The sequence below is a fragment of the Pongo abelii genome, chromosome 8 (assembly GCF_028885655.2).
Source record: "Pongo abelii isolate AG06213 chromosome 8, NHGRI_mPonAbe1-v2.0_pri, whole genome shotgun sequence".
Lineage (NCBI taxonomy): Eukaryota > Metazoa > Chordata > Mammalia > Primates > Hominidae > Pongo > Pongo abelii.
The window spans coordinates 48,843,051-48,895,914 of NC_071993.2; the positions used below are offsets into that span (position 1 = coordinate 48,843,051).

The 52,864-nt window shown below is 45.0% G+C and overlaps 2 pseudogenes; one reads left to right on the forward strand and one right to left on the reverse strand.

Annotated features, from left to right (window-relative positions):
- The first annotated feature begins 4,671 nt into the window (after nt 1-4,671).
- Nucleotides 4,672-16,312, forward strand: LOC112135130 (ras suppressor protein 1-like; annotated as a pseudogene).
- Nucleotides 16,313-26,447: 10,135 nt separating this feature from the next.
- On the reverse strand, nt 26,448-27,581 carry LOC100457354 (double homeobox protein A-like; annotated as a pseudogene).
- Nucleotides 27,582-52,864: the final 25,283 nt, after the last annotated feature.

Sequence of the window (52,864 nt, forward strand, 5' to 3'; positions counted from 1 at the left end):
CTGCCAATGAATTCAAAGTTTTCTGAGCCAAAATATGGTTCCCAGAGCAGCAACATCAGCATCCCCTGAGAAGTTGCTGGAAATTCAGATTCTCAGGCTTTACCCCAAACCTACTAAATCAGAAACCCCAAGATACTCCTCCATCTGTGTTTTAGCAAGGCCTCTGGTGATTCTGATGTCTCCGTGGTTTGAGACCCACTGCCATAGAGCAGGGCTGTCTAATAGAACGTTCTGTGGTGATGGAAACAGTCAGTATCCCTGCCATGCAGTAGTGGGGCCACTAGACACCACATGTGGCAGTCGAGCTCTTGAAATGTGGCTGCTGTGACCAGCAATAGCATTCATCATTTTATTTAATTTTGATTAATCTAGGTTTAAATTCAAATAGCTGTATATAGCTAGTGGCTGTCCATCAGATAGCCCAGCCCCAGAACCCACCCTGCTAATTATTATTGGTAAACTCCTAAAATGCTTTAAGTTGTTGGTTGTGGAATTATTAATTTTAGATCATAGAACAGAATCTTCCTTACTCAATTCAACAGAATTGAAACTGCAATTGTTATAACAGTAGTTGATTTTGATTCTTCGTGTGCAGGGGAGATAGTTTGCAGGCTGCTGGCTGGTTAGGGAAAGCCTATTCTTGAGCTGATTGATTGTTGATTTTGTGAATGTGCATCAACTGTGCGGTGCCAGGTGGCTCATGCCTGTTGCAGATATAACCAATGGCCATAGATACATGTCCTTTTAGGAGTAAAGCTGTTGCTCAGGAAGGGGCTGTGCCAGTGTTTCGCACAGATGGACTCTGGTTTCTCCAGCGTGTCCAGCAAAGTGGAGGTGCTTCCAGCCAAAGAGAAGTTAATGAGCCCTTCAGGCACTTTGGGTTGCTTGTGGAACCTTCCAGAAACTGCTGCAGGAGTCAGCGGTGCTGAATTGCCAAGTCGAAGGCTGGCACATCAGATGGACAAAACTCTTGAATCACATTCAGTTTCTTCAGTTCAGGAGAACTTGAAGGAAAAAAGGTCATGCCAAGTGTGTTAGGTGGAACTGCTGCAGAGCCCAGAAGAAACTTTGAGATTTGTCTCTGGGATGATGTGACCACATCCTTGTCACCTTTCCAAAACACCAGCAGACACTCTGGGACGAGAGCATCCCCAGCAGTCCTGTGATCCTGCAGCCAGAGCAAAATGTGACATTGAGGAGCCAGGGAATGTCTGAGTCCTTTGGGACTGTTCCCCCAAACCTAGCAACTGAAGTCTCAAACTTAAAGCAACCGTCTTTGGCTACGCAGAAAATGATACTCAATTCTTTGTCAGAAGCAAAGTTCTACATGACTAAGCTTCCTAATTGAGGGCTCCATTTGTTGAGTTATTTAAAGCCCTATCATTGATTTTCATAATCCATCTCCTGTTAGAATCCTAGAATGTTAAAACGAGGTGGAAGAGACCTTGGGAACAGTCATAATCCAGCCTTCTTATTTTATAGAGGCCCAAAGAGGTTATGTGTTGCGCAAGGGCACACACAGCACTGTAGGGTCAAGGACCACGTTGCTCTTCAGTTTCTTTGGTGTCATAGGTCAGCTGGGGTCATAGGTCAGAAGCTGGACAGATTGATGAAAAAGGAACGTTTCAGAGACATGATAAGAAATATACTGATGCACACTATTAGGTTTTAAAATGCTTCTTGCTCAAGCATCCTATAGATATCGGGAAAATTCCAATAAAATATTTTGAGTGGTAAGATATTGCAGTGGCCTTTTTGAAATAGCTAAAATTGTTCCTGCCACATATGTATATGATTTAGTCATGACACAATTCATATTGCTAACTGGTTATTTTTTCTGGACAACTAGTTTGGTTGGGAGTAATTTATTTTCCAAGAACTAGGCCTGTTTCAGTTTATTGACTTTGATACCCTATCTTTTGTAACTTACTTTCCTTAAATAACATGCCCCTCCTACTTTACCCCCAAAGTATTGAGATGCTATGTGTGAAAAGTATGGCACTGAGCACCTAATCAGCATTCTCTAAGTATTGGTTCAAAGAGTGAATACCATCCCATCGAGACAGATCTATGTGTTGATTTCTTTAGATTTTCACTATGGCTGGGGGTTAAAAAAATTCTGTATATTTAGGGAGATATTAGCTGTGTAATTTTTTTTCTCATCTAGCTTGAATGGAGTCTAAAACAAAAAATTCACATGCTCACCAAAAGGCTGGGAGAGGTTTTGTAAATTGAATATGAGGCTACTGTTTGCGTCCACAAGACAAAGCCCTAAATCACATTTAGCATAATTTGTGGTTTTAAATTGGACTGATTTAGCAAGGAGAGTGAAATAATCTCTCATCCTGTAAAAAAGGTGATATCTTTAGATGAGCATTTAATTCCATTGGCAGAGTAACTTCAGGAAGACGACAGTAATTCTGCCTGCATTATTCTTGGTTTGTGGCTAAATTGAGATCATAAATTTCTCCTGATTTCACTAACTTTCATTATTGCTCTTTGAACTCATCGGATGAATGTGCTCTTCAAACTAATCAGATGAAGGCTTAGTGGTACCTGGAGGGTGGACAGGGGAGGGATGAGGTCTGTGGGCAGCTGCACTGTATATACTTTGTGATCTGGGGGGAGAAGATGACATCCAGTGACTTAGAAGACATAGCTTGGTGATTTTCTTCTCCTTTGAGATTGAGTTTCACTCTTGTCGCCCAGGCTGGAGTGCAACAGCGTGATCTTGGCTCACTGCAACCTCCACCTCCTGGGTTCAAGCAATTTTCCTGCCTCAGCCTCCCAAGTAGCTGGGATTATGGGCACCTGCCACCATGCCCAGCTAATTTTTGTATTTTGAGTAGAGTCAGGGTTTCACCATGTTGGTCAGGCTAGTCTCGAACTCCTGACCTCAGGTAATCCACCTGCCTTGGCCTCCCAAAGTGCTGGGATTATAGGATTATAGGCGTGAGGCACCACTCCTGGCCCCGGTGATTTTCTTGATAATCACTTACACAAGGTGAATACCATTCATTTCCATGGAAGTGTTCAATGGACTGTGCACCTAAGAATGTGCATTTGCATCCATATTGTACAGGTAGGATTCCTTTGAATTCCTGCAGGTATCCAAGAGGGAGGGTTCTGGAGGAACTTCCAGCTGTCTAGATTACCCCATGAAAACCTGTTCTTTTATCAACAGCCACTTCAGGAGCTCACCCAGGGGCTGCTCACTAGACCACTGCTCCCTGCCCATGTGCCCTAGTTCAGAGTAATCCGTATTCTTCACAGTCCCTTCTTCCAGTGAAAGCGTTTCTTTTACCTTTCACCAAGCCTTCCCTCTAAAAGAAATCAGGTCAGTGATACTGTAGACATTTCAGAAAGCTGAAAATGATGACTCAAAACTATAATTAGCAATGTGTCTGTCCCTTTAATTTTGTTCCCCTGGAAGTTATCAATTCGTGTCCTTAAAATAGCTAGCTGCTTAAATATTTTAGATGTATGTTTGGCATTTTACACACACCTTTGTACTGGTTCTAATCACAGGTGCTCTTGGGTCTGAGTTTAGGTCTGACTGCAGGCAAGCAGGTTGGTTTTCCGGCCTCCTGGGGCACCCCTGGAGGAAGCAGATGGGATGGGAAGTAAACCTGACTGATATGAGACATCACACTTTTTCAGGCTGGGCTCCAGGCACCTGTTCATGTTTTTAGTTACCTGGATAGTCTTGGTATCAGAGTTTACATGAACCATGGCCAAGCTTATGACCCATACAAATGTTTGTAGAATGATTGAATAGCAAATGGCATAGATGAATTACAGCCTATGGAAAGTCCTTCTGCTGCCAATTTATAGTTTGTGCTTTTGAGATAAAGATGGCTTTGGCTTTTACATTTGTATTTTCAAGTATATATATGCTAGGGAAGGAGGAACCTTTCAGGTCCCCAGTGGTTGATTTTCACCTTTGATCTGCACACTAGTGTTCATAGCATGTTACTGAGTTGACTTTTTTATTTCTATATAATAACAATATATTGATGTGTTGCAAATCTGATGTAACCTTTGTGTGTGTGTGTATGTGTATGTATGGGTGTGTGTCTGTATGCATGTGTGGTGTTGATCAAGATACATTACTCCAGAGGCCAAAATCAGAAACTAGGGAGATTGAATATTTCATTGTTTAAAATTGAGCTAATATAATGCAATGTTAAGAGGACAGCTGTTCAGATACTGGGTTAAACAGCTTCAATGTACATCACCCAGGAAGGGATTTGGAGGTTGCTGTCTTTCTTCTGGTGGCAATGCAAGAAAACTGAAAGAAAAAAACAATTGCACTTAAAAGATCCTATATGACAACTATAAGTATATATGCTTTGTAATATTCACTTTTATAGGCTGCTATGGTACAGAAATTCTCTTTTGTGCATTTTTGCTCTGTTTCCCTCTTCGTTGTCCACCTGAAACAAACTATGCCAAGCACTTAGCTAATGATATACGAAGAAGCATTTCAGCAGCCACTCAGAAGTGAGTGACTGCTTATGAAAAACCTGTGAAAAATAAGTAAGACCGAGGTGAATTCGATGGTCCTTTTGGAGTTATATGTTTCTTAGCTTTGAAGAAAAACAAAATGTGCCGCTGCCATCCCTTGCTAGGAGTTCTGTTCCTAGATTCACACTCAGCATTTATGTTTCCATGGCGGTACCACCAAACATAGCAGAACTGAAGAATTTGGAAGTGCTCAACTTTTTAAATAACCAGATCGAGAAGCTGCCAACACAGATCAGCAGGCTTCAAAAATTCAAACACCTGAACCTTGGGTGAGTATCAGTGGAGGGGAAAGGATGGAGAGGAAGAGAGTCGAAGGGGCGTGCTGGGTAGGGCCAGGGGAGGGATTCCATTTATATCATTGCACAGAAGTGGATTTCTAACTTCTTTTTGTGTTTTGTGTTTTAAAAAAAGTTTTATTGTTTTAATATATCCTTTTGGTGGCCTACATTAGTGAATATTTGAGAGCTAATTGAGAAGCTAATAGTTGGCACAATAAGGAAGTTAAATTTTTACTGTATTTTGTGTCCAGTAAAATTTTATCTCAGTTCTGTTGACCAAGAAGGGACTTACTTGCATAGCATGAACTGACAGACAAGTTGTAGTATGGTTGACTTTTTTTCTCTCTGTGTTAAATAAGAATAGTTTATAAAGCACCTTCGTGCCATGGAGGGAAGAATATATTCCCTAATACTGCTTCATTCATTTTTGCAATTCTTCTCTGTAGTTGAGAGGTGACAATTCTCTGTCTTTCTTTATGCAAAGGTAAAGAGACGAGTTTTGGTTCAACTGAGGTTGCACAACCGTGGAGCAGTAAATAATAATAATGATAACCTGTCTTCGTGTATTGCTTTGCAGCACTTGATCCTCTCAACATTTGTGAGGTAGGGAAGGCAGGTTTTAGTGCTTTCATTTTATACAGAGGAAGCCAACCCTTTTCAAAGGGGCTAAGGGACTGGGTCCTGGTCACCTCTGAGGTTAGTGGCCAAGCTGGGAAGAGAACCCCATGGTTCTGGGTCTAAAGGCTCCATCAGACTCCATTGATATGGTTTGGATGTGTGTCCCCACCAAATCTCATGTGGAATTGTAATCCCCAGTGTTGGAGGTGGGGCCTGGTTGGGAGGTGATTAGGTCATGGGGACAGAGTTCTCATGAATGGTTTATCACCAGCCTCTCTTGGTACTGTCCTTATGATAGTGAGTGAGTTATTGCAAGACCCCTCGTGCTCTCCTACTCCTGCCATGTAATACACATGCTCCTGCATTGCCTTCCACCATGAGTAAAAGCTCCCTGAGGCTTCCCCACAAGCAGCAGCTGCCATGCTTCTTATACAGCTGGTAGAACCATGAGTCAGTTAAACCTCTTTTCTTGTAAGTTACCCAGCCTCAGGCATTCTTTTATAGCAATGGGAGAACAGACAAATACATCCATAGACCCCAAGTGGAACTGCGGCATCAGAATTCCATCTTCATTGGCACAGCTATTAGGTGAAACTGCCCACCCACTGTCATGCTTCAGTCTCTGTGCAAAGCCATATATTCATGAGACTGTAGCCACTAAATACTCTGGTTAAGTTAGTGATTGATGTGGAGTGGCAATGGATGCTGGCCAGATATTTGCCAATTTTTTTTAATTTTTATTTTTGAGACAGAGTCTTGCCTTGTCGCCAGGCTGGAGTGCAGTGACATGATCTCAGCTCACTGCAACCTCTGCCTCCCAGGTTCAAGCGATTTTCCTGTCTTAGCCTCCTGAGTAGCTGGGACTACAGGAGCACACCACCACACCCAGCTAATTTTTGTATTTTAGTATAGACAGGGTTTTACCATGTTGGCCAGGATGGTCTCAATTGATCTCTTGACCTCGTGATCCACCTGCCTCGGCCTCCCAAAGTGCTGGGATTATAGGCGTGAGCCACCGCGCCCAGCCACGAATGACATATTTAAACACTCACAGCACTGCCTGCCTGGGGCCTGGGAGTTGTCAGTTCTTTGGCACTGTTGAGTATAAAGTGTGAGGCAGGTGGCTGTAAGGTCAGAGGTCAGGCTAGACAGGGAATCCTGGATATCTGCTGTTCAGTGAATGAGGATTTACCAAGTTCCCAATCGTGTACTAGGCATTGTTATAGCTGCTGGCCATCTAACCCTGATGGAGCTTCCATTACAGTCGAGGAAACCAACTGTAAACAAATAAATGTTTATAATAATGACAGGGAGTCAAAAGTGCTAATGAAAGGCCTCTGTGCTAAATAAACAAGCTCCTCCTGGGCATGGTGGCTCACGCCTGTAGTCTCAGCACTTTGGGAGGCTGAGGCTGGAGGGTCAGCTGAGGCCAGGAGTTCAAAAACAGCCTTGTCAAGATGGCAAAACCTCGTCTCTACTAAAAATACAAAAATTAGCTAAGTGTGGTGGCATGCACCTATGATCCCAGCTGTTCTGCCCAGGGGGCTGAGGCAGGAGAGACATTTGAACCCAGAAGGCAGAAGTTTCAGTGAGCTGAGATTGTACCACTGCACTCCAGCTATGTGACAGAGTGATACTCCATCTCAAAAATAAACACATATATAAATAAATAAATGAGCTCCAATTTTATCATGCTGACCATCGAGAAATTTGCATAGCCGAGTAGTGGATATGAGATTTGAAAGATCAGTGTGGAGAAGAGGGTGGAGGGAGGGAAACTAGAGGTTAGGAGACCAGTAGGAACATGAGCTTCATGTCCCATGTGAACTAGGACAGTGACAGTGGAGGCAGGGAGGGATTTTATATGAAAAATATACGGGTGGTAATGTTAACAGACAGTAACTGATGGGATGGAATGATACCTACGTTTCTGTGTTGGACAGCTGAAAAATAGAACAGATGGAGACAGGTTTGGGAAGAAAATAAGCTCAGGTTTTGTTCTGTTTGGTTTGAGGGCACCATAGGACAGAGACATAAACTTTTCTTTTCCTTTTTTTTTTTTTAGACAGAGTTTTGCTCTTGTTGCCCAGGCTCTAGTGCAATGGCACGATCTCGGCTCACTGCAACCTCCACCTCCCAGGTTCAAGCGATTCTTCTGCCTCAGCCTCCCGAGTAGCTGGGATTACAGGCACACGCCACCACACACAGCTACTTTTGTATTTTTAGTAGAGATGCCATTTTACCATGTTGGTCAGGCTGATCTCAAACTCCTGACCTCAGGTGATCCACCTGCCTCTGCCTCCCAAAGTGCTGAGATTACAGGTGTGAGCCACCGCACTCAGCCCTAAACTTTTCTTTTTCAATGAGTGCATCGTAGTTGCCTTCTTGTTCTCTTTGGAGTTGTTTGCATTTTGGGCTGTTGGTGCTTTATTGATTGTATAAAGCTTTTTGTATTTAATTACACAGCTACATAGACGGAGTTGTCAAAGTTTGAAGAAAACCTCCCAGTTCTTTGGGAAAGGAGCTAAGATGGGTTTCACTAAAGGATACCTCTGTCCTCAAATGGCATAAAGAATTATACTCACACAGTAAAGCAAGTTATAGGTAGGACTCCTTATTCTAAGGAGCCAGGCTGAAAGCATACACATGCAAGATCACAAAACAGAGCAGGGAAGCCACTTGTATGCATGATCCAAAAGGCACCCTCAATAAGAATTTGCTTTCAAAGTTTTATATAGTACTTGCAGTTTATTCTGTTGATTGTAAGACATGAGAGAATTTTAGGCCACCTGAACAAATTAAAGCAGATTTAGTTCTGTTCTTAATTCTTTAAATGCAGTTTATTTCCTAGAGTTATTTTCCAAAAAATGTGAAGCCACATAGGTTCCCATGTTGATGATTATTTCTAGGATAACTTCACTGCAGGACCACTGTGCCCAACTATTCGGGAATAACGTTTGACCTTGTTTGTTGCTAGAGCTTGTCTCATGAACACATAGAAGTTTTTATTAAGTACCATATTGGGTATTTACAGATTTGGATTATTTATTTATTTATTTATTTATTTATTGAGACAGGGTCTCGCTCTGTCTCCCAGGCTGGAGTGCAGTGCAGTGACACGATCTCCGCTCACTGCAACCTATGCCTCCTGGGCTCAAGTGATCCTCCCACCTCAGCCTCCTGAGTAGCTGGGACCACAGGTACATGCCACCACACCTGGCTAATTTTTGTAGTTTTTTTGTAGAGATGGGGTTTTGCCATGTTGCCCAGGCTGGTCTCGGGCTCCTGAGCTCAAGCAATCTGCCTGTGTAGGCCTCCCAAAGTGCTGGGATTACAGACGTGAGCCACCGGGCTCGGCCTGGATTTTTTTTTTAACTTTTATTTTTGATAATTGTGTGAGTAGGTCACTGTGGAGGTGAGAAAAATTAGTGCCTTTAGCCAAGAAGGTTTTATTGAAGCTGGAGGTGCTCAGGACAACCTGCAGAGAAGAAACTGCTCTGAAAATGAGTCATTAGTACAGACCTTTCTGGGGCTTTAGAAGAAAAGGAAAAAAGATGCTGAATAGCCTCAGACCCCCTGGTTTTATAAATTTCTCCATCATATGCAGACATTTGCCCACTTCCAACATGCATTTGAAAAATCTTCCCATGCAAACAAAGAATTGATACCACTTGGCATAGCTGAGACCTGCAAAGCTTTGTTTCAACACCTGAAGTCACCTGAGATTAAGCAAGTGTGGCATAAATAGTAAAACCACACTTGATAGTTCAGACTATCCAAAGTGGCTTGTCATGAGGTGAGCTTGCTCGCTTAGGGCTGATTCAAAATTTTCTCTCAAACCTTTTGAAAAATAATTCTAGCAACCGCTCTCATTTCCTGAGAAGCCACGTCTGAGCCATGGATCAACTGTTGGGTGCTTCATATATTTTCTCTCTCATCCTCCCAGTGATCCTGCCCTGAAGATGTTGTCAGCCTTATTTTATAGTTCAGGAAGTTCAGTCTCAGAGAAGCTGAGTAACTTGGTCAAGGTCACGCAGCTAGCAAGTGCTGGAGCCAGACTCCTCACCTAGCTGTCTCCTACCTTAAAGCTCCATTCTTTTCCTACTCCCACTGTAACCTCTTATGGAAACCTTGATTGCTAGCAGTGTCAGAGTGGGGCCCTGAGCATGGAATTCCTACACGTGGAAATGTGGATGGATGGAGATGGATGTTAGCACCTGCTGGGGGGAAGGGGCACAGCCAGCATGTTCCAGCCTTCATTCTGCAGAGAGAGATGCCACCAGGTCACCATGCACATGGTCTGGCCTCCGAAGAGGTGGCCAGAAGTCTCTGCAGTTCCTTGCCCCCTTTGTAGCTGGGGCTGTTGCTAGGAGTTCTTCTGAAGTTTCAGCACTTGTTTAAGGGCTTTCTTTCTGCCCCACCATGGTGGTATGCCTACCACTGTTACATACTGCTGTCAGCTTCACATGAGACTCTGCTGTGTTCCTTACACATTGTAGGTATTTGTTTGTCACTCAAAGGAAAAAGGAACCTTCAATTAAGTAGATTCTTGCCACCAAGAGGTAGAGGGGCTCCAGGCTTGCTCTGGGCTGGAGATTGAATGGGAGTTCTCTCTCAGGTGAGATGCCTCTTCCCTCTAAGCCTGTCTAACCGTGGATTTCCTATACCTAATATTGCAAAAGTGCATTTCTTTATTTGCAGAGAAAAATGTTAAGGAATCAGCAGTTTTCAAAAACGGATAACTTAAAGCAGTGTTTAAAGACAGAAGCACCTAGTGTATGCTTCTCTACCTTCCTTTCTGTCTCTGACTTGCAATTCTTCTCAGAATCCTTGCATAGGAGCCCAAGGGTCTGGAGTGGCTTTGGCCTCCATGAGGTACAGGGTGCTTCCAGACACATGTCACCTTCATCAGTCACTTCTAAAGTCTTTTCTCCTTACTCTCTCTTAGGCTGTTTTTTCATCTCAAGATAGCACTAATTACAAGCTCCATCTTGCCTGTGTTACAAGGTAATACAACAAGTGAAGTACTTGCCATAATGTGCTTCACAAATTGTGACTTCACGGAGAATATTCGTTGTTGCTGTCATGGCAGTAGATAGTCGTGGAGGTAGTTTTGCTGGGTGTAGTCTGTCTGGGTCGTTTTCTGCTTGAGAGGGGGATCCCACGTTTCCATTTTGGTTTCCCCCTCTGCTGTCTGCTGTTTCTGGTGAGGCCCACTTGGTAGGACTGGACCGAGCTGGATCTGTTATGAGAAGCATCGATGACTAGAATGATTTTTATTGTCGTAGTTCCTTCCACCTTTCAATATCTGTCAACTTTTATTAAAGTTTTTTTTTTAATTGGCTGTTAAGTATGTTCAAAGGGAACTGCATTAAGAAAAATAACGGGCTTAAAGAAAAGGATAAAAGATAGTGTAGAAAAAAATTCCCTTAATATCACACACTGGGGCCTGTCAGGAGGTGGGGGGCTGGGGGAGGGATAGCATTAAGAGAAATACCTAATGAAAATGACAAGTTGATGGTTGCAGCAAACCAACATGGCACATGTATACCTATGTAACAAACCTGCACGTTGTTCACATGTACCCTAGAACTTAAAGTATAACAAAAAAAAAGGAAAAAATTCCCTTAGACTTCATCAGAGACACACACACAGACACAAACACGCACACACACCCACACACACACCACAAACACATACTGCGTAAACACACACACCACCACACCCCCACACACACACCACACACATACAACACACACCACCACACCCTCCACACCCACCACACCACACACACACCCCACGCGCACCCACACAGACCACACACACACCACACCCCCTCCACACACCACACACACAGCACACCCCCCACACCACCATACCACACACACACCACACACCCCCACACCACACATAACACCCCCATACACACACACATAACACTACACACAACACCACATACACACCCACACACACCACACACCCCTGCACACACCCACACACAATTGATCCTTCAGCAACAAATGGGTGGAGGGAGCACCACACTGACCCCCCATGCAGTCGAAAATCCACACATAACTTTTGACTGTGAATAACCTTAAGTACTAATAGCCTACAGTTGACCGGAAGCCTTACCAAAACATAAATGTCGATTAACATGTATTTTGTGTGTTGTATGTATTCTAGTCTGCATTCTTACGATAAAGTAAGCTAAGGAATAGAAAATGTTGTTAGGAAAGTCATAAGGAAAACAAAGTGCATTTACTGTTCTTCAAGTGGAAGTGGGTCATCTTAAAGGTCTTCATCCTCTTCTTCATGTTGAGTGGGCTGAGGAGGAAGAGGAGGGTTGGTCTTCTTGTCTCAGGGGTAGCAGAGGCAGAAGAAAAATATCCATGTGTCATTGGACCCAGGCAGTTCAAACCCATGTTGCTCAAGAGTCAATTGTACGATTTAAAAAATTTTTAAGTTGTGATAAAATGCACATAAAATGTACTGTCTGGCTGGGCGCAGTGGCTCACGCCTGTAATCCCAGCATTTTGGGAGGCTGAGGCAGGCAGTTCACGAGGTCAAGAGATCGAGACCATCCTGGCCAACATGGTGAAACCTTTCTCTACTAAAAATGCAAAAATTAGCCGGGCATGGTGGCACGTGCGTATAGTCCCAACTACTCAGGAGGCTGAGGCAAGAGAATCGCTTGAACTGGGGAGGTAGAGGTTGCAGTGAGCTGAGATCTCACCACTGCACTCCAGCCTGGGCAACAGAGCGAGACTCCGTCTCAAAAAAAAAAAAAATTACTGTCTTTGTAGTATACAGTTCAATGGTATTAAGCATATTCATATTGTTGTTTAGCCAATCTGCAGAATTTTCTCATCTTGCAAACCTGAATCCTACACCCATTGAAAAACATCTGTCCATTGCCCCTCCCTCCAGCCCCTGGCCATTACCATTCTAATTGAAGATAACTTTGAATTTTAACAGTTGTAGAAAAAAAAACCATGATTTTCCCTCCTAAAAGGAATAAATGAAATGAAATAAAGCAAAAGTCTGAAAACTACAAAGCTTCATGTGTATAGTTTCAGATATTATCATTACATTCATAAGGAAGTTTATCTTTACAAGGACAGATATTTTGTGATGGTTTGAGTTTTTGTGTAAAACAGTGATTCAATTTCGCCATTGGAGAAAAATGACAACTAAGAAATTTCCAAATGTTTCAGGAATATATAAGCTCTCTAAAATTATTAGTTTAAATAGGACAACATACCACATCATCTCACTTATATGTGGAATGTAAAAAAGTAAACCTCATCGAAACAGGGAATAAAATGGTTACCAGAGGCTGGAGGGAGAGGGGAATTGCCAAAGGACATGAAATTTTAGTTAGACAGGAGAAGTAAGTTCAAGAGATGGATTGTACATCATAGTGACTGCAGTCAATAACAATATGTAGCATATTTGAAAACTGCTAAGAGAGTGAATTTTAAGCGTTCTCACCACAAAAGACAAAAAAATGACAAGCATATGATACGAGGCAATGCGTATATTAAATAGTGTGATTTAAGCCATTCCACGATGGATTATACATATATCAGAAGTATCATGTTGTACACCATAGGTACGTACAATCTTCATTTGTCAATGTAAATATTAAATAAATGCTTTTTATTTTATTAAATAATGCTTTTTTATTATTAAATAAATGCTTTTTTAAATTAAATAAATGATTTTTATTTTATTAAAAAAAAAATAGGATGGGTGTGGTGGCTCACACCTATGATCCCAGCATTCTGGGAGGCCAAAGTGGGAGGATGGCTCGAGCTCAGGACTTTGAGACCAGCCTGGGCAACACGGCAAAAACCAATCTCTGCAAAAAATACAAACATTAGTGCGGTGTGATGGTGTGCACCTGTGGTCCCAGCTACTTGGGAGGCTGAAGTGGAAGGATCACTTGAGCCCATGGAGGTCAAGGCTGCAGTGACCCGAGATCGTGCCACTGCACTCCAGCCTGGGCAACAGAGCAAGGCCCTATCTCAAAAAAATAAAAATAAAAATAAAGTATAAAGTGACTCTAGGATCATGGCACTCTCTTACACTTTCAGCCTGTGAAACCGAGGTGCCCTTGATAGTCTCTATAAACGTGTCTTTGGTGTCCTGATGTAGATTTTTGTCCCCCTGCAACAGCACGAACAGGATGAACACTTCGCCACAAGGCTTTGGCTCCCTGCCAGCTCTTGAGGTTCTGGACTTGACTTACAACAACTTGAATGAAAATTATCTTGCTGGAAACTTCTTCTACCTGAGTAAGAAACTTTCAGTTCTGTGAATCTCCTCAACACTATACTTTGCATTCTAAGAGTGAAATTTATTTGCCAGGACCTAAACTCCAAGAGAAATTATTGGACAGAGATAATTTTTTCTTTAGCGACTCCTTTTGAATATTCCTTCGTAGCTCAGCAGTATGTGCATTTGATATATTGTTATGTGACACCATTGGGCTGAAGTGGACTTAGTAACATCGTATTAACATTCTGAGAGAGATTATATACCTAAATGAGATCAAGCCTCACGTTTAGCTAAGACACTTGACTTTCTTTTTAAATAGCATGCCAAAAAAAGGTATCCTCCCATGTTGGTATTAATTCTTTGTACCATATTTGTCCAGGATGTCCCAATCAATTATTTATAAAAATATTTAGTAATAAACCACTAAAGGAATTTTTAAATTTTCCAGCCAGGATTCTTATTTTCAGCCTTTTAAAAAGTACTCTTATTGACCTATTTATCCAGTACACAGGCATTAAGAAATTATTGGCCACAGGTAAACACACCTTATTCTTTTATATGCCAACAAATTTCTTGCTGAAGATGCTTTTGAAAATTAAAAAATGATTTCTTCTGGGAACTCATGCACTATTTCAGACAAGATTTGCTTCTCTTAAATGAGTGTTTTATTTCTTCAATTAGTAACTCATACAGCATTCAGAAAATCTGAATTTTCTGAGCTGGTCTCTAAAATTTCACTTTTTACCTTATGTACGTTCTCTCTCTGTGACTTTCTCAAGCACACGAAACCAACTGTAAAATATTTTCTTGGGTGGTGGAGCACCTGTTTTTATTATGTTATATTAACATACAGTTCTGAAGTCTGAGCTCCAAAGATCACTTGAGGCTAGGAGTTTAAGACCAGCCTGGGCAACATAGAGAGACCCTGTCTCTAGAAACAAAAATTAAAAAATTAACCAGGCATAGTAGCATGTGCCTGTAATCTTAGCTAATTGGGAGGCTGAGGTAGGAAGATTGCTTGAGGCCAGGAATTTGAGGCTGCGGTGACCCACTGCACTCCAGTCTGGGTGACAGAACGAGACTCTGTCTCTAAAAAATAAATAAATACTGATAAACAAAACATACATCTAATTATACTCAGCTTTTTTGGTTGAGGATAAACAGATGCTTTAGAATTTTAGCCTTCAATAGTTTGGAATCATATTATCATTGTGTAGTAATTGTGAACAAATTTCTGACTTCTGATATTCTGCTTAAGTTAGGATTTACTCTGTTAACTTCATGCCATTATTTTAGCCCCTTTGTCTTCATTTACTTTTGTCCTTAAGGCTGTAGAAACAAGTAGTAATAATTAGTCAGATTATGGAACTGATGAGCTGTGGTTATAGCCCTCCATCACCAGAAAGGCTTTCATTAATTTTTAACACAGTGCTATTTACATAGGAAAAGGTCTATTTTAACATAGCTGTATTCCCTTGAAAGAACCTTTTTGCCCTAGGTATCCATAAAAGTGGCACAGTAGTTTTCTTTGTTTTACTTTGGATGGAATCGGAGAAATAAATGTGAATCAAAAGTAATCTGTGAGAAAAATAGCAATCTTTTTTGAAAATGTGTTGAAACACTGTGCCCCAAAATGCTAGTGCCTACGTTGTTAATTATATCAGTCCTCTTGGATATAGATGTTTTCCTGGACACACCAGCTACACAATAAGCCAGTAAATCTAAGTTTGACCTGCTTGTTATTATTGGGAGCCCTAGGTATGTCAAAGGCTTTTCACCAAGCCGGGATTATTAATCAAAGCTGACTCCCTCGTATTGATCAGACCTCAAATGGTTGGGTTCCATGCCACCCTGTTTATATATTGCTGTTTAATTTGCAGCCACCCTGTGTGCACTCTATCTAAGTGACAACGATTTTGAAATCCTGCCACCAGATATTGGGAAGCTCACAAAGTTGCAGATAGTAAGTAAGTTATCTAAATTCTTAGAGAATCAATTCACTGCTGCAGCCTTCTGGGGTAGAATCAAGTCAATCTGAGAAGGAGTCAGGTTTGCTTTGCAGGAATAAACCACTACTTCTGATAGTGTTTCTTGATTATCCGCTGGCACTTGTAAATAAATGGAAAGCACTGAGGTGTAGTAGAAGAGAGGACACGGAGGAGGATGAGAGTTTCTGTGGAGCACTTTTAAAGTGAAAATGTGTTGACAACTCCTTGTTTTCTTCTGTTTAGCTCAGCAATAGGGATAACAACCTGATCTCACGCCTAAGGAAATTGGGGTGCTTACCCAGCTTAAAGAGCTCCACATTCAGAGGAACCGCCTCACTGTTCTACCCCCAGAATTAGGTAAGGTTGCTGATGAATGAACTTAGTTCTGGGTTTCATGAATAACAATCATCCTAATGTAGCAATTCTGAACAACCTCTCTCCTCTTCTTGGCAACTGCTCTCCACCTAGACACCCAGTTCTGATCATTTGAGAACCATTTGTCATTGACCAGAGTTCAGCTGTTATAGGTTTGACCTTCCCCGATGCTGTGTTCTGCAGCTGCAGTGTCCCATGTCTTACAAACTGATAATGAAAGATGACCCTGCTCAGCTCCCTGCATGATGTAGTGGAAAAAGCATGGGGTTAGTAGTAAGAGCCTTATGCATGAGTCCTCATTGACTAGCTGGGTAAGCTTTCTGGGTCTTGGTTGTTATTGATAACTTTATCGAAGTATCACTCTTACTTTTTAACCCCTTACTTTTTTATTGACCTAGAAAAACTTTTAGCAAAGAATTAAAGTAGTTGTTACGGCTACTTGAAGATGTTGATACCTCTCCTGGTCGTGAATTTGCCTCTCTCCTGATCCCATTTCTAGTAGGAATTGTTAAATATGTTCTTGCTGGGAATGGGTCCTACTTCTGGCCACTGAATCCTAATCCTCTAACAAGTCATTCCTATTTCCAGAGTGGGTTTATGTCCCCCACCAGAAATAAGCTCCAAGCCAGTCATTCTGTTACTGCTTCATTCCACTGCAAAAGGTTCACAAGTTCCCTTATCTTTTCTTGTGCAGACCCTCAATAGCCTCTAATTTCTTTAATCCTTTGAACCACATTGTTTTCTCAAACTGTGATTATTTACTTTTCTGCCCCAAAATACCATCATTTTTAAGAAACACATTAAGGAAGCAGTTCTTTAAACAAGTCTGGCAGTTTGAAGAGCCCATTTGTTAGAAATTAGAATGCAAGCACCAGGAGGGCAGGGGCATTTTCGCATTTGTTCCCTGGGGTGCAGTACTTCCTCAGAAAACATTGACTGAATGAATGAAAGAGGCAAGGACCTTGGATGGCAAGAGGTTAGGAAGGTTATGAGCAGGCTGATGGGGTTAATGGTTGCGCATAGGAAGACTGAGACACAGAGCATGCCCATCAGCACTCAGAGTTCTGTTGGCAGCCTTATTAGTCTAAAGGGAAGGCAGTCACATGATTTCATGGAACAGATGGAAAGTCCCGCCTCCTCCCTTCCCATTTCCCTTAACTCTCTTGTTAGTGTTAAAAGACCAGAGGTTTATTTAATTATTTTTAAGGGCTGAGGAGCAACTCAACATTTCTCTTTATTGAGTTGCAAGCAGTCAAGTTTTGTTTTGGGAGCAGGGTTGCAGAATCAAGAAACACTTTTTGCAAACAATTTCAAGGCAAAAAGCTTCTTGTCAAAGGAGAGATCTTGGGCTGGACATGGTGGCTCACACTTGTAATCTCAGCACTTTGGGAGGCTGAAGCGGGTGGGTTGCTTGAGCCCAGGAGTTTGAGACCAGCCTGGGCAACATGGTGAAACTCCATCTCTACAAAAAGTACAAAAAATTAGCTGGGCATTGTGGTGCATGCCTGTAGTCCCAGCTACTCAGGAGGCTGAGGTGAGAGGATCACCTAAGCCTGGGAGGTCAAAGCTGCAGTGAGCCATGATTGTGCCACTGCACTCCAGCCTGGGTGACAGAACAAGACCCTGTTGAAAGGGGGAAAAAAAAAGAGAGCAATCTTGCACAGTGGTTAATAACCACAGATGTTATCATTAGTAACAGCTGGGGAGCTTCTACAGAACTCAAATACTTGCTTCCTCCCCAGCCTACTAAATCAGGATCTCCATGTGTGAGGTGAATTCTTGTGTAACTTGGTGTAAAGCTCACTTAATGCCTCTGACATATGTCCTTGGTTAGCATGGTTAGTAGAAACAGAAAAATAAACATATTTTGATGTCATTTGATCTTATTTCATTTTTCAAGCAGTGAGGCAATGTAGGATATTAGATTAAACAATCATTTTATCAGACAGTAATTTGCCAGAAAAATGTCTAGTTGAACCTACATGTGCCTATGTATATATTTTAAAATGTTACTCATTTTGCTTATCTTATTTAAATACTATATGAGGTAATCTTTGTTCAACATTTCTGTTAAGCTTTCCATTAACAACTCATGTACATTTTTATTCAGGTGTAGAATTGAGGGGGCAGGCTTTAAATGACTTTATTTTTGCCAGACATATGTAAAAAAGCTTAATCTTAACATTTGCCTGATAGCAGGTTTTCCTGATTACAGGCAAACACTTAGTTGTAAGTAAATGATAAACCTTTAGAAGTCACTGTCACAAGCTAAACTCAAGATGAAGACAAATGTACTATTTATTTTTGAATGGTGATTTTTTTTAAAAAGTCAACATTATTATAATACTAATATAGTAACAACTATTATAATAATAGGTAGTATGTATTAAGGCCTGGAATTGCAAGGCACTAAGATAAGTGTTTTTCCTGCAATATCGCCTACAATTATCATAAGAATTATAAGCAGACTTTTTACAGGTGAGGACATTGAGGTGTAGAGAGGGTTGGTTGGTGACATGTCTGTGGGGGACACAGCTAGTGAGTCACAGAGGTGAGATTTGAACCTGGCAGTCCCTCCTCTGGGTCCAGCTTCCTGATCACGGTGAGGTCCTCTTTCCCACCCATATGCTAGTAAAAGGATTCCTAGAAATGCAGTTTTCAAGTTTGAACAAAACACAACCCCGGCACACACCCCCAAAAAAAGCAGGCAGAGAGATGTTGCTGGATGGTGAGTTGGCATGGGCTTTGCTGGTGTGTGAGCAAGGGTAGCATAACACTTTGCAAAATGCAGCTGAGATGTCCTCTGGAAGACAAATTGCTGTCCCATTCCAAGTCAGTTGCATTGTCCCCATGTCTCTTTCCCCTCAACAAACATGACCCCTGATGGGAACGTCTTTTGTTTCTTTGTGTCCCCAACACCTGAGGTGACCATCTGGATGCTGCTCTGGGCTGGCTGATGGGCAGTGCCGGGCACTGATGATGCACATGAAGTTTTTGCTGCAAGTTTGCTTCTGGGGGTGTTTTAAAGCATGGATGATGATATCTCCCTGTATATTTTTTACATATCTGAATATACAAGATAAATGCTTTTGAGATTTCTGTGAAATTTCCTTTCATAATAAATCCAGAGTTTATTAACTTGTAATCTTTTTGGTACTAGTATTTCAGCCAAGCAAGAGAATCTAGATGAGTTCTGATTTGTCAGGTCTGAGAACATGCAGGGACACAGCAAAATAAAGTCAGGGGCTTAGCTGGAGTTTTAATATGTGACTGTATTACTTTCCCTTTATTGTATGTCCTTGAATAAGCTACTTAAACTGTTATGTCTGATTTCTAAGTAGTAAAGCACTTGCTTTCATATTAGTCTATATACCTATCAAAAATGAGATGTAAGTTGAGTCTCTCACGTACCCATTCATTCATTTATTTATTCAGGTTAAGTTCCTACTTTAGGGCAGATCTTTGAGTCCAAGGAACTTGCTTTTCCAGTAAAGTAAGATTCACTTATTCAACAACTGTTTGTTGAGCCTCTGGTATTTGCTAAGGATTATGACAAGAGACAGTACACCCATTATTGATGATGTTCTAGTGGGAGAGGACAGAAGAAAGAAAGAGAGAGAAAAAAAGAGAGAATATGAATGACAGACATGTGATATTAAGAGCTCTGGGAAAAAATTGAGCATGGAAGGGAGTGTCCAGCTGGGGAAGGGGTAATCAGAGAAACCCTCACTCATAGGGTGGTGCCCTTTATGCAGAGACTTAAAGGAAGGAGGGAGGTCTCCTGACAGAGAGAACAGTAAGTGCAAACGTCCTGGGTGGGCTTGTGTTGAGGAAGAGCAAGGCCGGTGTACCTGGAACACAGTGAGTGAAAGGGAAAGAGTTTTAACCAATGAGCTTATACAGGAAGTGGGGTCTGGTTCACATGGGAACTAGTAGGACATTGTCAGAACTTGGGCTTTTACTCTGTGTGAAATGGACACCCCCACAGATGCTCCCATCTTAATCACCAGAATATGAGAATCTGCACTGGTGGAACCTGCCCCCAATATTTCAGCGTAGGTTCTTTCTATTTTCCATAAGTGTCGGCCAGCTGAGAATTAAAGAGAGACAGTATAAAGAGAGGAATTTTACAGCTGGGCCACCAGGGGTGACATCACATATTGGTAGGACCGTGATGCCCACCTGAGTCTCAGACCAGCAAGTTTTTATTAAGGGTTTCAAAAGGGGAGGGGGTGTAAGAACAGGGAGTAGGTACAAAGATCACATGCTTCAAAGGGCAAAAAGCAGAACTACTAACAAGATCACATGCTTTTGAGGGAACAGGACAAAAGGCAAAAGCAGAACCACTGATAAGGGTCTATGTTCAGCAGTGCACGTATTGTCTTGATAAACATCTTAAACAACAGAAAACAGGGTTCAAGAGCAGAGAACCGGTCTGACCTCAAATTTACCAAGGCAGAGATTTTCCCCACCCTAGTAAGCCTGAGGGTACTGCAGGAGACCAGGGCTTATCTCAGTCCTTATCTCAACAGCATAAGAGAGACATTCCCAGAGCGACCATTTATAGACCTCCCCCCAGGAATGCATTCCTTTCCCAGTATTAATAATAATATTCCTTGCTAGGAAAAGAATTTAGCGATATCTTCCCTACTTGCACATCCATTTATAGGCTCTCTGCAAGAAGAAAAATATGGCTCTTTTTGCCCAACCCCACAGGCAGTCAGACCTTATGGTTGTCTTCCCTTGTTCCCTAAAAATCGCTGTTATTCTGTTCTTTTTCAAGGTGCACTGATTTCATATTGTTCAAACACGCATGTTTTACAATCAATTTGTACAGTTAACACAATTATCACAGTGGTCCTGAGGTGATGTACATCCTCAGCTTACGAAGATAACAGGATTAAGAGATTAAAGACAGGCATAAGAATTATAAAAGTATTATATGGGAACTGATAAATGTCCATATTAAAATGAAATCTTCAAATTTATGTTCCTCTGCCACAACTCCAGCTGGTCCCTCCATTCGGGGTCCCTGAGTTCCCACAACGGAAGAGTTTTAGGATGTCTTCCATTAACCCTTATAACTAAGTGTTTTTTACAAAAAAATGAAAGTTTAAGGAACTGTTTAGATTTTTTTCAAGAATATTTCATAGACAACGTTATGTTTTTCTAAACAAACATTATTTCTAGTTGTCTTTCTTTTTGTGACATTAGCAGCTGTTTTGAATTATTTTGCCAACTTGGCAGCAACCACTACAGTTTTCTAAAACTAAGAACTCTATATTCTAGAACTCTCTTCCCTAAATGAATCCTCATAAAATTTGCAAATAGAGAAAATGCACACACAATTCCAAAGATAAAAGTAAAGCCAAAGTCACTGTCAGCAATTTTTGGCAGCCAGGCATGGAGACTTTCAGAGCTTTTAACAAGGTTCTTCTCAGCAATTCTAGCATCCAGATATAGCCCCATCATAGACCTCGCACGAGTGTGTACTTCATAATCCTGGTGAATACAGAAGTTTCCTGGACTCATCATGAGCTGCTGCTTTCCCTCCTGTATCAGTGTTTTCAGCTGATGCCATTTGTGATTGTGTTTCTGACTTTCTATAGGCAACCTGCCAAACCTTCATTTTTTTTTTTGCTTAGATGCACAAGAATGCAGGCACTAATTCTTATGTTAAACTGTTTATTTCTATAATACTTAATTGGCTGTTTTCCTGGCTGAACCAAACCAAGAGCAGCAGGGATGATAACTTCCAAAATTGATTAAATTAGAGGTCAAGAAATTGAGCCATTTTAATTCTATTATTCTTCTTTCATATATTAAATAGAAAACTTTTGTAGATAGTTTTTCTTCATTATCTCTTTGGTTACCCTGAGGTACTGCTTGTAGAGAAAAGGTAGAATAAATACAGGATTCTTTCCCTTTATTTACCATTTTCTATTTATCAGTTACTTTTTTATTTACCAGTTTTCTAAGTAGTATTCTGGTTTCCTAAAATCCTAGAAAGCACTTGAATAAATTAAAAATGGGTTGATTTTTTTTTTTTTTTTTTTTTGAGAGAGAGTCTTGCTCTGTCACCCAGGCTGGAGTGCAGTGGCATAATCTCAGCTCACTGCAAGCTCCACCTCCCAGGTTCACACCATTATCCTGCCTCAGCCTCCCGAGTAGCTAGGACTACAGGCACCTGCCACCATGCTCAGCTAATTTTTTTGTATTTTTAGTAGAGATGGGGTTTCATTGTGTTAGGCAGGATGGTCTCAATCTCCTGACCTCATGATCTGCCCGCCTTTGCCTCCCAAAATGCTGGGATTATAGGTGTAAGCCACCATCCCTGGCCAAAAATGGGTTGACTTTTTAAAAATTAATGTAGGGAATTATTCTCCTGCCTCTTCTGAGTCTAATGAAATTTTTCTGTAAGATATTGTATTTTTAAGTACTAGAATTTTTGTTTTTTTACGTTTTTATCTCTGCTGAGATTTCACATATGTTTACTCAATATTATTATTATTTCAGTCCTTGAGCATATCTATAATATAGTAGTATCCCCTTATTTGTGGCTTTACTTTCCTCACTTTCAGTCACCCACAGTCAAAAAATATTAAATATAAAACTCCAGAAGTAAACAGTTTATAAGTTTTAAGTCATGCACTGTTCAGAGAAATGTGATGCAACCTCCCGCCATTCTGCTGTATCCGGTTCAGGATGCAACATATCCCTTTGCTCGGCAGATCCACACTTCCTGCTTCCTGCTCGTTAGACACTTGGAGCCATCTAAGTTATCAGATGGACCTAGCTTAGTATAGCAGTGTTTGTGTTCAAGTAACCCTTATTTTATTTCGTAATGGTCCCAATATGCAAGAGTAGTGATGCTGGCAATTCAGATATGCAAAAGAGAAACCTGAAAATGCTTTCAGTAACTGAAAAGCTGAAAGTTTTCCACTTAATGAGGAAAAAAAATATGCTGAGGTTGCTAACATCTAGGGTAAGAATTAATCTTTTATTTGTAAAATTGTGGAAAAGGAAAAATAAATTCTTGCTAGTTTTGCTTTTGTACCTCAAACTGCAAAAGTTACAACCACAGTGTGTGGTAAGTGCTAAGGTAGGATTCGGTATTATCCATGGTTTAAGAGATCCACGGAGGTCTTCCAAAGTATGCCCCACAGATAAAGGGGGAGTACTGTAGTCTTTTAATGCTAATTCCAATATCTGGATGATGTATTTTTTCTATTGACTGCATGCTTTAATATCATCATAAGCTTGATGATTTAAACATCAGGTGTGCACCTGCTCATTGCAGTCATCATCATCATCATCATCATCATCATCATCATCATCATCATCATTATTTTTGTTTGTTTGGGTTTTTTTGAGATGAATCTTGCTTTATGGCCCAGGCTGGACTGCAGTGGCATAATCAAAGCTCACTGCAACCTCAGACTCCTGGGCTTAGGTGACTCTGCCACCTCAGCCTCTCAAGTAGCTGGGACTACAGGCACATGCTACTGTGCCTGCCTAATTTTTTTGTTTTCTATTTTTGGCAGACAGAGGGTTTTACCATGTTGCCCAGGCTTGTCTTGAAACCTGGGCTAAAGCAATCCATCTGCTTTAGCTTCCCAAAGTGTTGGGCTTACAAGTGTGAACCACCATGCCTGGCTTGTGGTCATCATTATTATTGATGCTTATATTAGTTCATGTTTGGATAGTGGGACCTCCTTCAAGTTGCCTCTCGGATCCTATGGACGTGACCCTGGGGGATATAAAAGTGCCCTTGCTTTCCAGTATGACAAGATGCTCTAGACTGATTTTGCACATTGCCTGCCTGCAGCCAGAAAGCAGCCATTTCTCCAAGAAGCTTTGGTTCCTTTTAGAGAGTGATGATATGGAGAATCCAAAGTTATGGCACCAAGGAGCTTTCTGCTTCTGTTGTGTTTAATGCTTCTAGGACTTTTCAGTGGATTAGTCTAAAAGATAAGTGCATTTTTTAATAAAAAATTATAATTTTTAAGTAAACCTTTCTGTTAACAGTCTTGATTAGAGGATTTTAATTATGCTCAGAGATAATACATCTGTATCTTCTTCTATTTCATTTGAAAAGCACCAGTTTTCAATGTCACACCCATAATGAGGCAGAGTCTAGCTCTGTCGCCCAGGCTGGAGTGCAGTGGCGTGATCTTGGCTCACTGCAACCTCCAACTCCCAGGTTCAAGCAATTCCCTACCTCAGCCTCCAGAGTAGCTGGGATTACAGGCATATGCCACCACACCTGGCTATTTTTTGTATTTTTAGTAGAGATGGAGTTTCGCCATCTTCGCCAGGCTGGTCTTGAACTCCTGACCTCGTGATCCACCTGCCTCAGTCTCCCAAAGTGCTAGGATTACAGGTATGAGCCACTGCGCCTGGCCTTCTTTTCTTTTTTTTTTTTTTTTAAGACCCAGTCTCACTCTGTTGCCCAGGCTGGAGTGCAGTGGCGTGATCTCGGCTCACTGCAACCTCCACCTCCCGGGTTGAAGCAATTCTCTGCCTCAGCCTCCTTAGTAAATGGGATTACAGGCACTTACCACCACGCCTGGCTAATTTTTTTTTTTTTTTTTTTTTTTGAGACTGAGTGTCACTCTGCTGCCCAGGCTGGAGGGCAGTCGCGTGATCTCGGCTCACTGCAGCCTCCACCTCAAGTGATCCTCCCGCCTCCATCTCCTAAAGTACTGGGATTATAGGCATGAGCCATCACATCCAGTCAATATAACTTGATATCCACAAGGAAACAAAACAATTTGTTTGACTCGCTTTATAGCAATATTTGCTTTATTGTGGTGGTCTGGAACCAAATCCACAATATCTTTGAGGTATGGCTGCACTTTCTAAGCATTTCCTGAGTCAGCCTACTTTTTCTCCATTTTTATTGTCATTATTCTATCCATTTTTTTGTTTTCTTGTTGTTGTTTGGAAACAGAAAAGTGCTGTGTCGCCCAGGCTGGAGTGCAGTAGCACGATCATAGCTCACTGCAGCCTCGATCTCCTGTGTCCAAACTATCCTCCTGCCTCAGCCTCCTGAGTAGCTGAGGCTACAGATGCACGCTACCACACGTGGGTTTGTTTTGTTTTGTTTTGTTTTGTTTTTGAGACAGAGTCTTGCTCTGTCACCCAGGCTGGAGTGCAGTGGCGCAATCTCGGCTCACTGCAAGCTCCACCTCCTGGGTTCAAGCAATTCTCCTGCCTCAGCCTCCCGAGTAGCTGGGACTACAGGCGCCCGCCACCATGCCCGGCTAATTTTTTGAATTTTTAGTAGAGACGGCGTTTCACCGTGTTAACCAGGACAGTCTTGAGCTCCTGACCTCGTAATCCGCCCACCTCGGCCTCCCAAAGTGCTGGGATTACAGGAGTGAGCCACCGCTCCCTGCCCGGCTCATTTTTAAAAAGATGTTTGTAGAGATGGGGTCTCATCATGTTGCCCAAGCTGATCTGGAACTCCTGGCCTCAAACAATCCTCCCGCCTCAGATTCCTGAGTAGCTAGGATCAATCCATTGCTGAAGAGTACATGGATGTTACTTTGCAGACTGTCAACCTGAATTTGTGTTTGCTTGACATTGCCTAATTATTACTTTCAGTTTCAGCTTACCCACTTTTTGTCAGCAACATGCAGAAAAGACTGTGCCCTTTTTAGTGTATTGCATCAGGAAGCGTCTCACATTGGTTTGTGCCGTTACTGGTGCAGTGACTTCCAGCCACTTGGTTAAGGTGGAGTTGGCCATATTTCTTCACTGCAAAATTACGGATTTTCCTTTTGTAATTAATAAGTGTGTGTGAGAAGGTTCTTTTAGATGAGGTATATATCTCATTCTTCGTCAAACTATAAGGTTTTTTTTTAAGTGAAAGAAAATTTATTAAGAAACTAAAGGAATAAAAGAAAGGCTACTCCATAGGCAGAGCAGTGTCACTTTAAGATTTTGAGGTTAACTGATTTTTGTCCAAATCAATAATTACCATGATGATTGAAAAATGATTATTACTAAGTTTATTTTCATTGTCTCAAGTTCTGCCAACTCTGGATCCAGGCTGTGTCAGGAGAGTAGTGCGGTGCCTCCTGTACCTGTCTCAGCCTCCTACAGTCCTTTTTATTTATTTTGTTTTTTATAATACAGACAGGGTCTTACTGTGCTGCCCAAACTGGTTTCAAACTCCTGGGCTCAAGCAATCTTCCTGCCTCAGCCTCCCAAAGTGCTGAGATTACAAGCGTGAGCCACCACACCTGGCCAAGTTCTTTACCATCTTCAGAAGGCTTAACTTGCACTTTCAGCAAAAGGATAGATTCCTAGGAAGACTGTGAGAGACAGTTGGGGCCTAAGTTGATAATACCAAATACACTGAACTTGACTGTGTTCACCATGCTCTGGCTCTACAGAAATGAGAGTGGTAGTGAGGTTGGTGCCATTTTGTGTGTCTTCTGTACCTTGAAGTCCCTCAGAAATCTTGCCCCTGGTCTTCTTGTTCTAAGAACACAACAGTTTCTCTTTTTCTGTGGAGATGAAATCTAGATCTTTGATTTTGGAACCAAATTTGGACTCTTGACTTTGGAGCACCAATTTCTTCAGCAAGTTGTTCTCTGGAATCAATCCCAGGGTATGGGTTTATCATAAATGCCTTGATGAGAGTGTGTAATTGAGAGGCGCTATAGGTGGTATGACACCGTCTGGCTTCTCTACTTTGAAATTCCACACCAGGTTGATCTTGCCCATGGCTGTGGCTTGAATCTAAAGTCAGGTTCTGGTCTTTTCTGGAATCTGTGCCTAGCTCTTCAATTCTGGGTGACAGAGCGAGACTCCGTCTCAAAAAAAAAAAAAAAAAAGGCCAGGCGCGGTGGCTCATGCCTATAATCCCAGCACTTTGGGAGATGGAGATGGAGGTGGGTGGATCATGAGGTCAGGAGTTCAAGACCAGCCTGGCCAAGATGGTGAAACACCATCTCTACTAAAAATACAAAAAAATATCCAGGTGTGGTGGTGTGTCCTGTAATCCCAGCTACTCTGGAGGCTGAGGTAGGGAATTGCTTGAACCTGGGAGTTGGAGATTGCAGTGAGCCAAGATCACGCCACTGCACTCCAGCCTGGGCGACAGAGCTAGACTCTGCCTCATATGGGTGTGACATTGAAAACTGGTACTTTTCAAATGAAATAGAAGAAGATACAGATGTATTATCTCTGAGCATAATTAAAATCCTCTAATCAAGACTGTTAACAGAAAGGTTTACTTAAAAATTATAAGTTTTTATTAAAAATTTAAAAAATACACTTATCTTTTAGACTAATCCACTGAAAAGTCCTAGAAACATTAAACAAGCATTCTGGACTCTTCTGTATTGATTTCTAAAGCAAGTTTTTGTTTCGTAGCATAACCTGGGTAAGATTTTTGATTGAAGGTATTGATGAGGATTTTCAATTGATCTTCTGTGAATTTGGTGTGATTGCCCCTATGATTTGTTGCTACCATCTTGTGTGAAGAGGTGTCTTTGGCCATGCTGGAAGAGAGTCCTGGAGGCTGAGCTACTGTCTGGGAGACCACTTACAGCTCATTTTTAAAAAGAAAGTTTGCATATAATACAACATAATTCACAAATCTAAAGCTTATGGTTTTCTGGGCTTTGACAAATGAAAACACCTGTGCAACTTCAACCCTTACCAGGATATGGATGAGAGTTTCCACCCGAAAGCACCAGTATTCTAACAAACAGCTTTGCATTTTTTGAATTGTTCAGTGCCTGTGAGGATTCCTTACTCCAAGTTTATGAAAAATATATTCAGAAGGCACAGTCTACAATTATTGTTTGGGTAAGTATTTTCATCAATTGTCTGAATATTTGCTGTGAATTTAAGTATGCTGATTTGTATGTAGTTGTCTTCTGAGAAACATTGTGCTATTTTTTGTGTGGAAACCACTTGTAAAATAAACAGAGATTATGAACACACAGAGTTGGTTGTGATGGGCACATCTACCTGTGGCTGCCCTTTAAGTGGAAGGTGAAATCCAACTCTGGAGCATCAGCAGCCTGAGCTGGTGCTGGGCTCACACTGACCCTGGGAGTGCTCTATGCATGCTTCACCTTATGAGGGGTGCGGTAGGAACAAAAATAGAAAAGTGTGCTCTACTTTCACATGTTACCAAAGGACAGAGGATACCACCAAGGAATTAGAAAACTGTCAGGTGAGGATTTATTCTTCTTAATAGCCTTTCAAACAAGGAATTTGAAAACAAGATTCTACTCATCCCACACCAAAATGTAAACAGATATATTATTTTTTATATTCCCAGGATAATTTCAGTTTTACTTAAGCATCACTATTGCCCTGAAATGTCAAGTGGAAAAATAAATGTGAATAATCCCACCACTAGCCTCCAGACTTGATGTTTATGTTATTTCCTTTTTAAAATGACCTTTAAAAAGTTATAAATTAGAAATGTAGAAAGTAGAATGGTTTCATGCAAGAAATACTGGAATAAGATCCCTGTTCTGGCCCCAAAGTCTTAGACAAGTCATTCAGCCTTTCTAAGCGTCAGTTCTCCCATCTGGAAGACACAGGCATTTATCTCTATTGGAGCTTCTAGCTCTAACTGTCAGTGAGTTTCTGAAACCTGCCCAGGAAGGAGCAGCCCTAGTCCAAGTGCATGCCGCCCCTGTGCTTGCCTTTTGCCTCCTTATCCTTGAGGTAGCCTGCAGGCTCCTCCTCATTCATCTCCTAAGCCAGTGCTATCTGACGGCAGGGAATATGTTTCCAATTCTGGTCACATCCGAAAGAAATTTTTCCTGGAAGAAAGATTACATCTATGACCTGCAAAGCTTTATGCTTCTCTCTGTATTCCAGATCTTGTGTTATTTTTTTTATATGGGAAAAGTTACAATTTTTTTTTTTTTTTTTTTGAGACAGAGTTTCGGTCTTGTCACCCAGCTAGAGTCCAATGGCGTGATCTCAGCTCACTGCAACCTCTGCCCCCTGGGTTCAAGCGATTCTCCTGCCTCAGCCTCCTGAGTAGCTGGGATTACAGGCACCTGCCACCACGCCCAGCTATTTTTTGTATTTTTAGCAGACACGAGGTTTCATCATTTTGGCCGGGCTGGTCTCAAACTGCTGACCTCAGGTGATCCACCCACCTCAGCCTCCCAAAGTGCTGGGATTACAAGCGTGAGCCACCACACCTGGCAGGATTATGTCTTTTCACACGAGAAAAATTTCTTGAGATCATAAGGAAAAAAAAAAATCCCTGAGCCAAAATAAGTCAGCCAAGAAGAAAAAGAAAATGAAAAGTTAGAAAAATACGTATTTTAAAGGAAGTAAAGTGGACATAGCAGTCACATTGAAATCTGGGTATAGAACCACCTTCATCTCTAAAGTTTATATTTAGCCAACCACTATTCTAAGCAAGGTTGTGGTAGGAATACCTACCAACTATTGCAGGCCACATGCCACTTAAACAGGCAAAAAGTAAAGCAAAGCCATAATTGTGGTTTGATATTTTGGCTATTCAATCTCATTTCAGTATTTGCATGGTCTCACATTTTGGAAAACAAAATTGTGGTGATTTCACTTGTCTCTTCATATCACGATTATACTCAAAACTGAGAAACAAACGTAGACTAAAGAAGTAAACACTAAAGGGTGAGATCATGCAAGTTAAACAGATACGCTTTCTCAGGGGAAGGTCACTTACCCATCATGCGCTGATATATTCTTGTGAGCTTATATGGTTCTAGTGTATTTACAACTTGACTAACTTTACATGATTCACTGTGTACTGTAGAATATATTAAATTGACATTTCCTGGTACAGAATAAATTTGCATATGAGTGAAACAAATGATGAAAATAAATAGGTCTGAGTCCATATAATTCCACTGGTTACCAATTTGTGTCTTCAGCTCTACACCAAAGCAAATATTACAACTCTGAACAAGCAAGCAGGCGAAGAATAGATTTGCTGTAACCTCAGATGTCTCTGAAAACATTTGTATTTTTTTTGTCACATTGTACTTTATTTAAAGGTGGCCATAGCATTAAAGTGTCAGTTCATTTTGTACAACCAGAAATGGAAAATGAGTCAGTCAAGCTGAAGCAGAAGTTTCTAATGAAGCCTAAGGCATAGTTCTGTATAACTAATAATAGGGATACAATATTTGGCTTACTTAATTCCCAAACTGAGGTCACTAAAATTTAAGAATATCTACCAAAACTTAAGCGAAATCTCAGAGAAACTTTAAAAATAACATTTTATTTTTGATCGTTCAAAATGTTTCCATCAATATTCTGAGCCTAAATGTGTAGGTGAGTGCTTTCTCCATCTTTGCACATGTGAAGTGCGCCTGAACCATAGCCCCATATTTCTCAAACACCATCACACCCATAGAACAGAAAGGAAAGGGCAGTTTCACCAGCTAGCCTCCACAAGCCACTCCCTGGGGTCCTCCCCAGCACCTGCTAAATTTGGGAGGCCTGATTTCAGAGGGCTGGATAATGAACTGGCAAAATAAACCCAAAAGAATCGTAATTACAAAGACCAACTCAGGTTCCAGCGCAGATAGACAGCCCATACCAGTGCTTTTGATGTTAGCTGCGGTTAAGGGGGCAGGAAAGGCTCCCGCTCTATGGTCCGTGGCGTGGTCAGCTCAGCGCTGCCACCTCGGCGGGCTCCATCTCACCATGACCCTCCCAATCAGGCTGATGGTGTCTCCTTATGCCAAGTGGAAGGAACTGCAATCAAATTCTGACACGAGCTACAAATCCTCTCGGGCCCTGGGCTACTGGTTAAGCCAGTACGGCTGTGTATCAACCGATTAAACCCATTAATAACTGGCAGCACAGCACGGCCTCCTTCTCAACAAATTAGCATGCTGATCCCGGAATCAGCCATCCAGGCCCATGGTCTTTTGTCCTCACGCTTTCAAAACGCCTCCCCTGCTTCATGCTTTCTAGTCTTGAGGACTTGGCTTCAGCGTGCTTCTGAATTGCCGCTCCCTCTGGTTGACAATTCTTTTTTTTTTTTTTTTTTTTTTTTTTTGAGACGCAGTCTCACTCTTGTTGCCCAGGCTGGAGTGCGGTGGCGCGATCTCGGCTCACTACAACCTCCGCCTCCCGGATTCAAGCAATTCTGCTGCCTCAGACTCCTGAGTAGCTGGGATTACAGGCGCCCGCCACCACGCCCGGCTAATTTTTGTAGTTTTAGTAGAGACAGGGTTTCACCTTGTTTAGCCAGGTTGGTGTCGACCTCCTGACCTCAAGCGATCTGCCCGCCTCAGCCACCCAAAGTGCTGGGATTACAGGCATGAGCTACCGCGCCAGGCCGACAATTCTTTACACTGTTCTCCAGTTGGGGCGGAGCGGGAGACACCATGGAGCCCACATCTGCAGGCGGCAAGGCTTGGCGGAAGGCAGAGACCCCAACCAGGGGAAGGTGCACTTTGGACACCGAACTTTAGGGAAAGCGCTCTGGGTCAGGGGTCTCCTCCAGAGTGGTCAGTTTAAAGTTAAAAAGGCCGCCTTCAGAATAGTTTTAAAATCTATACGTTTACCCAGACACACACATTTTTCGAGACAGCGTCTTGCTCTGTCTCCCAGGCTGGAGTGCAGGTCGCAAGCCATCTTCCTGCGTCAGCCTCCCGAGGAGCTGGGACCACAGGCCCGCGCCACCACGCCCGGCTAATTTCGTTTTGTTTGTTTTATTTTCGTTTGTTTTGTAGGGATGGAGTCTGACTGTGTTGCCCAGGCTAGTCTTGAACCTCTGGGCTCAAGGGATCCTCCTTCTTCGGCCTCGCCAGGTGCTGGGGATTCAAGCTTGAGCCTCCACTCCCGGCCCTATTAATTATTCTTAATTAAAACATTTCGAGGACGCAGTGTTTGGGGCCAGCGCGGCGTTTGCAGTGGCTGCTCCAGCCTCGGGACCGCAGGTCACCGCGCGGGCCCCGTGCCTACTGGCCCGGCAGTCTTGCGGGTCAGCTCAGGGGAGTGCTCTGGAGAACCCTGAGCCCAGCTCCTGCGCCCCGCCCAACCTCGGGTCCCCAGGCCCAGCCTCCGACACGCCGCTCCCAGGGCGGCCACGCCACAGCTCCGGGCTGTGCTCCCCCTGGCAAAGGAGCCGCCGGCGTGTCCAGCGCGGCCTTCTCCTCCAGGCGGCGCTTGTGAGTCAATGGAAAAGACCTTGGCGGACTGAGCAGCCGCCTAGCATATCGCGGAAGCCTCCTGCGGCGACTTCACGGCTTGTCCCAGGAGCTTCTACAACAGCCTGGCATTGAGAGTAGAGTTGTAATATTTTCCGCCAGTTTTTCCCAGCCCGGCCCCCAAGCGTCTGATCTTAAAGTCCCCGTATCAGACTCCGGGGGGCGTCCCTGCAAGGGCGCCAGGTCCCCGACACCCGCCAGGGAATGAATCTGCGTCCCGGTCCCCCACACCCGCCAGGGAATGAATCTCCGTCCCAGGAGAAGGGCGTGGCGAGAGGGGAAGCAACAACCACAGGACCCGTGACAGTGGCCAAGCCTTAGAGGCCCCGCGTGCCTGCCAGGCGCCCAAGCCCACGCCGTCCAGGCTTCCCCATCCCGGCGGGAACCAGCTGCTCCCCCTGCACGGGCGAGGGCGCTGGGGTCACCCCCGCCGACGCCAGGCGTGAGCTCCAGAACCCGCTCCCAACCGCCCGGTGCCGTGAGCGCGGGGAGCCTGGCTCTCGCCTGACAATAAAGAAATCATCACGGACAGAAGGAAAGAGGAGCGAGGCTGGGAAGGGAGCGGCTTTAATCCGGGGTCCGCCCCCTTCAATTCTCCAGCGCAGCGGCCCCGAAAGTGGGGTGGGGACGGGGATTGAGGCTGAGCTCGCTTCTTCCTTGTTTTCCGGGTCTCGCGCCTCTGAAGCGAACTGGGCCTGGAGGGGTGTTGGGGATCGAGAGAGCGGCGTTGGTGGGTGACCGAGGGAAAGGTGGGGCCAGCCCCTGGGCCCCAGTCGGAGGAGGATTACGAGGCGGAGGCGCTGCCTGCCCGCGCCTCACCCGCTTGGTCCACCCAACAGCTCCGCGCTAGACTCGCGGCTGCGGAAGCGGAGGGCCAGGTGGTGATTACAACCCGGGGCGCTATCCCTTTGGAACCTGACCCCCAACTCTGCTCAGTAACCGGATTTCCGGAAGCCGCGACCTCGAAGCCCACAGCGTTTCTCCACCGACGGCGGGGCCGGGGCTCCTGGAAGCCTCGGAGCCGCAGCTCCAGCCTGCAGCGCACCCCTCGGTCCCCAGGGAGCAGCGAGGCGGAGTACCCCCCTGCATGCGGAGCACCCCCCCTGCATCCGGAGCATAGCAAGCATGCCCCAGGCTGAGGACCTGCGTCTTGGTGGGACTTCTGTGCCCGCCCCTCCGCCCCTCCAGGGAGCAGAGGCGGTTCTGGAAGTCGGTTTAGTGCGGAGACCGCGACCGGAGGGGCGCAGAACGCTCCTCCCAGCGTCCTGGGCTCCGCAGGCACAATTTTAAAACCAGCGGCGAAATCCGAGTCCCGCCGCTCCCCGGGGGTGGAGCGTGGCCGCCTAGCCGAGCCCCGTCTCTGGCTCCGCCCGCTTTTGCGCGGCGAGGCCGCCTGGTGAGTTCCAGGGCCATGTGGTCCACCAGCCGCCGGCGCTCTCGGGTGTCTCCTGGCCGCGGCGGGAACGGAGCTGGGTGCTCAGACGGCGCCGGGGTCGTTTCTGTGCCCCCGCCGGGTGGCCGGAGCCGCAGCTTTGCCCCTTCCCCACTGGGGCAGCGCCTTCCTTTCTCGCGGCCGGACCGCGCCGGAGTCCCCGGCCCCAGGCAGTCCGGGCCGCAGCTGTCATGGAGAAGCCCGGCGCGCACGTGGGGTGCCCGGCAGGAGCCCCGGCCGCCTCGCGCTGTTCTTCTCGCCCACGACTGTGGCCGGCGGCGGCCTCTGCTTCCCGGACAAAGCTGGAGATGCTGCTGCGGAGTCGGCCCTGGGACCTGTTTCTTCTCTTGGCTCCGGGGCCCGCAGCCGTCGGGGCCCGGAACAGCTCCCCGGGACGTTCCCTCAGGAGCGGTGACCAGGGCTGGTGGGGTGTGTGCGACGCGGGACCCCGAGCCCGGCAGCAGCCAAGCATGGCAAGGACCAGCGCGAGCCTCTCCCCACTGCGGCCGTGGACGGCGTGGGGTGGGAGCCGGCCCGGGACATCCAGGTGGGATCGGCCACCGCTCAGGCGCTGTCCCAGGCGAACGCCGCCAGGGGCAGGCTCAGCACCGCGCAGGCCGCCGGCTCAGTGAGCGCAGAGAGGGGCCCCCTGTTTATGCCAAAAGCGTGTCTTCTCCAACCTTCTCCTTAAGCCCCTGTCTCATAGGCTGGTTCCTGTCTCTCTCCAGTAGTTCCTGGGTGCCTGGGAGCAGAGATGGCCTGTTCTCCCCAAGCTCAGCTGCAGGCTTCAGTGACCTGGGCAAAGTGCGGTTAACCCTGCCCACCTTTTGGGGAGGAAGGCCGGTTGCTCCCCTAGCCTCCACTGTGGCACTGGAGGCAAGGGTAACCAAGCTGATCGCTGGTTTCATCTGCACCCATCCCCACCCCCACAGGTGATGAGATGGGCAGTGACAGGTGGGTTGGCAGCCGGACTGGAGTGGCATGGCTAGCTGCCCTGGGCACCATATTCCCTGCCTGTCACCACTCCTGGCTGCCCAAGTAGCAAAGCAAAGTTACAATGACAAGATCCAGAGAGGGGAGGCTCCAGCTGGAGATGGTGCTGCTGTCACAGGCCACCTGAGCAACAATGTGACAGCTTCTCATAGGGGCGGGCTCTGTCCCCAGTCCCTACCCCGCCCTGACTTGATCCTTGTCGGTGTCTATTTCTTTGCCTTGCTCTTATCTCAGCCTGGCTTCCCTTCCAGGATGTCAGCTCTGAGTGTCCCTTGGTCCACGCTTGTCTCCATCTCTCCTTTCTCTTCCTCACTCCCTAAACTCAGGACCCAGTCACTCCTGCTCCTTACACACATACACACCCACACTAACATACATGCACTCTCACACTCACTCTCGTCCCCCTCTCACACACACACTCCCACCCTGACTTAGACAGGAAACAAGTTTCCCTCCCAGAACCCTTATTAAGACCTGTGGGGAATGACCGGGATCTGGGCCACCCATAGGTCTGTGAGTGAGCCTGTATGTGTGCAAAGGTGTGAGCCTGTGAGCATCCTGTGGCTGTGGAATTTAGAAAGTATATGTGTACACACGTGAGTGTGACAGTGAAGTGTTGAGAGTTGAAACAGTGTGCATTTGGGGTCAGTGCGGTCTTGGTCATGTGGGCACACAGGTGAGCTCCGGCTAGGGTGGAGGGATGTGAGTGACTCGGAGTGTGGAAGCTGAGCCCAGGGCAGATGGACAAATACATCCTTTGAGCTCCTATGGAGGCTGCCACCCCATACCTTGCTCACCTACTCCCTCTTTGTCATCCTGGGTTCCGTCAAATCAGGATGGGGTGCAGGAAGGGGGAGTAAAGCTGCTGACCTCTGGGAAGGGGCCTGCACGCTCCCTGGGCCTGTCAGCCACTGATCTGTTCCATGTTCCTATAAATACTTAAAAATCCTAGCTGCTGAGGAGCAACACATCCTCCACCAGCCAGCTGGGGCTCTTGGCCTGGAAGCTGGTGGGGAGGGAGCTAGGGAGCAAGACACATGGGGGAGAAGAGGGGGGATCGCATCAGTGAGGCTGGCATCAGGGACTCCTGAGTTCAGCTCCTACTTTTGCCAAAGGTTAGCCTGGGTGCCCCAGTATGTCTTCATCAGGAACTGCAGAGCCAGAAATACCATCTATGCCTCTGTCCCAGGAAGCAGCCCTACCTCTGCCTGAAGAGAGAGACTGCCCCAATAACAGCCAGCTTTCTGCCTTCTAGCCATGTCTCTCAAGTAGGGGTAAAGAGAGGGGTCTTCTTGCTTTTTTTGTAGTGGGGAGTGTCTCACTGTATCACCCAGACTGTTCTCTAACTCCTAGCCTCAAGTGATCCTCCTGCCTGTAGCTCCCAAAGCACAGCAATTACAGGTGTGAGCTGCCACACCCAGCAGCTTCTTACTCTTTAAACACCAGACAAAATTCTTCTGGAGTTCCTGGAGGGGATTGTCTCTTTGAACTCAAAATCTTTCCCAGGACACCTCTATCAATCCATCAGGCTCTTTCTGGATTGGAGACAGAAGAAACTGCAGCTCAATCACCCCCTTTGCAAGAGCCCCCTCTGCAGCCCTTGAGGGGAGTGAAAGCATTTTCATCAGGCCTCACCCCCATCTGCAGCCAGCTCTTTCACTTCTGGAGCTGGGCTGGTTGTGATAACCTGGAGGAGGGGGAATTAGTTGGGATGACTCACTTGCTGGAGCCCATCAACACTGGCCCAGGCTTGTGGCCAGATGCCTGGTTAACCAGCCCAAGAGAGCTTCCTTTCTCAGGAAGAGAATGATTATTGATCCTCTATACCCACTGCCCAGGACAGTGTCAGGCACACCACAGGCCCTTGGGCATTTGTGTGGCATCATCCGCCTTATGCCTGTATCACCAAGTCAAGCTTTCCCAATAGCAGTTGGTGGCAAATTCCAACTCCTAGTGTCAGAAGGCATCACAAAGCCCAGATGTCCTGGGCCTCCCAGCTCAGGCAAGCCTAGCATGGACACAGAAACCCTTGACACTGAGCCAATATCTCTTCCCCCTGTATGGCTTGAATTTCAGATATATTGATGTTGAGCCCTTCTGGCCCGCAGTGGGACTGCCCTTGGCCTTACACAGGTAATGCCTATATCCTGGCCTACGCTTTTCCAAGAAGCCAGACTCTGGGAAGGACCTGGAGTGGAGGAAAAAACAGGCAGAGGGAACCCCATGAGGGGCTCTGGCTGTGGAAACTTGCCCCTAATGGGGCATCAAAGCCAGGCACTCAGGGGCTCCTGCTCTGCCAGAGGTTTGAAGTCAGGATTACAGCTTCCCATCTTACTCTTGGGATGCCGGTCAGCTGTTTTCAGATGAGAGAGTCTGAGGTTCCAATTTTATAAGATGAGAAGAAGGGCTGAGGTGATGCCCATTCTGCCATTTGGCTGAGTCCAGAGCTGCAATGAAGAGGGAAAAGTCACAGGGCAGGACAAAGAAGGGGGCTCAGGGACCCGGGAATTTTCCTTGGCAGAAGTCAACTTGCCCCACCCCTGAGAAAACTCTGACCTTCTCAGCTGCCAGGGAGGAAAGCAGGGACTGGGGAGGAGGGGACAGGGAGAGGGAACAGTCTGGTGCTCTGTGCCCTGGGAGAGAAGTCTGATGACAGCAGTGACTCAGGAAGGGTTAAGAATATTCCTAAAATAGCCAAGCCACAGCCTAAGCCAGTCCATGAATGCCTCTTCCAGAGAGCAGATCTGTAGCAGGAAAAGTCAGCCTGATCTTTGCCCCTCTGCCTGCTGCCTGGCCCTGGCTGCTAATTAAGCCTCCCACCCTGTCCCCTTCACCAACTCCCGTCCTAGTGGGGATGGGGTAGGAGTAGTCAGAGGAGCCAAATCTCCCCAATCAACAGGGAACTCCAGCTGGGACCAGGAGCACTGGGCCCAATGCCTCCCCTCCCCCATCCACACTCCTGTTCTGAGTCAGGTAGAGGACATAGGGGGACAGACAGGCAAAGTGCAGGCCTTGTGCATGGGATGGAGGCTGCCAGGATAGAGCAACCAAATTCTCCCACCCACATATATGCATCGCCAGCCATGATCAGGTGGGACCTCCAATATCATCATCAACTACTACCTTCTCCTAGCTCTTTGTTCCCCTTTACTTAGGGCATCTTGGAGTGAGATGCGCAGGGAAGGGTCAAGGGAGCCCCTTCATGAACAAACCGTATCTTTGTTTCAGGGGCAGGACTGGGTACATAATTTGCAGGATCCGGTGTGAACTGAAAATGGAGTCATTTGTTCAAAAAATGTTAAGAATTTGAAGGCAGTGACAACATAGCATTAAACCAAGTTCAGGTCCCCTCTGAGTGTGGGGCTTTTGCCATTGCACAGGTGGCACCTCTATGAAGCCGGCCTTGTGCAGGGGTTTGGTTTAATGAACATTTACTAAGTGCCCACTGCTCAGCTCTTCTGGCTCTGTAATATGGTCTGGCTCTGTGTCTGCACCCAAATGTCATTTTGAATTGTAATCCCCTCGTTTTGGAGGATGGACCTAGTGGGAGGTGATTACATCATGGGAGTGGTTCCCACATGCTGTTCTCGTGAAACTGAATGAGTTCTCACGAGATCTGATGGTTTTATAAGTGGCCTTTCCCCTCTTCGTTTTGCGCTTCTCTCTCCTGCTGCCATATGAAGAAGGACGTGTTTGCTTCTCCTTCCACTGTGATTGTAAGTTTCCTGAGGCCTCCCCAGCCATGTGGAACTGTGAATCAATTAAACTTCTTTCCTTTATAAATCACCCAGTCTTGGGTGTTTCTTCATGGCAGTGTGAAAGTGAACTAATACACTCTGTGACCTCAGAGACTCCCTCTCAGTGACCCTCTTCTCAAACGAATGAAGATGGGTGCTCAAAGATCTCTCTCTAAACATGGAACGGGGGCTATCTGAAGACACAGGTGATTAATTTCTAATCATAACTAAGGTCTGAGTCTTGAAGACCTTCCTCTGGAGCCTCATTAAATTTAGTTAATCTAGATGGGTCCAGGTGCTGCAGGTGATTACCCTTATCTTGTCTCCTGCAAAATCATGAAGGTTCTTTTAGACCCCCTCTCGTATGGAGGTTTGTTTTCTTCTTTTATCTTTCCTGCAAGGACAAGTGAATTCTGTGATGGTTTGTGTAGCATTTTTTAGTTTATTGCCAAAAATTGAGGCTCAAGTTAGTAGACTACATTTTTAAATAAAACTTTCTAGACAAAGAAATGCAGCTGAAACTGTTCCTTTTATACCAGTTTCCAAATCTACACAGAGTTGATAGCAATTTTTTCTCTTTATCTTTCCCTGAATTGTATATATTCATATAAATGCTCTTAAATTATTAGTGCAACAGGGTGGATTGTCATTACAGAGAATGTCCTTAGTATAGAGCATAAATCTTCCCACTGCCAACTGGGCTCTGGTCACAAAGCACCCAGAGCTGGCCTTTAACTTCCACTTCTCGATTCTTTTGCTTACCTTTTCTGTTTCTAGAATGGCTTTGTCATTTCACTTGTCTGTCTGGTAATATCCTATTCCTGTAAGAATCAACGATTTCTTGGTACATATTGGTCTAAATTTGCCTCCTGTTTGAACCTTTTTCCAGTTTTCCAGGCAAGGTTGATTTATCTGTCTTCTGTGTCTCCTGTCTCCATAACAATCTTTCCAAGCATAATACAGTAAAAAGAGAGCTGATTCATCATGTCCTGTCCATTTCCCTCTGGAGACTTGGGAGCTGATGTGAGGGAACAGGTATGCCCCTGTATAAGCTCTTTGGTTGCCTTTGTCAGTTTAGCACAGTTCTCAGTATATAGTAGTTCTCAGGTGCCATTAAACTGGACCTGAATAACGGAAGGATCAAAAGTGTTCAGGAATCACCCAGGATGCTTCAATAATAATCACCCAGGATCCTAATTAGGGATATGGGGAAACTTTGCATGAGAAAGAAGTTTTTTTTTTTGGAACTTTGAGGATAAATTAAAATTCAGTAGGCAGAATGATAGTATATGTTGATAATTTTTATTTTAAAATGTTCATTTTTACCATTTTGATCTAATAGTTTATTTTTTAAGAAAAAGGCAGAAACCCTTGCTTATTAGAAGGCAGATTTTATTGATTTTTATACCCCTAGACTTGTTGCATATCAAACCTATATAAAAACATCTATAAATCAAATCATTAATTGTGCCTAGTATAATAATTCTATATATGGATGTAGTGTTTGATTCTTCAGGAGCTTTAATAACTTGAAGGCGCTTTGATTGCTTTAAAATTATTTCTCATTGTATTTGTTCATATTGTATCATTAAGCAAAAGTACAGAGTAAGCAATTAGTGTGATTAATTCCTCTTCTATAATACAGTAAAGCACTGCCTCCCTAGACCAATTCTCTGGGATCCCTGGAAGACATCTGGCATCGAGCAAGTCTTTACCCCTCTTTAGAAAGCCGTGGAGAAACTGGGGGCAATTCTGTTAATTATTTGCCCTCTAGAGGCAATTCCATTAATTACCCTCCCTCACCTATCCATGACACAATTTCTTCAGTTACATGTAGAATGCTGTTATGTGTCTCCTGGCCAGACCCTTTATTTCACAGATGTGGAAATTGAGGCCATGAAGGATGAGGTAATTGTTCAGAGACCACATGACTAGTTACTGCCCAAAGCCTGGCCTGGACTTCTCTCTTGTTCTGGGGCCTTGAGTTCTCTCCCTCTTCTTTAGTACCTATGACCAGAGGTAACGTAATCTGCGTACCAGATGGTTATTTTCCATCTTTTTTTGTTTGCATTATAATTGCCATTTTAGTGGGTATGGAGTTGTACCTCACTGTGGTCTTGCTTTCCATTTCCCGTATGACTTGTGATATTGTCTGCACATATTTTAATGTTATACACTAACAGAGCTGATTACTAGGGGTGTGTGTGTAAGGGGAACTGTGTGGCTACTGAGTGGCTTCCCTGTGGGATGATCAGCCAGAACCTGCTATTGTATTAGGGGAATCCCCAGATGTCACCGTCTATGTATCTTTTTCAGTTTTTATGGGTACATAGTAGGCATATATATTTATAGAGTACATGAGATATTTTGATACAAACATATAATGCATAATCACATCAGGGTAAATGGGATATCCATCATCTCAAACATTTATCATTTCTATGTATTATAAACAATTCAGTTATACGCAGTTATTTTAAAATGTACAAAAAAATTATTGTAGTTACCCTGTTGTGCTATCAAATAATAGATCTTATTCATTGTAACTGTATTTTGTACCTATTAACTATCCCCACTTCCCCCCACCGACTGCACTTCCCAGCCTCAAGTAACAACAATTCTACTGTATCTTCATGAGTTTAACTGTTGTAATGTTTAGCTCCCCAAAATGACTGTGAATGTGCAAAGCTTTTCTTTCTGTGGCTGGCTTATTTCACTTAAAATAATGTCGTCCAGCACCATTCCATGTTGTCACTAATGACAGAATCTCATTCTTGGTTATGGCTGAATAGTACTCCATTGTATATATGCACATTTTATTTATCCATTCATCTGTTGATGGACACTTAGGTTGCTTCCACATCTTGGATATTGTGAATAGTAATGCAATAAACATAGGAGTGCAGCTATCTCTTTGATATATTTATTTTCTTTTTTGTGTATATATCTAGCAATGAGATGGCTGGATCATATGGTAGCTCTATTTTTAGTTTTTTGAGGAACCTCCAAATTGTTCTCCATAGTGGTTGCACTAATTTACATTCCCACCAACAGTAGGCAAGGGTTCGCATTTTTCCATATCCTCACCAGCATTTGTTATTGCCTGTCTTTTGAATAAAACCCATTTTAACTAGGGTGAGATGATATATCCTCATAGCTCTGATTTGCATTTCTCTGATAATCAGCGATGTTGGTCACCTTTTCCTAAGTCTATTAGCTTTTTGTATTTGTTCTTTGAGAAATGTCTATTAAGATCTTTTGCCCATTTTAAAATCAGATTATTAGATTTTTCTCTATACAGTTGTTTGAGCTTTTTATATATTCTGGTTATTAATCCCTTGTCAAATGGACAGTTTGCAAATATGTTTCCCCATTTTGCGGATTTTCTCTTTGTTGACTGTCTCTTTTGCTGTGCAGAAGCTTTTTAACTTAATGAGATCCCATTTGTCCTCTTTTGCTTTGGTTGCCTGTGCTCATGGGGTATTGCTTAAGAAATCTTTCCCCAGTCTAATGTCCTGGAGAATTTCCCCAATGTTTTCTTGTAGTAGTTCAACCTACCAAGATTGAACCATGAAGAAATTCAAAACCCGAACCGACCAATAACAAATAATGAGATCAAAGCCTTAATAAAAAGTACCAACAAAGAAAATCCTGGAAGCAATAGCTTCACTGCTCTGTTTTACCAAATATTTACAGAAGAACTAATACCAATCCTTTTCAAACTATTCCAACAAATAGAGGAGGGAGGAATATTTCAATGCCTGATACTTAAACCAAAGACACATTAAAAAAGAAAACTACAGGCCAATATCCCTAAGGAAAATTGACGCAAAAATCCTCAAGAAAATTTACAGGCAAAACAAGGTCCACAACATATTGAAAATTATTGATAATGACCAAGTGGAATTTACGCCAAGAATGGAAGGATGGTTCAACATAACACAAATTCATAATAATGTGAATGGATGCTGTAAAGCGTTTGATAAAATTCCACATTTTATTGTAAAAACCCTTAAAAAAAACAGGGCATGGAAGAAACATACCTCAACACAATAAAAGCCATGTAAGACACACCCACAAGTAGTATCTTACTGAATGGGAAAAAAACTGAAAGCCTTTCCTCTAAGATCTGGAACAAGAGATGCCCACTTTCACCACTCTGCCTCCTGAGTTCAAGTGATTCTCCTGCCTCAGCCCCTCCCAAGTAGCTGGGACTACAGGCACATGCCACCACACCTGACTAATTTGTGTGTGTGTGCGTATTTTTAGTAGAGATGGGGTTTCACCGTGTTAGCCAGAATGGTCTCAATCTCCTGACCTTGTGATCTGCCTGCCTCAGCCTCCCAGAGTGCTGGGATTACAGGCATGAGCCACTGCGCCCGGCCCTTCCTGTCTTCTTCTAAGCTCTCCAAACTGTTCCAACCTCTGCCCATTACCCACTTCCAAAGCTGCTTCCACATTTTCAGGTATCTTTATAGCAATGCTCTACTTCCCAGTACCAATTTTCTGTATTAGTCTGTTCTTGCACTGCTATAAAGAACTACCTGAGACTGGGTAATTTATAAAGAAAAGAGGTTTAATTGACTCACAATTCTTCAGGCTGCACAGGAAGCATGGCTGAGGAAGCTTAGGAAACTTACAATCATGGCAGAAGATGAAGAGGGAGGTGGCATGTCTTACATGGCTGGAGCAGGAGGAAGACAGAGCAAAAGGGGGAGGTGCTACGTACTTTTAAACAATCAGATCTGGTGAGAACTCACTATCACAAGAATGGCAAGGGAGAAATCCTCCACCATGATCCTATCACCTCCCCCAAGACCCTCCTCCTACACTGGGGATTACAATTAAACATGAGATTTGACTGGGGACACAAATCTACACCATTTTCCTAAGATTAATATTAAAAATTATTTGCTTTCCTATATGCTAGCAATGAAAAAAATTGGAATTTGAAATTTCAAATGCAATGCTATTTACATGAGTACCCCCAAAATGCAATATGTAGGCATAAACAAAATATGTACAGGATCTATATGCGGAAAACTTCAAAACTTTGATGAAAGAAATCAAAGAAAACCTAAATAAATTGATAGATATTTCACGTGCAAGGATAGCAAGACTCAGTATTGTTAAGATGTTAATACTCCCCTTCTTGATCTATAGATTCAACACAATTCCAATCAAAATTCTAGCAGGTTATTTTGTGGATATCAACACATTTATTCTAAAGCTTATATGAAGAGGCAAAAGACTCAGAGTAGTCAAAATGCTGAAGAATGACAACTCAGAGGACTGACACTACCCAACTTTAAGACTTACTATCCAGCTAAATAATTGAGATAGCATGGCATTAGTGAAAGAACAGGCAGATTGATCAATGGTTCCGAAGAGTGAGCCCAGAAATTGACATATGCAAATATAGTCAGCTGAGCTTTGACAAAGAAGCAAAGGCAATTAAATGAAGGAATATAGTCTCTTCAACAAGTGGTGCTTAAAAACTGGACATCCATGTACAAAAAAGAAAGAATCTAAGCTCAGACTTTACACCCTTCTCAAAAATTAAAACTCAAAATGGATCAAAGATCTAAATGTAGAATGCAGAATCACAAAGGACAGAAAACCAAACACCACATGTTCTCACTCACAGATGGGAATTGAACAATGAGAACACTTGGATGCCAGGGGTGGGGAACATCACACACCGGGGCCTGTCATGGGGTGGGGGGATGGGGGAGGGATAGCATTAGCAGAGATGCCTAATGTAAATGACGAGTTAATGGGTGCAGCAAACCAACATGGCACATGTATACATATGTAACAAAACTGCACGTTGTGCACATGTACCCTAGAACTTAAAGTATAAAAATAATTTTAAAAAATCTAGAAGATCAAAGGAGAAAATCCAGGTGGCCTTGGGTTTGGTGATGTGTTTTTAGATACAGCTAAGGGCAGGTGCAGTGGCTTACACCTGTAATCCCAGCACTTTGGGAAGCCGAGGCAGGCAGATAGCTAGAACTCAGGAGTTTGAGGCCAGCCTGGGCAACATGGTGAAACCTCATCTCTACCAAAAATACAAAAAATTAGCAGGTGTGGTGGTACACATCTGTGGTGCCAGCTACTTGGGAGGCTAATAGGGGAGGATTGCTTGAGCCTGGGAGGCAGAGGTTGCAGTGAGCTGAGATTGTGCCACGGCACTCTAGCCTGTGTGACAGAGTGAGACTCCATCTCTAACTAAATAAATAAGATACAACCAAAAGCACAATACATGAAAGAAAAAAATTGGTAAGTTGGACTTTATTAAAGTTAAAAACTGTTATGAGAATGAAGATGAGAGCAAGAGATGGGGAAAATATTTCCAAAATACGTATTTAATAAAGGACTTGTATCCAAAAAATACAAGTCTTTTAAAACTCAACAATAAGAAAATGAGCAACATGATTAAAAAATACCAAAAGAGGCTGGGCGCAGTGGCTCATGCCTGTAATCCCAACACTTTGGGAGACTGAGGTGGGCAGATCACAAGGTCAGGAGTTCGAGACCAGCCTGGCCAATATGGTGAAACCCCATCTCTACTAAAAATACAAAAATTAGCCGGGCGTGGTGGGGCGTGCCTGTCATCCCAGCTACTCGGGAGGCTGAGGCAGAAGAATTGCTTGAACCCAGGAGGCAGAGGTTGCAGATTGCACCACTGCAGTCCAGCCTGGTCAACAGAGTGAGACTCCATCAAAAAAAAAAAAAAAAAAGAAAGAAAGAAAAGAAAGAGAAGAGAAGAGCAGAGCTACTTGGGCTGTACTAGGAGGGTCGCTTGAGCCTGGGAGTTTGAGGCTGCAAGGGAGCCATGATTGCGCCACTGGGTGACAGAACGAGACCTGGTCTCAAAAAAAAAGAAAAAAAAGAGAAATGAGCTATCAAACAATGAAAAGACATAGAGGATACGCAAATGCATATTGCTAGGGGAAAGAAGCCAGTCTGAAAAGGTTATGTATAGTATGGATCCAACTATATAACATTCTGGAAAAGGCAAAACTATAGAGATGGTAAAAAGATCAGGGGTTGCCAGAAATTTTGGGGGAGGGGGATAGATGAGTGAAGTACAGGGGATTTTTAGGGTGGCAAGATTATTCTATATGAAATTGTAAAGGTGGATACCTTCATGCATTTGTCAACACTCAGAGAATTGTACATCAGAGGGAACCTTAATGTAAAGTATAGACGATGGTTATTTATAATGTGTCAATAATGGTTCATTCATTTTAACAAATGTACCACCACAATCCAAGACGTTAACAATAGAGGAAACAGGCAGGGAAGTGGGGTGAGCTGATGGAATTCCGTATCACCTGCTGGACTGGTCTGTAAATCTAAAACTGGACTGAAATATGAAGCGTTTGACTGCTTAAAATACTCAGCTGATGAGCTCAACAATAGAATGGAGGTAACAAGAAAAGAATTGGTAAACTCGAAGATAGAGCAATATGAACAATGTAGAGAAAACAGGGTGTAAAAACGAACTTCAGGGACCTGTGGGATCCACATGGAATACCTGATATTCCTGCCGTTGCAGTCACAGAAGGAGAGTAGAAAGAGGTGGTCCTTGAAACATATTTGAAGAAATCATGACCAAAAACTTATCAACTCTGGCAAAAGACAAAGCTATAGACTCAAGAAGCTTAGCTTAGCGACCACCAAACAGGATGAATACAAAGACACTCCAAGGGACATCATAGTTGAACTTCTGTAAACTTAAAGGCAAATAAAAAGTCTTGAAAGCTGTGAGAAAGAAATGACACCTCATCTATAAAGGGAAAACATCACAAGTGAGAATAGATTTCTCATAGGGAACTCTGAAGGCCAGAAGGAAGTGGCACATTTTTCCCCTTATTGAAAGAAAAAAAAACCATCAAACAAACAAACATGCCCTGCAAGAATGGACAAATAGGCATTCTCAGATGAAGGAAAACTAAGAGAATTTGTTGCTAACAAACGCTCTCTTAAGAGTGGCTAAGCAGGCCGGGTGGTGGCTCACGCCGGTAATCCCAGCACTTTGGGAGGCCGAGGAGAGAGGATTGATGGAGCCCAGGAGTTCAAGAACAGCCTGGGCAATGTAGCAAGACCCCATCTCTACTATTAAGAAAAAAGAAAATTAGCTGAGCGGTGGTGGAGCGCACCTGTGATCCAAACTACTCAGGAGGCTGAAGTGGGAGAATCGCTTGAGCCCAGGAGTTTGAAGCTGCAGTGAGCCGAGATCTCATTACTTCACTCCAGCCTGGGCAGCAGAGCGAGATCCTATCTCAAATGAAAAAAAAAACAAAAACAAGAATGGCTGAGCACAGTCGGCCGGGACCAGAGAATCTGGCTTCCTAAACCAAGAAGGCGGGCCAGCCCAGGACAGGCGGTGGGGAAGAGGCGCTGCCCAGGCAGACGTCTCCCAGCAGGGCTGCCAGCGGGCGTCCATCCTCTGCGAGGCCCTTTGCCTGCCAATCGCGTGCTGTGGGGACCACAGAAGTCCCTCTCTGCTTAAGTGCGTGAACTCTACCAGCAACTGGTCTCCGTCCTCCAAAGCTGAGATGAGAGCCTCACAGCAAAAGCAGCAGCGTTAGCCCGCACGTTTGTTTCATGGAAGAGTTATTTATAACAATGCGCCAAAAATGAGCAGGTTGGTACTTTTTTTTTTTTTTTTTTAGGTGGAGTCTCGTTCTGTCGCCAGACTGGAGTGCAGTGGCGCGATCTCAGCTCACTGCAACCTCCGCCTCCCGGGTTCAAGCGATTCTCCTGCCTCAGCCTCCCAAGTAGCTGGGACTACAGGCGCCCACCACCGTGCCCGGCTAATTTTTTGTATTTTCAGTAGAGACGTGGTTTCACCATGTTGGCCAAGATGGTCTCGATCTCTTGACCTCATGATCCACCCACCTCCGCCTCCCAAAGTGCTGGGATTACAGGACGCTGCAGGTTCAAGGCCAAGGCACTGGCCAGCCTTATGCCCGCGAGCTGGACCCGGCCCAGTCCTTGTTAGTCCTCAGCTCCTCCCCCGCCTCAGGGAAGTCGCGTCCTGGTCAGGAGGACCTGCCGACAGGTCTGCGCCCAGCTGCAGGTTGATCCTTTCTGCTGCTGTCGTTGCTGGGGTTTCACCCAGAGTTGCCTCTCCTCACCCCTGACAGAGCAGGAGCATCTCCATCTTGTATAAGCACCGCCATCTTAAAATTCCCCTTGATCAAAAACTTTCTAAATCTAAAGGTCATCAGCCTAATGGCTACGGTCAGCATGACCATAAACCACAAATGACATCTCCGACCAGAAACATTGCAACCCTAAGATAAACTCCTCTCTGACCAGAGACATGTCAGCCCTGAAATAACTTCCCCTCCCGCGGGAGACATTCCAACCCTGCCATAAACTTCTCCCCCACACAGAAACACTCCAAATCTGTGATGAGCTCTCTCACCCTAAAGCCAATATACACTCTTAGTCTGTAAGACAGAATGCTCCTGATGGAAATAGGCTAGAAGCCCCTCAGGTTTATTCTCCAAAATAAACCTGTCTTTGACTGTTGAGCCACTTTTCATGTTTCTTTCCTCTTTCTTTAACTCTTACAGCCCCCTCGCCCTAAGGACACAGTGTGGGCTGTTGGCAAGTCCTCCCAACAAGGACGCGACTTCCCTGAGGCGGGGGAGGAGCTGAGGACGAACAAGGACTGGGCCGGGTCCAGCTCGTGGGCGTAGGGCTGGCCAGTACCTTGGCCTTGAACCTGTGGCGTCCTGGGTCTCTTTGGTCCAGCCAATCGTGAGGACTGTGGCCCAGGATGCTGCCGAACAGTGAGGGTGCCCGTTGTGGACTGGAATCCAGCTAGCTATTCCTCATTCGAGACCCCATAGAACCCCACAAACATGATTGGGGTTGACATGGATTTTGAACATTAAAGTTACATGAGATTTCTGAACTTGAGTGTCATGGAGCAAATTTCAAACGTGGTGTGTGTGTGTGTGTGTTTGCGTCACACTTAAGAGACAAATTACAAGACAGGACACCGAGTCCTTCACCCGCCTGCAGTCCAGCCTTGCAAGTCGTGGGGGGCATGGCCTTCCACTGGGGGCGTGGCCTCCTGGCGTGGGCGTGGCAGGGCAGCACAGCCTGGCTGAGGAAAGCGCAAATCCTACTCTGCAACTGCTGGCTCCGTGGCCTTGTGAAGTCAGCACCAACTCCCCGGGGTTTTTGAGGAGGTGGTGTGACTCAGTGACTGCAAATGCAAGGTGTGCCTTGCCTTCCACTGAACATGCGCAGTGTTGGCGCTGTTTTACTTGTTTTCTTCATTGCTTGCACTTTTGACTTTCACTTTCTGCTGTATCCATTCCCAGGCCCAGGATTGGGTTCCTCCCCACCCCTTTCGTTACTCCCTGAGGAAGCAGCTCTGAACTGTGGATCCCTGGGGTCCCACACGGAGCCCCTCCTCAAGTGTACCATGATGGCCCCACCTCAGGACACACACACCCAGGTGGCTGAGACACAGGGCAACATGCAGAGGGAAAACCAGGCACCACGTTCTGGGATTCAAAGGCAAATTTGACCCAAGCAGTTCTTCATCCAGCAAGGCATTAGGCTGAAACCCCTGTCTGCTCCTCCGCAGCTAATCTTTCCAGCCTTCCCTATTGATTTCAGGATCCAAACCTCCTCTCTTAAGGGCTCTCACCACTCCCCCAGGGACAGTGCCCTCTGCCACACCAGGTCCCCTCTCCTGGCCTTCCTTCCTGACATGGCCTTTCCCCTCTCCCAGGCAGCCCCTTATGCTCACCTGATGTGATTCGCTGAATCACACCAAGGCCTCACACACTGCCCACTCCATAAACATGTGACCTGAAGTGGGTTTATTACTTACAGATTGGCTGTGAGGGACAATAGAAGCCTAGGTTTCAGGACAAGCCCGTCCTCCAAGCCTCAGGAAAGCTGTCCAGAGTGGATGGACTCTCATCTGTTTGCTCCACTTGTACCACAACTAAGAGACCCTGCAGAGCAGCTGGCGCTGGGTGTTATACTCCAGGGTAGTGGGAATTGCTGGGCTAAAGCATTGGAGAACACTCTGTTTCTAGAGGGAACAAGAACAGAGCCTGGGCTGTTTTGGTCAGTTCCTCCTTATCTCAGGATGTTGCATTTTCAACACATTCTATAGTTATTCTCGAGAACTATAAGTAAAAAAGTGGGGGCCGAGCGTGGTGGCTTACGCCTGTAATCCCAGCATTTTGGGAGGCCGAGGCAGGTGGATCACATGAGGTCAGGAGTTTGAGACCAACCTGGCCAATATGGCTAAACCCCATCTCTACTACAAATACAAAAAAATTAGCCGGACGTGGTGGCAGCTGCCTGTAATCCCAGCTACCGTGGAGGCTGAGGTAGGAGAATTGCTAGAACCCTGGGGGCGGAGGTTGCAGTGAGCCGAGATCACACCACTGCACTCCAGCCTGGGCAACAGAGTGAGATTCCGTTCAAAATGAAAAAAAAAAAAGGTGGGGAGAACTGCATTGGTACAAGCCACCCAAAGAACTGTCCTGCAAGCAGCATTAAGCTGGTTTCTGTTACATCCAAGGAGTGGCTCTTACTGGCTCTTGGTCATGGTCTGTGTCATACAGCAGGATTTGGTGAGCCACAGTTATAGGCAAAAGCCATGTCTCCAGGATGAACCACATGGGTACCATGTTCATAGCAGCCGGGACCCTGGAAACCAGGAACCTGTAGACCTCTTATTGATGGCAGTGGTGGCCTGTCTGAAGTGGCTGCTGCCATCACACTGGCTGTGGCAAGGAGGTGCAGCCAGGGCTGCACATTCTGTGGAACCAGCAGGAGCTGGGGACAAGTGGGAGCCCCACTCATTCAGAGTTGGTGGGGTGGGAGCTCCCTGGATGCAGCCGCAGCCACCGAACTCTTGGCTATGGACCCAGGCCTCCTGCTCCATGGAGCAAGAAGGAGCCACACCTACTCTGGGCACAGCTGTAGCTGCCCAAGCTGTGGCTGCAGACCCAGGCATCCTTGCACCCTTGGGGGCCAGGGAAGGCCCCTCCTCGCAGGCCTGAAAATGCCTGCTCCCACTGCCTGGCTTCTCCTTGCTGTTGGCACCCCCTCCAATCTCAGAGCAAACTCCAGCTGGGTGTGCACCTGCTTGGGGCAGTACTGACACACCAGCCCGCTGCCACCTCAGCACCCTCCAGACTTTGGGCACTGATGAGCATAGGAGGGAAGCTGATGGGGGCCTGAGGGCAGCTTGGCACTGGCCTGCAGGCACCCCTTGGCACCTACAGCCTTGGCACCATGAGAAACAGCAGGAGACAGACAGGTTATGGGGTAGAAGGGGGCGGGTCCCTGGTGAGGCCCCACCTTCAGGTCAGGGATGTCCTGAAGCCTGGTGGCCAGGATGGCAGTCCCATGGACCATAGTGGGAACTTGAGATGCCTTTTCCAGCCCACCTGTGGCTGTCCATGGACCAATCAGCGTGGCATTTCCTCTCCTCTGAGGCCCATAAAAGCCCCAGGCTCAGCCAGAGCTGAGTAGACATCAGGACAACCAGCTACAGAGAGGAGCCACCCACTTCAGGGCCTCCTGTCTGCTGAACACTCAACATGATGACCAGCTGCAGGGAGGAGCTACCCATTCCGGGACTTCCTCTGAGCTATTCTTTCACTCAATAAAGCACCTCTTCACCTTGCTCATTCTTCACTTATCTGTGTACCTCATTCTTCCTGGATGCGGGACAAGAACTCAGGACTTGCTGAATGGCAGGGCTGAAAGAGTTATAACACAAACAGTGCTGATACATGTCCCTTGCTCCCCATGTTGCAGATGAAGAGAAGGAGAGAAGAGCTGCAGCCCTTCAGGGAGCCCAGACCTGGGAGCTCCCCAGGCCAGGGCTTTGACTCCTTCTTTGGGGCCTTGTGGTTCCTGGAGTCTTCAAGCTTCTGGGCACCACTGTGTTCCCTGGTGGCAGCTGTGGAAGCTGCTTGCAGTGTCCCTAGTTCAGCCACAGCTTCACAGAGAGCTGGTGCCCATGCTGGCACTTGGAACTGCCCATTCCACTGCAGCAGCCGGCATGCCTGACTGTGCAGTGACCAGACGCCATGCTCACTTGCTCACACACCCCTCACTACTCCATGCCTGGCTCACCCTTGGCAGGCCTGGGATCCAGGCTGGTGGTGTGAGCTGAGTGCAGCCTGCCAGGCCAAGTGAGTGGAATGAGCTGAGTGAGTGGAACAAGCCCAGTGGTCCTGAACAAATATTGGGCAATGGCTCCACACTCCACAGAGGTTTCTGGCCAGAAAAGTGACACCCCAAGGATCCTGCAACATTATTGGTTCTCAGTGAGGGGTCCCAGGACCAGGAGCAACAGCCTCACTGGGGAACTTGTTGAAATACAAATTCCCAGCACCAAGCCAAGCACTCTGAATCAGAAACCTGAGTGGAGCTGGCAATCTATGTTTTAACGAGCCTTCCAGAATTGATGCATACCAGCGTTTGAGACCTAAAGGGGTGCCTAGACACTGTGGGCAGCTTTCCTGAGCCTTGGGAGTGCCATCCACCGATTGACTGGGGCCATCAGCCCCTCTACTCCCACCTCCTCATATCCACCTCCAGCCTGTTTCTGAAACTGTTTCCAAGAGGCTTGTCCTGAGTTTACAGCAAGGCTTGTCCTTCTGTCTTCTCCCATCCCTGGAACTGCTCCTCATCAGTTCTTTTCCTGCCGTGGAAGCCCTGGGATATGGAGACACTCCTGTCCTTCATGCAGAGCATCTAGATGCCGCTGCAGGGTGTGAGACCACACAGACTGCTGCACTCTGTTCTGCGTGCCCCTGACCGACTGCAGCTTCATCATCATAAGCTCAGGACAAGGTGGTCACACTGACCAGACCTGGCCCAGCACTCATCCTAGCGAGCCACTTCCCACCCTGGTGGCTTCTCTGGTGGGCGAATGGCCTGCAGGTGACCTGACTGCATCCCATTTCCCAGTGGCTGCCCCTCTGAGCCTGGAAAACAGGGAATATGGAGGAAGCTGCCCATCCCACCCACAGGCCCTCTGGCTTGGACAGCAGCTCCTTTCTCCACAGGAGCCTCTTGAAGACTTCAGAAGCAGACTCTGGAAAAGCATATGTAATCTTGGCCTTAGTGGCGTTTCCTGGGTCCAAAAATATGTGAAATTGGATCTGATACGGTTTGGCTGTGTCCCCACCCAAATCTCATCTTGAATTGTAGCTCCCATAATTCCCATGTGTTGTGGGAGGGACCTGGAGGGAGGTAATTGAATCATGGGGGTGGTCTCCCCCATACAGTTCTCATGGTAGTGAATAAGTTTCACAAGTTCTGATGGTTTTATAAGGGGAAACCTCTTTTGCTTGGCTGTCATTCTCTCTTCCCTGCCATCATGTAAGATGTGACTTGCTCCTCCTTGCCTTCTGCCATG